The sequence below is a fragment of the Xenopus tropicalis genome, chromosome 1, assembly GCF_000004195.4.
Source record: "Xenopus tropicalis strain Nigerian chromosome 1, UCB_Xtro_10.0, whole genome shotgun sequence".
NCBI classification, from domain to species: Eukaryota; Metazoa; Chordata; class Amphibia; order Anura; family Pipidae; genus Xenopus; species Xenopus tropicalis.
The window spans coordinates 201,396,953-201,469,041 of record NC_030677.2 but is presented as its reverse complement, the minus strand read 5'-3'; the positions used below and the strand labels follow the sequence as shown (position 1 = coordinate 201,469,041).

The following is a 72,089-nucleotide window of genomic DNA, read 5'->3' as shown; positions in this document are numbered from 1 at the left end:
GCCTCTGGGAAGGGACTGGGGCTGTGGGATAGCAGGTATAGTAGGGAGAGATGGTGCCTATAGTAGCAGTGGGATAATAGCCTCTGGGAAGGGACTGGGGCTGTGGGATAGCAGGTATAGTAGGGAGAGATGGTGCCTATAGTAGCAGTGGGGGGATAATAGCCTCTGGGAAGGGACTGTGGCTGTGGGATAGCAGGTATAGTAGGGAGAGATGGTGCCTATAGTAGAAGTGGGATAATAGCCTCTGGGAAGGGACTGGGGCTGTGGGATAGCAGGTATAGTAGGGAGAGATGGTGCCTATAGTAGCAGTGGGGGGATAATAGCCTCTGGGAAGGGACTGGGGCTGTGGGATAGCAGGTATAGTAGGGAGAGATGGTGCCTATAGTAGCAGTGGGGGGATAATAGCCTCTGGGAAGGGACTGGGGCTGTGGGATAGCAGGTATAGTAGGGAGAGATGGTGCCTATAGTAGCAGTGGGATAATAGCCTCTGGGAAGGGACTGGGGCTGTGGGATAGCAGGTATAGTAGGGAGAGATGGTGCCTATAGTAGCAGTGGGATAATAGCCTCTGGGAAGGGACTGGGGCTGTGGGATAGCAGGTATAGTAGGGAGAGATGGTGCCTATAGTAGCAGTGGGGGGATAATAGCCTCTGGGAAGGGACTGTGGCTGTGGGATAGCAGGTATAGTAGGGAGAGATGGTGCCTGTAGTAGCAGTGGGGGGATAATAGCCTCTGGGAAGGGACTGGGGCTGTGGGATAGCAGGTATAGTAGGGAGAGATGGTGCCTGTAGTATAGTTGTAGCTGTAGGGTACTCCATGAATGGCCTGTGGATAGAAAGTAACGCAGGCTGATTTTGTACTAAGTTGCGGTATTGTGTAAAATTCTCATTATCATTAAAGGACAAGGAAAGGCAAAGTCACTCGGGGGTGCCAAAATGTTAGGCACCCCCAAGTGACTTAAAGCGCCTACCTTTTACCCCGGGCTGGTGCTCCTGTACGGAGAGAACAGCCCCAGCTCGGGGTACCTGTAGCGTTTCTTCCTTCCGGCTTCAGTGCGCGCGCATGCGCAGTAGAGTGAATAGTGGAACTTTAACAGAGAAGTTGGCTTTTTACTCTACTGTGCATGCGCCGGCCGTGGGGTCCCGGCAAAACGAAGCCGGAAGAAGGAAGCGCTGCAGGTACCCCGGGCTGGGGCTGTTTTCTACTAACAGGGGCACTAGCACGGGGTATCAGGTAAGCGATTAAAGTCACTTGGGGGTGCCTAACATTTTGGCTCCCCCAAGTGACTTAGCCTTTCCTTGTCCTTTAATAACCAAACAGGGTAGTTATGGATGTGCCACCGCGGCACTGGGTAACCAAACACTATGTACGACATCACTTTAGTAATTAGCATTTCGCACACATCTTAAGAGAACACATTTCAGTGCAGTACTGCTGGTGCCAACAATATGCCGCCCTACCGTGCCCAGAATTAGATTGATTTAACAACTGAGAGGAAAAATGGCATGAAATAAAACCAGAGAAAAAGCTTGTACTTCCCAACTCTGAATAATCCTGTAATTGCTGGTCTGGGCCCCCCGGGAGGCCTCCATACAGTCACACATACCAGCAGTTAGTCTCTTTCTCTCACTCTCTTTCTTGTTCTTTCTTTCTCTCACTCTCTCTCTCCTTTCTTTCTTTCTTTCTTTCTTTCTTTCTTTCTTTCTTTCTTTCTTTCTTTCTTTCTTTCTTTCTTTCTTTCTTTCTTTCTTTCTTTCTTTCTTTCTCTCTCTCTTTCCTTTCTTTCTCTCTCTCTCCTTTCTTTCTCTCTCTCTCCTTTCTTTCTCTCTCTCACACACATTTGCTTTCACAGCCAGTACAAGGCTGGTACCACAGACATTAGACAGCGCCACACTAAGCCCAAAGCTCAGTCCAGATTTGTTCTTAGTCCTTGGACTTCCCCCTGAGATATTGCGGTGCCGGCTCTGCCGCTCGTAGCTTTGGCCTGTATAATGCAGATATATCATGATGGCTTCAACCAAGACTTTGCTGGTATTTTGTGGGTTATTTGCTCTTGAGTGTTTACCTTTTTATAGCTTTGGGTTATGGCTTTTTCTTTTCCAGAAGCCTTAGATTTGTTGTACTGCCTGATCTTTTGATCTTGCTTTATTGATGAATGCTGGAAGGAATCTCTTTATATCAGCAATGATCTCCTGAAGGTGGCCATACACGGACCTGCCCCGTGCGTTATGCATCCGATTGGCCACTGGACATGAACGAGGGGACATACCTGTGCAAGGCCACCTCTTCGTTGTTCTGTTTTGGCCAAATGCCTAAACGGTTGGAACATTTAATTCCTTTTGGCTAACCGGCAGAAATCTTCCATCAGGGATGATAATCCACAATCTGCCGATGTGCAGGGTTATTAGTTGGAACAGTACTAAGAGTGGCCATACCTGTACTGCCCAACAAATCTGGTCATTTATGGCCATCTAAATCCAGGTTTTCTCAGAGTACATTTAAGAATCGGCTTTATAACCTACAATTTGTCTTCGAATTCGATATGCACTTTATTTTTATTGGTATTTACTTGTAGAAGGAACACATTGTATTATTCATAAATGATAAAAATGGGGACCCATATTTTAGGGATCCCTGGTGTAAGGGCTAACCAGCATACTCTGGTACAAATGAAGCCTACAAAAAGCATCATTCCCTGGCCCAGTTGTTTTATAGCTCTGTAAATTATTGGCAAGTGCTTACATTTCCAAGTCCGTTTATATTTTTTAGCATGTGGCTGATATTTTTGGGAAAGGGACAGAATTAGAGATAGTTGTTCAGAAAACAGCAAGTTAATGGAACAATAAATGTGCAATTGAAATACCCAGTGGCACTCCTACAGTATATCTGACCATAGTGACGGAGCCCAGGGCCCTGTTGAGGTGCTCATGAGGAAGATGGTTAGTGTGTGAGGGTCTGGCCTAGTTGAGGGGTACCAGAATATGGCCCAGGGCAGGATTGTCGGAATATAAGAATGTGGCTGAGGTGGGCATTGCTAATGTGAGTATGAGTTTGTTTTTGTTTTTTTTAATTTAATGGCTGCTTTAAAGGGAAACTATACCCCCAGAATGAATACTTAACCAACAGATAGTTTATATTATGTTAAGTGGCCTATTAAAGAATCTCCCCAAACTGGAATATATATATCAGTAAATATTGCCCTTTTACATCCTTTCCCTTCAGCCTCCATTTAGTGGTGCTCCCTCAGAGATCAGCTGACAGGAAGTGATGCAGCTCTACCTGTAACAGGAAGTAGTGTGGGAGTAAAAGGCAGAACTCTGCCCATTCATTGGCTGATGGGCCATGCATGTATGTGTGCCTTGGCTTGTTTGTGTGCACTGTGAATCCTATGATCCCAGGGGGCGGCCTTTAGTATTTAAAATGGCAGTTTTCTATTTAGGATTACCCAATGGCACATACTACTAATAAAGTATATTGTTATGAAAATTGTTTATTTAGATGAAGCAGGGTTTTACATATGAGCTGTTTATGCAATATATTTATATAGAGACCTACATTGCTTGGGGGTATAGTTTCCCTTTAAGGCCTAGGCCCGGTTTATTACAAGCATGTACCTATTTGCATTAGCAGGGTATTGCCACGTTCCTTTACTATCAGAATTTCTAGTGGGCTCAAGAGAACCTGTTCAAAGTGCTAAGTTATGATGTTAATTAAAAGAGCCAGAGTATAAGAATATGCCCTGTTGACAAGGGGCAGTGGGTATTTGGGAGAAGTTACAAGATAAACCCTAATAAAATTATAATTTTGGGGCTTTTTAAAAAGAAAAAGGTTCAGCATTGCCAGTAGCTTTCATGCAGTGTGAGCCAGGTTACAAAGTACCAAGTCTCCATTCATCGCTTTATCAGCTGTATAATAATCCCCCAATAGCTGTAAGGCTAAATATTGTGTTTGTGGTACAGTGAGACACTAATTCATATCACGCCGTTAGCCGTGCGTCTGTCGGACACGGGGGGGGGCACTGCAGGGAGTCAATGAGTGACTATATCATTCAGTGTGTTGGCACCTTGCCTGTTCCAGTCTCTTGGCATGGCTCGCCACTCTGTGGCTTCATTCTCAGTCCCTGCACACTGCCCCCGGTATATATATATTATATTATATTGCAGGCGCTTAGACAGCAGTTTGTGGCTTTATGGAATTCTACCTTGTTATTCTGGTCCCGGAGGAACGAGCTGGTACCGTACGATCCGTCACAGCCTTCTTAGCAGGTCGCCAGGCCTGACTTCTAGCTCCTCGCCATTCTGCTGCATTACAGCGATGCCTGGAATCGGTGGAATTGTGCTTTTTCCCCATTGCTTTAAATGGCACAATTAAAAGTGCAGGGTGGAAAAGGGGGCAAATAAACCTGCAGTAGAGTGTGAAAGTGAACCCAGCTTTTATGCATTCAAGGTATGTCTCTTTCAGTTGGGGGATCTTTATTTGCCCTCACTGTACTGTGGTGAAGGTGCCAGATCCCCCAGAAATTCAATTCACCCCTGCCAGGCCCAATAATGACAACTGGCCAGGTGTTTTGGGGCCAGCAACATGGCATATTGGCAAGATCAGTATCAGTTGCAGAGTCCATGAGCGTTTGTTTTTGTTCCCCCGCTGAGAATGCTGGGATTTGTTGTTCCCCCGCTGAGAATGCTGGGATTTGTTGTTCCCCCGCTGAGAATGCTGGGATTTGTTGTTCCCCCGCTGAGAATGCTGGGATTTGTTGTTCCCCCGCTGAGAATGCTGGGATTTGTTGTTCCCCCGCTGAGAATGCTGGGATTTGTTGTTCCCCCGCTGAGAATGCTGGGATTTGTTCAGTGGCAGGTCAGTGGCATTGGAAATTGGAGTCCAGAGCAGAAGCAAGTGGCTCAGATTTAACACTGACACTGCAGAGCTTTGGGGTATATTAGACAGAGCCAGCAGGCATGTTGCATACGGATTCTCTGTCTAATGACCTATTTATCTGCAGAACAAATTGCCGTCTGATGTTTAATAGCTCTGAGGTTTAAGCATCCGACATTAGATCAGGATCAGGAGCTTTCTGGATAAAGGGTTTCTGGATAAGGGATCCCATACCTGAATGTGTACGGCACGGATCCGAGAATAATTTGGACAGCAATTAAGTTTTCATAAACCCCCATGGGAAAAGCAAATAGGTATTGGCCCCCCAGTCCCACGGTTTGGGAACCATTATACTAGGCTTCTCAGCATCTCTATTTAGAGCTTTCCGAATGTCTAGTGTATCGCCCTAATATTTCATCTCGATGTGTCTCTCTCTATATCATGTGACCCGTTTGCCATTGTTTGTGTCTGTGCAGCTCTACTACCAGGTTCTGAATTTTGCCATGATAGTATCTTCAGCTCTAATGATATGGAAAGGCCTCATAGTGGTGACCGGAAGCGAGAGTCCAATAGTCGTCGTGCTGAGGTACGTGCCGAGTAATATTTTGTTTTGTTTACCAGGGACTGGGCTGTACTTCCACTGAAGCAGCCACTTTGGGTATGAAAATGAGTATGAGGTTTATAGAAGGCAGGAGGTGGCCAAGGTTGAAGTCGGTGGCCCTGGCACCCTCTCCACTTCTATCAGCATATATGGATTGATTGCCCCAGCCCTTTCATCCATAGCAGCCAATCAAATGTTGGCTTTCTCTGTTGGCATTTATGGGCAGCTATTGGTTGATCACTTTGGCACTCATCTAAAGGTGGCCATACACGGGCAGAATTTAGCTGCTAATTTGGCTCCTTCAGTCCAAGTCAGCAGCTTATTTGCCCTTGTATCTGGGCAAAAAGTCAGCAGCTTATTTGCCGATATCTGGGCAAAAATTAGCTAGATATTGATTGGACAGGTTTGAAAATCTTGTCAGGGTGACGACCTGTATCTAAAGTCGATGTCGCTAAACCAGCAGATCTTTCAATATACGCCCAGCTTAATAGTATGTGTGGGTCTAAAACACATCAAGGTTTTCACAGGAATCTGATCAAAACATTTTGATTGAATAAGATGACAAATCCATTTGGCCAATGTTTGTGGCCCATGGAGGTGCCCCAACCCTTGTATGGTTGCTATGGGTTACTAGACCTGAAAAAACTTTGTGCCACTTATCACTTTAGCCCCATGGAATTACAATAAGGAATGGTCTTCTTTACCTCTGTGACACTTATCCAGTCGTGCCTTGTGTCTCATTTTCACGCAGTGGCAGCATGGAGCCGGCTTTCCATCGGGGGGATCTGCTGTTCCTGACGAACTTCCAAGAAGACCCCATTCGAGCAGGCGAAATTGTAGTGTTTAAAGTGGAGGGCAGAGACATCCCGATTGTTCACAGGGTCATCAAAGTGCATGAAAAGTAAGTTGTTTGTTGATGTCTCCTTACATTTTTATGGACAACATGAAGCAAACTAACTGGCAGTTATGTCCCATATGCCCCCCCCCCCCTCAAGTCACTGATTGGTTGCTGACTGCTAACAGCTTAGAGAGCTGTAAAGGAGGAAGTGGTGTTCTGACTATTATGTTAGACATCTGCCCGCTCCAGCCTTTATAGATTACATTTGTGCCTGACTAACTATATTAAAAACTTTTTTGTTTTACTCAGTTTCATTTTTAACTGCTCCTTTGACAGATTTTGGTTCAGAAGCTGATGTTCCCCTTTAATTTAATTCCTTATACCAACAGTTGTCAGTATTTATTCCCTCGGGGGGAGGAGCAAGGATGTGGGTAGGTGCTGGGTTAGGCACATCATGAGTTCTCCTTTAATTGGGAGGGTGAGGATATTAAGAGCTTTCGGTAAGAGCCACTTATGGTTATGTTTCTGCTTAGCGATTTTGTGGAAAGTCATGTTCCCATCTCTTTAAAGCACGGTCTCTGTCCAAGCATTTTTCAGCCTGTCAGAAGGAGGCAGTTATGTGCTAGAAGAACACTCCTGTGGCTTCTACAGTGCAGCAACCACTCCACTGGTCTAAACTTCTGCCTGCACTGTGCTCGTGAGTCGGAATATTATGTGCCAAGAGCCAGAACATTTCCATTAAGCTCAGTTACGGTCTTGTACTTATAAATAAAAAAGCCATTGAGTTGTCATTGATTCTTTTTTATTGGTGGCACTTGTAAAGGGCCGTGCCACCTCAGATAATCTCCGGTGACTCAGCGCTTCCCATTAATGCCAGTGGGAGGCGCCCCTACAGCAGGCAATTTGGCTGCCGCTACAATCGGACGCCTTCAGAACTCCCACTGTGGCAGAAGCCTTGGGGGGGTGAGGCTCTGTGTGCTTAAACTCCATTGTATGGAATTTATTGCTGCTTCCCCGTACTACTTGCACATCTAGGGCAAAATGATGTTGTGTTTGCTCCGAAATAATGTAACTAATTATTAACGTGTGTGGGAAGAACATTAAGAAGTAATTGTTGAATCTAAGATATTTCTGCTTGAAGGATCTGTAATGGCTGGTGCTTTTATTACAATGGCAGTGGGGCAGTCGGTTATTGTTGGTGTGGTTATTGTTGTTGGATAGAGCCAATAAAAACATTATCATCTTTTTATTGCCTCTATCAAACAACAATAAAATAAAGGTATAATCATATCTAATTTCTGCAAAAAATGTGTCTGTAAGCTAGGGGGGAAGCGAGGAGGGGGCGAAAAAGAGTTTATTTATGTACATTGGAATGTCAGGTTTGTGCAATGTTGCTTCCGTAATCTTTTTCAGCAGGATTCGAATTCATGTCTTGTCAAACCAAATCCTTAATATCACATGACTTTGTCACATAAACACGGAAGTTGAATTTACCACACATGTACCTTCGGTAGCTTAATTTTCATATGCAAATACAGGTGCAGATTCTGTTCAGGATTCGGCTGAATCTTTCACAATGGAGTCGGGATGTGGCCAAATCCCAAAATAGTGGATTTGATGCATCGCTACTGATTGATTTTTAGCCAGACATTCGGACCACTCAAAAGTTCCCATACATTGTCCTCTCCAGTTAGAATTGGCATTTTATTGGCCTGTGTATGCTCACCTTAAACCTGTCTTGGTACAGGATCTCACCTGGGGGGGTGAAAGTAAAGATACCCAGTGTTAGTAAGATTAAACTTTAGGTAATGATTGTTATCAAGGTGAGGGAAGCACTGACCTGGGACAGTACAGATGGGGACTTATTGAAGACTGGGGACAGTTGGAGTTGGACAGAGAAGGTCTCAGAATATCTGAGAGCCCTGAGAAAGTCTAACAGGAGAAAGAAGAGAGAGGAGGTATTTGGCTCTTAAATTTAGCTGGTGAGTTGCTAAATTGGGTTGGCACTTTCATAAGAACTGAGTCGGTGGAGAGGTCCAGTACAAGACAGTATTAAGGTGGGCATACACAGGCCAATAAAAGTTTGTCCTCTTCAGTCTGAAAGCGAAGTTTATTGGCCAATGTATGGCCCGTCTGACCAGTCCCTGGCTGCAAATGAACCAGATATTTATTATAAATGTTAGAAGATCCAATTGAATGAAGGCTTTTATGAGTCTCCCTAGGCTCCATTCTGATTCAGTCTTGGCCCTGTGGCAAAACCATTGATTATTCCAGTTTGACCCAGAGCGTGAGTGACCAAACTGGGTAAAAATCTGCTCATTTGGCGACCTCACCAAGGGTGAAAGCTGAAATGTTGGACAGAACTGGGTAAAATAAATAAAAACTGAAAAAATAATGAAGATGATCCAACGCCTGTTAGAGCAACTTGCATGCTGGGATGTGTAGTTCCCACAACAGGGGTGGCACAACATACAAATCCTAAAAACAAGGCATACCCCTGGTTATGTTGGACATGGCTGGATTAAATGATAAAGGGGTTAATACTCCCTTCTATTATTGTTTCAGTACTTCTTTATTCTTCTTTTAACCAACACAGAAATTTGTGATGTTCTTCTTTTTCAGGGAGAATGGAGATATCAAATTCCTCACTAAAGGAGATAACAATGAAGTCGATGACCGAGGATTATATAAGGAGGGGCAAAATTGGCTGGAAAAGAAGGATGTTGTGGGGAGAGCGCGGGGGTAAGTCTCCATCACTGCAAAGCGTTTCAGCTAAGGGGTTAAGGAGAAATTCTCACGTATATACTGGAAGCAGAGGCAGTGATTAGCCTAGGGCTGCTCTGTAGATCCCCCTCTAGTGCCCGGATCATAGTTGTACAGTGCCCGGATCATAGTTGTACAGTGCCCGGATCATAGTTGTACAGTGCCCGGATCATAGTTGTACAGTGCCCGGATCATAGTTGTACAGTTCCCAATGCCATCAGTCTGGAGTCTGAGTAGAGGTCAATCACGTCCAAGCCCAGAGTGGCAGTCTGAGGGTTCTGGCAAATGCCAGAGGGGCAGCTGTAAGATGCCATGGATAGGAAGGGAAGGTGGGTTCTCAGATGGCACGCAACATTGTACTGGTATGTCACTGCCTGCTCCACCTTTCTCAAAGTGATAGTGACCGTGATTAGATGTTTTCTTTGAGAGCAATAATAAGTATTAATCACAAAATCACTGACAAATTATGTAGAAGGATACTACCTCCTGTAGGGGGCGAGTAGTACTGCTTTGTTCTTACTGACGTTTTTCCTTTCAGTGTTTCTGGAATACTCTGTGCTTTAAACTCATTCCCCCTTACTTATTACTGATGTATTCCTCCCTGTTTGCCTTTCCCAAGGCAAGAAGGCAGGCAAAGACCACACATAAATAATCAAGAAAAGGTTAATGAGTGGCACAGATAAGTGAAGGTACTGTGTTTTGTAGTGCGGTGGAGATTGTTATTGTATAGTCATATAGCTGAACATGAAATGGAGCGGTAGCACTGTGATAAGAATACTGACTGCACAAGAGCATTTTTCTCTAGATTTTTTGGTACAGAGACTCGTAGAAGTATAATGTATCAGATACTGTGAGCACAGACCACTTGTTCTGAAAGTACACATTTAAATACTGTAATGTAGAGGTTTGTACCGAGTCGGTTCTTACACAGGCTGGTGTGTCAGTTCTGCTTTTGGCACACCGCTCTGGTTTCCTGAAAGCAGGAGGTCGTGCAATAAAATATCAGAATATACTGTAATGTTCATGTGTTTGTAGCTTTGGCTGTGGATGAAGCAGTTCTCTGACACGCCGCAGTGATCCGTAACTGTATTTCATGAAGTGAAATGAATAAGTGGCCATTCAGCGGCAGTCATTGTGCATCTAAAGTAATGTTCCGCCTTAAGTAGATTGTTCTGGCACCTGAGACCCATTGTTAATTACAAAGAAATCGCTGCGCGGTACATTCCACGGTACATCGTTAGCCAAGGCACGTGGATGGGGTGTAGCTTTAATGATGCCATCTATGGAACGGATTGCGTTTAACTGAACCCAGCACTCCGGCATTATGTGAGCAGTGTGAACCCATATTCAGCTTTCCTTTATACAAAAACCTCTTTGTAACAGATGGGATTTAGTTTTCTTCTCAGGGCTCTGTAATTGATTCCATAGAACTGGAATGAAATGGTACATGATTCTACGTGAGAAAACATATTCTGTATATATTTAGGACATTACAGCCTGACGGGGATAGCTTGTTATGCTCAAAGAACATTCTGTCTATTTGCTATTTATGTGGGTGGTAACTGTCACTATTCTCAGAGGCCCCCGAGTCGCCACGTCTGGACTGGCATCTAGCATGAAATTGGTGGTCTATTGTGCTTTTCTGGTTCAAAGTACAGGGGTCGCCACAGGCAGTCGGGAGTCCTGGAATTAACACTTGCGCTGGGGAGGAGGCGGTGCTCTTGGGGTTCCCTAAGGCTAATGTCATATTGGGTAACACCAATTTTTCCCCTTCCTGCAATCATTGACATCAATGGCATCCATCTGTCACGTATTATATATGTTGGAACACTGATTTGCAGGTCATTTACAGATACCCCAGGCACACATTCACAAACTCTGAAAGCACTTGCACCCTGGGTGTGACTGCTCTGCAGAGCCAATAGGCATTCCGGTTTCCACCTGCCCATAGGGTGCTCCCTAAGTTGTGGAGTGGAAAGGAGGATGCCTTCATGCCCCTCCCACCCTCTCATGAATACATTGCTGCTGAATCAGTCGGCACTGCATTCATGCATACACCACTGTATCCATTCTGATTGCTGTGCTCCGTTTTGGTGCAAAAATTTGCGCCCGTTTTTTGCATTTGTGCCTCTCCCTGCATGTAATAAATGACCCTTTTATGTCTAGAATGTTTCTTTTACATTTACAAATGAGCCCGTGGCATTGGGTTAGTGATCACTGGGCTGCATGTGGCGTGGCCCTTTACATTTCCCTTTGGTCTGCGGTGTACAGAATTGCTTACAGCACATTACATCCAGTTCTCTCAGATAAAGCGCTTGTATCTCTGTGGGTATTGGACTTCTTAGCACAGACAGATCGATAATATGTATGAGAAGCTTCCGGAGAGAATTGCTGGCCCAAAAGGAATGTGTAATTTGCTGCGCGGCTCAGATGAGATTCCAGTGGAATAAAAACCCAGTGTTTTCTCTCTTGACTTGCTAGGTGGGCAGCATCAAAAAGTATGTTTTATAAAAGGGCAAAAGAGGAGAATTTATAGCGTGTAACTCAGCTGACTGCAGGGCAACCCTCGGCGAAAGCTCTTTAATCACTCCTATTAAGCACTTTACTGCTCAGTGATTTCCCAAGTAAAGACCCATGTTCCAAGCACTCAGCAGTCTGACCCAAAGGGAGCCGGAGCCGGGCCGAGCCGCTGCTTCCCTGGGTGTGTTTGGCACCCCGAGCATGAAACATTGATTAGCACCCAGCAAGGTTGGAAGGCGCCGTGTATTCTCCACATCAGTAGTCATAACATCAAGGTACATGGAAAACTCTGGGCAGAAATGGAGCATGTATGTTCGGTTCAGTACTTAGTGCAGAGGGAGGTAAAGACAGTTGCTCCGGGATACACGGATGCTGCTTTTTGTGCTGCTTAAAATACGGAAAAAAAAATCTCCTTAATTGCTTTCTGGTCATTCAAGCAAAAAAAGGTTGCAAAGATCCCCTTCGTATCTGTCTTAATGCATTGTATTTCTAGATACTTTGTCCCCTTCAGAACTACAACTCCCAGCATTCTGCTGGCAGCCAACTCGTTGTTGTGCTAGTTATGATACAGGTGAGCGAGGCCCCTGTTTGTACTTATACAAGCTGTATTATAAGGGATAATGTACCCCCTACTGTAAATGATAAGGATATTAGCAGTCACTGAGGGGTTCTGTGCCCATATAAAGGCACAAGGCTGCAGGCTGAGTTATACAGGGAACTCTGAGTATCACTCATGTATTATAAGGGATAATGTACCCCCTACTGTAAATGATAAGGATATTAGCAGTCACTGAGGGGTTCTGTGCCCATATAAAGGCACAAGGCTGCAGGCTGAGTTATACAGGGAACACTGAGTATCACTCATGTATTATAAGGGATAATGTACCCCCTACTGTAAATGATAAGGATATTAGCAGTCACTGAGGGGTTCTGTGCCCATATAAAGGCACAAGGCTGCAGGCTGAGTTATACAGGGAACTCTGAGTATCACTCATGTATTATAAGGGATAATGTACCCCCTACTGTAAATGATAAGGATATTAGCAGTCACTGAGGGGTTCTGTGCCCATATAAAGGCACAAGGCTGCAGGCTGAGTTATACAGGGAACTCTGAGTATCACTCATGTATTATAAGGGATAATGTACCCCCTACTGTAAATGATAAGGATATTAGCAGTCACTGAGGGGTTCTGTGACCATATAAAAGCACAAGGCTGCAGGCTGAGTTATACCGGGAACTCTGAGTATCACTCATGTATTATAAGGGATAATGTACCCCCTACTGTAAATGATAAGGATATTAGCAGTCACTGAGGGGTTCTGTGCCCATATAAAGGCACAAGGCTGCAGGCTGAGTTATACAGGGAACTCTGAGTATCACTCATGTATTATAAGGGATAATGTACCCCCTACTGTAAATGATAAGGATATTAGCAGTCACTGAGGGGTTCTGTGACCATATAAAGGCACAAGGCTGCAGGCTGAGTTATACAGGGAACTCTGAGTATCACTTATGTATTATAAGGGCTAATGTACCCCCTACTGTAAATGATAAGGATATTAGAAGTCACTGAGGAATTGTATATGAACACCACTTTGGAAATACATTTTTTTTAACAGTATTTCTAATAGGGATTCACCAAATCCACTATTTTAGGATCCGGTTGAACCGCGAATCCTTTGTGAAAGATTTGAATACTGAACCGAATATATGGAGATTAGGATAATGAAGGGTTAAGGACTACGCATGTGATTTTTAAGTATTTGCATGGATTCTGCTGAAAAAGACAGAATCTTGGCTGAATCCCAAACCAAATCCTGAATTCGTTACATCCCTAATTTCTAACCATAGAAAATGATTGTAAAATATATCCATTCATTCTTAAATTTCTCTTTCTAATCTTTATATTTGAATGTGCTCAGTACAGTAATTTACAGTAGAAGGTACAATATAATGTCTATGATCTATATGCTCATTTCTAGCAGTACAGGAAAGCTGAATGAATGTTTTCTGACATTTTGGGAGATGACAAATAAATTCTAATATTGCTGTCACTTTCCCCTGGTTCTGTCAGTTTACTAAACAGAACGGCAGTGATAGGGAGAGAGTCGTTCCATGTAAGGAGCCAGGGCTGTGCTGTAGGTTTAATGAGACATAAAATTGTAAACTCTTGTTTGTGCCTGTGCTTGTCTGCTGTTCCAGCCCAGGGCCCACGTTACATTCTATTTGTAGAAGGAATCTCTGGAGGAGCTCGCTGAATTTAAAATGAGTATCAAGCCATGTATTATGTATGGGAGACAATAGGTGCTGCTCAGATTGGGGGGGTATCCACCTTATGAAGGGAACATTATATACTCTTAATGTAAAGGACCCTCATTAATTCATATGGCTATAGTAACCTAAAATATTATCTCCCCTAGCTGTAGTGTTCTGAGAGTCCAACACCGTAGCATTCAGCCTGCTACCTCCATCTATTGCCTTGGGCTCCATGGGGCCCATGTATGTATGTATGTATATCTTTATTTATAAAGTGCTACTTATGTACGCAGCGCTGTACAGTACAATACATTAATACAAACGGGGGGTTATTAAGATAATAATAGATAAATACAAAGTATAACAGTAAATACAAATAAATAAAAGATAAGCGTCAAAGACACAAGAGGATGGAGGTCCCTGCCCCGTAGAGCTTACAATCTATATGGGAGGGGTAACTTACAGACACAAATAGGCAAATATAAGTGCTGTAGGTCACAGTGGGTGACATTACAATATAAGTGCTAGTTCCCAGATCAGGTGCTGGACGAGTGCTCCAAACGGCAGTCTTTAAGTTTAGTTTAAAAAAAAAAGACTGGGGGAGGATTCTCTCCGGAGGAAATCAGGGAGGGCATTCCCAATGTGAGGGGCAGCAAGGCAGAAAGGGTTAAGGTGGGAAACAGCAGTAGTAGTGGGAGGGGCAACCAAACGATTGCTCTGCGAGGAACGAAGGAGTCGGCCAGGAACGTACAGAGACACAAGGGAAGAGATGGAGTGAGGAGCAGAGGAATGGAGGGCTTTGAAGGTTAAGCGAAGGAGTTTGTAAAATATTCTGTGTTTAATAGGAAGCCATGATAAGGACTTTAGCAGGGGAAGGGCCTGAACTCTCCTGGATGAGAGGAGGAGAATTCTGGCAGCAGTATTTAATATAGACTGTAGGGGGGAGAGATGGGAGTTAGGGAGGCCGGTTAGTAGCGGGTTACAGTCCTACTGAAGCCATGGTTTATAGGACTGTTGTGAATCAAGGTAGGGAAGTTCACTCCAGCGTTAGACAGGCACACAACGGTTCTTACTGGATCGAAACGCATAAATATGCGTGTACATGAGTGCATAATGACAAAGGATATACGTATAATATAGATAATATTTCTGTGAGGGGCAGAAGTACATTAAGGAACCACTGTATCGTACATCATGTCCCTCTGGGGTTGGACTTGCCCAGTGGGCTCTGATCCTGTACTTCCTACTCCCTGCCACGCAGAGGCAACTATGAAAACATAAAAAAACTAATTAAAGATGGCCATGCAGTCCATCATGGAGGTTGGTCGGATTAATGGTGGGCAGTAAATTGCAGAAGAGTAGGAATGTGGTGCCAAGCCAATGTATTTGCTGGTGAATTTGTAATAACAAGGAAATCTGCCCCATTCCCACCGCTAATCCTCCCCTTTCTCACATTCCTAGCTACAGTACATACCAGACACGCCACTGATGTTGGCTCGACACCACCCCCTTGATATCATAACTCTGCTGTGATGTCACAGGTCCTCCAATTTACATCACAACCCTCCCCCTTGCAGTCCTGCCCCCAGCCCCATCCGGTATTGTTTCACTAAAAAGGTGGCAACCCTGTTCCATAGTCATGCAAGGCAATTCCAAAATCCCAGATGCTATTCAGTGTCCAATTGTATTGTACAAATGTATTATTGGGTACACTAGGACACATAAAGGGTCATTTACGAATGCAAGTTGCATGTAATGGTCTTTGTATCTATTTGCAAGCCCGGTGCTCCTATTGAGGGGGCTACTATGGAGCTACTGCCAGATCCAGGATGGCAATAGTTCCAGGGATCCCCAGCACCAGTTGGCACAGTTGCACTCTATTTATCACAAAGGGCAGAACTGATGCATTTGGAACCATGTGGAAGCGTGTTTGGTTGCCAGTGCCTTTAGGAATTGCATTAATATTCACTTTAGAGCATTTGTATATGATCCCTATGTTTACCCTATTCCAGCAGAGATGTTCAATACCAATATACAGTACTGCTACAATTATGTGCTGAAATAATAGCATTTATCTTGTTTTATTCCAGGTTTTTGCCATATGTTGGTATGGTCACTATTGTCATGAATGATTACCCAAAATTTAAGGTAGGTAAAGAAATCACCTTGAATATTTTTTCTTATTTGCTACTAAGATTGCAGTACTATAAACCCTGGCCATTGCTACATGATCACTGGAGAATTAACTACTAAATCGGCTTCACTGGTATTTCCTTGTACCGGTCTTTGAACAGTAGCCATGGTAGGAATGTAAGGGTATAGATGTGCAAGCTGTGGCCCCACAGATGTAGCTGCATGTGAGTCTGTAGCATGAGAGGTAGATTCTTCCTTAGAACCATATTTGATGGGATTCTCTAGCTATGAGCTTTGGGATAGCTGTGGGTCATCTAGATATCTAGATATGCTTCTTTAGCTCTAGAAGGTTTTAGAACAAAGCTACAGTGGAAATGGAATGTAATACCTTTGTGAAATATATCTGAAGCACCCACTTTTAAACAAAGGTTTTCATATCTAAATAATGGCAAGTACCCAAAAGCAGACAGTGCCGGTCTGCTGAGATTTTATGGTCACCAGCTGAAGATGTATTGGTAGGTTACCCCTGATTATACTGTAACTTTTTAGGAACCTTGGTCTAGAATAGCAAATCCACAAGAGAGATCTATATCACGTAGATGTGGCAGAGATGTGGGGCATGTGGCTACTTAGAGATGCTTCATGTTAACCCTGTTTGACTGTTGAATGGGATTGGGAAAGCTTTGTGTGCAAGGGATCTAGAGCATCTATCCTTAGAGAGGTCTGGAACATTAACCTCTGATAGCAGTTTCAAGCTTTTTGCTGTGGGAGAATTTAAAGTTGGAGCTTTATTTTATTTATGGAAGGGGATGGGGACATTACATGGAAAGGGGTTGGCACAGACCTAATGTGAGAGAAATGTGAAACATTCTAGAACATCTAGTATTATGGGAAATAAGTAACAAAATTGGTGGTAGAATTATTGTGGAACTTTTGGCGTAGGCAGAGATTTTCTTCTGACCTTGGGAGGGGTTTTAAAGTGAAAGGATTTTGTACCAGCTACTTCTAAGGGGACCTGGAGTTGGTCTGAACTAGGCTGGACAAGGAGACCATTGACCATTTTGGCCAATGGGCAAGTTGGCATGTTGAAGCCAAAACCAAATCTTTCTTGAGTCTCTATAGCAAATATTTAGGATACAGGGATTTCCATACTTTCATAGTTAATATAAGGGCTGAATTCAGTGGGGTAACAATAGAGTAAGCAGACCCCGCCTTCTCAAAGGCTTGGAGCAACAGGGGGGCCATTAGGATGAGGCTGTGGGTGACCCATGAGTTCCCACAACACATGATGCACACACAGTCGCAGATGACCCATGATTGCTTGTAGCACACGGTCGGACTGGGCCGCTGGGACAACGGTAAAAATCTCTGTGGGCCCCGGCGGCCCAGACCCGACCCCTGCGGCGCTCCCCCTGCCTGACCACTCCTGCCCCGACGCGTTAAATTTACGCGCTCGGGGAAGGACGTCTGGTGAGGGCCCTTGCGAGGGGCGTTATGGGGGGCCCTCGGGGGGGAGGCTATGGGCACAGGTCCCGATGGGCCCTCCAAACCCCAGTCCAACCCTGTTGTGGCAAGTGATTTCCTTTTTTGTGCGGGGCCTGGGTCCCCCACAATGTTTTGGGGGTTGGGGGGAGTGGAAATTTTTTTTGGTGGGGAACCTAAACTGGCTAATTTGATTGTTGAATTTCTTATGTCTGTCCAAGTATAAACTAATAACCTTTATTTTCCTTTTTGTTTTTTCACAGTATGCGGTGTTGGCCATTATGGGCGCCTTTGTACTGTTAAAGCGTGAATCCTAACACTGGAAAAAGGCATAAGAATAATAAAGGCATAATATATGACTAATATATTGTATTTTCTTCTCTGTAATAACGTAACAAATACCTGGGAACTGTCCGGACATACAAAACTCACGTTCTTCTAGATGTCACCTTTAGGTTATTTATTCAGATAACGGTTCCGTTGTACATGCTACATTTTATAATACAATGTAATATGTTTTTTCTTACAATATGACCTAATAAAACCAACAAATAACAGCTGCCTCTTACTGTTGCAATGCACGTTTTGTAAGATTAAAATAATAGCCCACAAACTCCAGCCCTTCCTAATTCCTCTACATGTTGCTACAGAGGAAGAACCCAGGAGACCACCTAGACAGCTAGAAAATGACAGCAGTTGGTCTAGCCCAGCCCATCATTTACAGCTGCCCAGTGGTACCAGTGATATATGTATGTATGTTTGTATGTATGTATAACTATTTATAAAGCGCTACAAGCCTACGATGGTCTGTACAGTTTTACAATATAGGAAAGTATGCACAAGTCTTACTTACACAAGTCTTACTTAGTCTGTAAGCTCTACGGGGCAGGGACCTCCTTCCTACTGTGTCTCATACCCCATGGCACTTACTCCCTGTGTATTTATACTTATTTATTGTATTTATTATAACACTTGTCCTCCCTGTGTGTGATTCTGTATATTGCAAGATTGTACAGTGCCGCGTACCCTTGTGGCACTTAATAAATAAAGTTATACATACATACATACATACATACAAGTAAGACATTATAAAATAATATATGTTTATTATTTACTCACACACAAGAGTAGAAGTGCCATTACACTGCAACTTCAGAGTGTCTGATTACCCAAACCCCAAAAACAGTAGCAAATTACGCCCACTGAACCCAAAGATGATGGCTAAAAAACAATGATCCATTTGCGTGATCTGATTTGAGTGGATCCGGGCAGAAGTGAGAGTTGGGATGACCCTCACCAAGATGTGGCACTAACGGATAAGAACTTCAGTTTGCAGAGTGGGTTAAAAGTAGCCCCCCGGGTACCATATATGCACAGATTTTTGGGCAGTAAGTTTCGCCCAAACAACCCAACCAAATTTGGGCTTCTATGGCCTCATTTTGTTTGCTTAGGAAGATGCCTAAGGTCTAGAGTGCAGAGTCATGGATGAGATTATCCTCTTCATTGACATGGAAATAAAGAGAAACCTGCTGAGAAGAAGATGGAAGGAGGACAATAAATGAGGCAGAGAAAAATAAGAGACAGGAGAATAACAATGAGGGCAGGTAGGGTGGTGAGAGACAGATGCTGGTGGCAGAGAAGGGGGACAGTGGTCTATGGGCTGCAAGGATTTAGGCATAGGAAAGTAGGAACAGGGTAGGTAAGTGATCCCCAACCAGTGGCTCAGGGGCAATATGTTGCTCCCCCAAACCCTTGGATGTTGCTCTCAGTGCCCCCAGACCAGGTAGTTATTTTTGAATTCTTGATAAAAACAAGATTTCCTACCAAATAAAGCCCCCTTTAAGCTGATAGTGTGCATAGAGGCCCCTAATAGCCAATCACAGCCCTTATTTGGCTCCTCCATGAACTTTTATGGTGCTTGTGTTGCTCCCCAAGTCTTTTTATATTTGACTGTGGCCCACGAGTAAGAAAGGTTGGGGACCCCTTGGGTAGGGGTAGGAACAGGAGGGTAGAATTATGTACAGGGCAGGGAGGGTGAGATGGGGAAAATCCAGAATACAATGAGAGATTCCAAACCTTGATTGCTTGAGAATGAGAATTAGGAAATATTGCTGCCAATGAATCAGAAGATTATAATGAATGAAAGTATTTATCTGAACTGGAGTTACTGGAATAGGAAAGGTTTTGGATATCTGTATACATCCTTTACTAACTAAACAAAACAAAGGTAGACATGGCGATAATGTCTACACCTGATCTTCTCATGGAAGGCAGCAAAGCTTTGCATTTGAATGGAAATTGTTCTCCAAGCACCAATCAGAACTGGTAATGACGTAGAAGCAGTGGCAAAACAACAATAAAAAGGTTCCAAGTGGAAATCCCAGTGATTTGTGTCTATTCCCAGGCACTTTATAATCGTGGGTTAAAGTTGTGTAGGAGAATGCGTCAGCCCCTTCTCTCCGGGGCCATTTGCTGCTATTATTACATATATTGACTGCATAATGAGTATTGACTGGCCTGGGGACTTTACAAATCCAATTTGTTCTTTTTATGAAAAGATTCCCAAACAACATTCAGAGGATAAAGTGTAATAAATGATCAGTTATTTTTGCATCCCCTGTCTATGGATTAAATCAATTACATAATTCCAGGGAGAAAAGGATCAGTGGTGTTGCCTTTCCTAATCTAACGAGCTTTTGCCGATTGGCTGCAGATTTGGGCATGGGCTGGTGGATGTTATTAAAGCTAAACTGTGCACAAAGTTTTAAGTAATCACCAACCATCTTTATTTTAGACATTAGGGGTCATTACATACACTGGGGAAGGCAGGGTACAAAATGGACGCAATGCATCATATGTTTTGCTCATTCATTTTGGAGCATCCTGGATTCTGCTTTAAACCCCAGTGGGTGAGCTTTAGCCTATAGGATAAACCCATGTAAATGGGATTTTTTTTGGAATTCATTCCCAGCATTCCTTTTGTTTACTTGTATCTGTATGAGGCAGTCTCCTCAACCTTAATGATTTGTTTGTGAAACCACACGGTCACTCTACCTAATCTGATCCGAAAACCTTGCACTGCGCTGATGAGCCTCAAGAAAGGCAAAACTGGTCTGTAGTTGGGAATCTGATCAGCTGTTATCCCGGCTTCTGCTTTAAACCCCATTGGGTGAGCTTTAGCCTATAGGATAAACCCATATAAATAGGATTTTTTTAGGAGTTTGGAATTTCATCCCAGAATTCCTTTTGTTTATTTTGGAGCACAGAGACCTGTGGCTGACCGGGAATGGGTGGTGGAGGCACCAAGACATCTGCCCTCGCACCCATACCTGTTAGGGAACAGTGGCATACGCAGGCTGCAATGGGCACTAAAAAATCATTTAAACATTAAATAAACCCAATAGGATTGTTCTGCCCCCAATAAGGGGTAATTATATCTTAGTTGGGATCAAGTACAGGTACTGTTTTATTATTACAGAGAAAAGGGAATCATTTAACCATGAAATAAACCCAATAGGGCTGTTCTGCCCCCAATAAGGGGTAATTATATCTTAGTTGGGATCAAGTACAGGTACTGTTTTATTATTACAGAGAAAAGGGAATCATTTAACCATGAAATAAACCCAATGGGGCTGTTCTGCCCCCAATAAGGGGTAATTATATCTTAGTTGGGATCAAGTACAGATACTGTTTTATTATTACAGAGAAAAGGGAATCATTTAACCATTAAATAAACCCAATAGGGCTGTTCTGCCCCCAATAAGGGGTAATTATATCTTAGTTGGGATCAAGTACAGGTACTGTTTTATTATTACAGAGAAAAGGGAATAATTTAACCATGAAATAAACCCAATAGGGCTGTTCTGCCCCAATAAGGGGTAATTATATCTTAGTTGGGATCAAGTACAGGTACTGTTTTATTATTACAGAGAAAAGGGAATCATTTAACCATGAAATAAACCCAATAGGGCTGTTCTGCCCCCAATAAGGGGTAATTATATCTTAGTTGGGATCAAGTACAGGTACTGTTTTATTATTACAGAGAAAAGGGAATCATTTAAACATTAAATAAACCCAATAGGGCTGTTCTGCCCCCAATAAGGGGTAATTATATCTTAGTTGGGATCAAGTACAGGTACTGTTTTATTATTACCGAGAAATCATAACAATCAGAAGAGATCAGAAGGCACGAGGATTATCTTTTGAATGTTTCACTATGTGAGCGGCACTGGAAAAGAAACAGTGGCCAAGTTTTAACTCTAATTGAAAGGAGCCTATTACAGTATGTGTCAGATTTTAAAGTCTTACCGTTACCACGGTAACCAATTGACCCCCTCCAAGGTGATTATTCCTCTCTGCCACCTGCTGTTTTCCTTAATCATATTACCTTCTACTAATTTTCCCATTTATGCAGAGCTCTTACTTTGCCAATCGTATGCACTGTATCTGCTTCTTCCATTAAAGTTGAATTATTTTATAGCAGACGACAAACGCGTTGGGGTCAGATTGTGATAGACTGATATAAGAGTGGCTCCCGGTGTCCTTTATTCACTTATGAGCAGTGGGAGAGGTGCCAGCAATAAGATAGTTTGTCTCATTCACAAAAACCCAATATTTATATTGCTGGCTCCGTAGCTACTGGGGCCATTAGGCACAAGGCTGCTGCTCGGAGTTGACATTTGCTGTCATTGTGGAACTTTGTGCGCTGAAAGCCTGTTTCCTCCTCACTGTTTAACTTGCCGGAACCCCCGATCTCTTATCCCTGATACTCGTTTGTCTTTCTGCTCCGTATTGTCAAGAACTGGGCTTGTACACTAGGTACTTGAACCAGGTGTCAAAACAATACAAAGGTTATCAGTTGAGCCCTACTAGGCCCGTCTGTAAATCATTTATGGTTCTAAATACGGAAAGAATGCCATGAATCTATCTAGAACCAACAGATGTTCTATATCTTTGTACAGTAGAAAGTCTATGGTTAATAAGCAACTTTCTTTACTGAAAGGATCCACAGGGTGCACGTAGGTAATCAACACAGACCTTTTTTCATTTGTAGAAGGACCAGTGTTTATGTGGCACGGAGAGGTTATTTCCCCTGGGCCAGGGATCCCCAACCATTTGTACTCATGAGCCACACTCGGATGTAAAAAGTGTTGGGGAACCACACAAGCATTTTGGGATGCTAAATAACAAATGTGATTGGATATTTGGTAGTCCCATGTGGCCTGCAGGAGGCTCTGCTTGGAGTAAAACTGTGTCTCTGGGCTTCCAAAACTTGTCTCCAAGCCAGAAATGTAATAATGGCACCTGCTTTGAGGGCACTGGGAGCAACATCCAAGGGGTTGGGGAGCAACATGTTGCCCCCGAGCCACAGGTTGGGGATCACTGCCCTAGGCCCTCAATATAACAGGGTCACCTTTGAGAGGGGAAATGAAGATAAAAATAAAGTTCTGGCTTGGAGGCCAGTCTTCTTCATTACCAACCCTCCCACCTTCTCTCTAACCCCAATCAGTTGCCCAAGGATTAATGTTTGGCGGCCAATTCTTTTCAAATGAGGAATGTGCTGTAGGTTCTGGTTTAGCTGTGGCCGTTTTAAACCGTAAAGTTGTCTTTTGCTTGAATTGTGTCTTAATCTTACTCGAAAGTAGATGTTTCTTCCCTACCCTGGTTCTATAACTTTTACTTCTGTAAAGAATGTAATCTACAGCATTTACTGTGTCTGACTTTGCTATTTGTTTCATAATGTCCTAAAGTTGTTCTCATATTCTAGGGCAGTGATCCCCAACCAGTGGCTCAGGGGCAACATGTTCCTCTCCAGCCCCTTGGGTGTTGCTCTCAGTGACATCAAAGCAGGGGCTTATTTTTGAATTTACGACTTAGAGAAAAGTTTTGGAGGCTTCGAAACCATGTGTACTGCCCAACAGAGCCTCCTGTACGCTGCCAGTCTACACTGAGCTACCAAATAGCCAATCACAGCCCTTACTGGTCAATCCTTAGGACCTTTGTTCTTGCTTGCATTGCTCCCCAACTTTTTTTTACATTTAAAAGTTGCTCACATGTAAAAAAAGGTTGGGGTTGGGTTAGTCTTATAAAGTTAGGTGACTTGAATCATACAGACCGGCAGGAAGGACCATGTTCATGGCCAAAACCATGTGGATGTTGATAACACCTGCCCCAAGTGGCAGCATAAATTGGGTATAAACACATTTGCACACAAACAAAGGGGTTTGGATACTTGTCTATAGAATGCAAGGGGCCTATACATTAAAGTACGATTGTTAGGATTACAGGGTGAGTTGTAGGCTGGCTGGTGAGGAATGAGTTAACATGCACTGGCCACGCAGCCTATCAGAGTCCGGCGTAGGTTTCTTAAACCCCCAGTGTGCACTCCCCTTTGCCTCTCACACAGCGAGTACCTTTGCTAACTTTCAGCATTACCTGGGAGCTGAGCTGTGAGTAGTCACAATAGTTTCAAACCATTTGCCAAGCAGCTTTTGTGCTGCCAACGAGCTACAGACTTGTTACTGTGTTTGTAAGCCAGCGGCTGCACCCAGGGGCTGTGTGTGTTGTTTCAATGGATTCCCATTCAGCCGAGCAGCTATCCTGCCGACATGGAGTCAGACTTGCTGCTTTGTTTCGGTTCTCAAGCGACGGGATCCAGTAATAGTGTAACTTTTGCCTTATAACAACGATTCCGAATGCTAAAAATTCGAAAAGTTTTAGAACTGTGTGTATTTTCTGCCATTTTTTTCATTCATTTTGTGCATATTGTCGCACCGAGTAGGAAACTTTCAGATTCATTCAAGCTTCGGTATGGTGACTTTCCTTGGGCCGGGTTGGAGCTGCAGAGTGCCATTGAGCCCTATGGGAGACTTTCCTTGGGCCGGGTTGGAGCTGCAGAGTGCCATTGAGCCCTATGGGAGACATTCCTTGGGCCGGGTTGGAGCTGCAGAGTGCCATTGAGCCCTATGGGAGACTTTCCTTGGGCCGGGTTGGAGCTGCAGAGTGCCATTGAGCCCTATGGGAGACTTTCCTTGGGCCGGGTTGGAGCCGCAGAGTGCCATTGAGCCCTATGGGAGACTTTCCTTGGGCCGGGTTGGAGCCGCAGAGTGCCATTGAGCCCTATGGGAGACTTTCCTTGGGCCGGGTTGGAGCTGCAGAGTGCCATTGAGCCCTATGGGAGACTTTCCTTGGGCCGGGTTGGAGCTGCAGAGTGCCATTGAGCCCTATGGGAGACTTTCCTTGGGCCGGGTTGGAGCTGCAGAGTGCCATTGAGCCCTATGGGAGACTTTCCTTGGGCCAGGTTGGAGCTGCAGAGTGCCATTGAGCCCTATGGGAGACTTTCCTTGGGCCGGGTTGGAGCTGCAGAGTGCCATTGAGCCCTATGGGAGACTTTCCTTGGGCCAGGTTGGAGCCGCAGAGTGCCATTGAGCCCTATGGGAGGCTTTCCTTGGGCCGGGTTGGAGCCGCAGAGTGCCATTGAGCCCTATGGGAGACTTTCCTTGGGCCAGGTTGGAGCTGCAGAGTGCCATTGAGCCCTATGGGAGACTTTCCTTGGGCCGGGTTGGAGCTGCAGAGTGCCATTGAGCCCTATGGGAGACTTTCCTTGGGCCGGGTTGGAGCTGCAGAGTGCCATTGAGCCCTATGGGAGACTTTCCTTGGGCCGGGTTGGAGCCGCAGAGTGCCATTGAGCCCTATGGTTCAAAGTCAGAAAGGTTTTCCCGCCGTTTACGATCATTCGGTTACGAAAATTTCGGAACTTTGGGATCGTACCACGATATTTTTGTACGACCATGATGCGAAAAAAAGGGGTGATTTATGACCGCAGTCAGTTGTGCATAAAAGTGAAGAGTGAAGGGGGCCCAATAAGTGAATAAAGTCCTACATGACAAGCAGTTTCTGTGAAATAGATTGGTTTGTCCAAAAGTTTGAGGGATGGGGACATGAAAATGATTGATGAGTGAGCTAGAGAGACAGATAGACAAGAGGATAGGTACGGTAGATGGGCATTTATTTTGCCTATAGATAGGGATAGACAGAGAGATGTCACTTTTACATAAACTAGATTGTAAGCTCTACGGGGCAGGGACCTCCATCCTCTTGTGTCTTTGACTCTTAACTTATTGCAACTGTATCTTGTATTTATTTGTATTTATTGTTATACTGTGTATTTATCTATTATTATCTTAATAACCCCCTGTTTGTATGAATGTATTCTACTGTACAGCGCTGCGTACATAAGTAGCACTTTATAAATAAAGATATACATACATAACTATAATGTAATGCTATCGCAGTGTTGACCTTTTTAATAAGAATGATTAGATGTTTCATATTCTGGTATATATTATAGTATATATATATATATATTTTTCATTTTGTTGCATAATAGAAAAAATTGTTATCTGCCAAAAACACTGGAATTATTGCAGGACTGTTAAAAAAAAAAAAAAAGAATTTTGAAGCCAAACTGAGCAGACAAAGGCAGTGCTTTTATATAATGGCTGCAGTAATGGAAGGATATAGTTACATGTTTCCTTTATTCCCTTTAGAAGCAGGGTTGACAAATTAGGGGAACATCTCACGGTGGCAAGAGTACTAAGCTGTGTTTTTATTGAGATAAATATTCCTGTTTAACTGCAAATACGATGTGGTTTTAGCTAAGATGCTTTTAACCTACCACTCTGTGGAGCTAAAGTGGCTGATAAATGTGAAATGAAATCAAGTATATAAAGAGCCATTACAGGCGAGGGCCTGGGGTAAGCCGAGTGCAGAGCCAAGTCTATCACAGAGGTAATTGTGAAGTCTATGTGAATCCCACGTACAGGGTCCAACCTGAGACTGCCCAAGGTGGAACCAGGCTGCTTACTGACAATACAACACACATTATGGAACACACATCAGTAGGAAGCACTGATTGGCTATTTTACCTCAATGCCCATTTGCCAGCACAATAAGGGCAAGTTCAAGACTTTTTATTTACTGAAATAAGATGTTTTGCTTTAGAAGAAAAAAATCTACAGATAGCAGGACAGAAGGGGGGTCACTGAGTGAGAGGCCCATTAGATCCAAGGTGCCATGTGCTGGGAGTAGAGACTGAGTGTTCCCAAAGAGAGGGCTGTACAACTGTAGTGGGACAGTTAAGGTGGCCATACGCAGGCCGATTCTAGCTGCCAATATTGGTCCCTTAGACCGATTCAGCAGCTTATCGGTCCATGTATGGGCACTAACGACGGGCCTGCCCGACATCTGGTCTGGAATCAGGCAGGTTCAAAAATGTAGTCGGAACGGGGACTGCATCGGCTTTTTGATACGGTCCCCAAACTGATTGTGCTTATTAGCGTTGTTCTAATTTGATTGTTTGGCCCCAGAGCCAAACGACTGAATTAGCCTGAATTCGCCCGATATCACCTACCCGTAGGTGGGGATATCGGAAGGAGATCAGCTCATTTGGCAACCCTGCCTAGTGAGCGGATCTTAATGTGTATGGCCACCTTTATTTAATAGATTGTAATACATCGATAATGTCATATTATAAAGGCTATGGAGCCCTTCAGACTGGGGGCCATAAACATCCCTTGAGAGGTCCCAACTGGCTTTCTGGCTTCCAGCTGGACAGAGAATAAAGTAATTGTGTTAAAGTGCACCTATCAATTGAAAACCAAAATTGTGGGCTAGCACTGTAGGGGGCTATATTTTTAATATTTTTTTAAGACTGTAGAGTAGTAATCCCCAACCAGTGGCTCAGGGGCAACGTGTTGCTCACCAACCCCTTTGATGTTCCCTGTGGCCTCAAAGTTGGTGCCATTTTTACATTTCTGGCTAGGAGACAAGTTTTGGAAGCCCAGAGACACAGTTTTACTCCAAGCAGAACCTCCTGCAGGCCACATGTGGCTACCAAATAGCCAATCACAGCCCTTATTTGGCCCCCAAAGAACTTTTTCCATGCTTGTGTGGCTCCCCAACACATTTTACATCTGAGTGTGGCTTGTGACTAAAAAGGGTTGGGGTTCTTGCTGTAGAGGCACAATATTATAGTAAATGCTGATGGTATTCTATAGTAACCATATTGCTACTGAATTTAAACTGATATATGTTATATGACTATTACACACGTCAATTTTGTCAAGAAATCTTTTGGACTAAATGGTGCAGATCAGTGATACTGAAATCACAATTACAGTTGGGAAAGGTTAAACTATCAGTGATAGCCCCCACCCCTTATAATAGGCCCATCTTACCTATAAGCTACAGTATCATTTCAGCTCAAAATGATATTTGCGCACTGGAATCTCAAGTGCTCCCCCCATATAATATATCCATGTTATGTATAAGCTATTCACGTATTAATTCAATACGCCATATTTTGCATTATTGCAAATCATTTTTCACATTCATTTTTTAATACAAGGCCCAGGCTTGTTCCATGTGCAGATCTCATAGTCTCAAATCTTTGAACCTCCTTCTTTTTGTCTGAATCACAATTGGCTCCTTCCTTTTGACCAATCAGAATGCATATGCTGGATACTGAACAAAGGACAATCTTGTACCTTAGTTAATTCCATATTCTTGGCCAACAGGGCAAAAGGGTAAGAGGATCAGTGACTTTCAAACCTGCATCTAGAACAGAATTGTTTCCGTTGGCACCTAAATGTTAGCGGGTTCTAAAGCACAGTAACTTTTGGGGATGGGCACTGTAACATGTTCATGAGGTTGGGGGGGGGGGGTTCTCAAATGGAACTTGGGTTCTGTTGGTGTCTCTGATCTAACATGGGTTCTGATACTGTGGAAGCTTTGTGTATTTACCTGGGCAGGGATCTATGGGAAGGGAAACAGATCCCTTGGGGGCTTTGGCATGATCTGAAGGCAGGGGGTGAAGGCATTTATGCCCCTGTCTTTATTACACATTTTCCCTTAGTTATCCTTCTTATTTTCTCGTGTTTAGGGGCTCAGTGTAACATTGTGCTGTGCCGCACAGAGATGGACTCCAATAACAGTTATTTTCTCCAAGTTGATTTAATTGCCTCAGATCATATTGATTTGTCCAAGTGTCAGATCTTTGTTAAACCAGTTTTAGCTTCTTAGTTTCTCAATCAAGCCCTAATACAGATCAATACAGGCTCTGTGCAATATACAGGCTCCAGGGGGTTGCCTTTAGCTATTAGGCACTCATTTGTTGCACCTTGTCAATTAGCCAATAATAACAAGTTCTTTATTTGGTGCAAAAATAGATTTCGGTACCACCTATCTATAGATGGAGGCAAGAAATATAACCTGATCTCAACAATGGTGTAAAGTACATTTTCTTGGAACTGTAAGAGAATGCCTGAATGTGATGTCTGCATACCTGGAACCCCTTCTTTATTTGTCTATGATCAGCTTTACTGTGCCAGGGAGGGACACTATTTGACACAATTCCATTCTTTATACTGGAAATAGATAATATCTTCTGTATCTTTGGGGCTTTGTCCTTCTGAAGTGACTTGGCTCTTGTGATAGGGGCATTGATGCTATTATTTATTTTTATTATATTATAACATTTGCTGGATTGTTATTACAAAAAGAGGGTAAAAAACTCCCCACACTAACTGACCCACATATATATATTGTAAAATGTACCCTTAATGCAAAGTATAGGGTATAGGGCAGGGGGCTCAAACTCAATTTACCTGGGGGCCGCAGGAGGCAAAGTCAGGATGAGGCTGGGCCGCATAAGGGATTTCACAAAAAATTGGCTTTCAAGGGATAATGCAAGGCACGGCGGGCGGGAGCTGCTGATTGCGGAAATGACGTTATGCCATCATAACAGTTATTATGGGAAGACGTTCTGTTTGCACAATTAGCTCCTTAGCAGCTAATTGTGCACACAGAACGTCTTCCCATAATAACTGTTATGATGGCATAACGTCATTTCCGCAATCAGCAGCTCCCGCCCGCCGTGCCTTGCATTATCCCTTGAATCGCAATAAAAATCGCGATCCATTCATTGCTTTTGAGAAGGTGTTGGTGCGGGCCACAAAATATTGTACCGAGGGCCGCAAATGGCCCGCGGGCCGCAAGTTTGAGACCCCTGGTATAGGGGAAGATGGAATGGGATTGAAAGCCCGATCCTCACCCCAAGTTTGTCAGGGTTTGTGCTGTTCTTGTTTGCATTTGTCTTTTTTCATGAGTTTACTCATACCCAGCATAGGGACAGACAGAGCATTTAAACCCAAATTGTCTTTTCACCACTTCACCAATCAGGCTTCTTGACTGTAAGGACTTTTGGCCATTAAAGAATAGCAGTTTTGCATCAGTGACGTTGAGGCTAACCCTTCATTGCAGCATTCCCGGCTTGGGACTCCTCCAGTTACATGGGAGTAGGAGAAACAATAGGTTAGCTGAAAGCAGTTCTAATGTGTAGCTCAGACTCAGGCACAATGCACTGAGATGGCGCCTACACACCAATATTACAGCTACAAATACATTTGTTGGTTCAAGAATAAAAGTTTTAATGGTAGAGGGAATTAATTGTAATTAGAAGTAAAAACAATACCATAAAAAGCATGACAGAATCCCTTTAAGAAGGCTTTACACTGCCTGTGTTGCATTGTGACGGGTTTGTTCAGCTCCATGTAGCCCTCCCTGACCGTGATGGTTTCTCTTACTAATAACCAGGTAATAGACACCATCCTTGCGGCTGTCTGGTTGCACAATTAAAGGTTCACCAGGATATGAAAGTGCATTAAAGGCTTTTACAAGTGTTCACTTAGTCTGCTTTGTTGAAAATTCAGTAACAGCTCTAAAAAAAGTGCTATATCTTTGGGGTTTTCATTATCCCTTTACTTTGGCTCTGGGATATTCGGTTCCTGTGTTCTACAACCATAGCTGGGTACGAGCTGGTACAGACATATGTTATGTGAGATCTTTCCCTTTCAGTGAGTTTATACAAGCCCCCCCCCCCCGAGTACGCTTGATAAATCGCCCCTGTCATAGGTTGATTACATTATTTTTAATGTTAAAATGCCGCTTGCATCAAACTAATGTATTTAGGTTACTGCAATTGCTTGATGCTGCCGCCTACACTGGTATATAACAGGCATAGATGCCTTCAGACACAATAGCAGACTGTATGTATGTATGTATGTATATCTTTATTTATAAAGTGCTACTTATGTACGCAGCGCTGTACAGTAGAATACTTTCATACAAACAGGGGGTTATTAAGATAATAATAGATAAATACAAAGTATAACAATAAATACAAGTAAATACAAGATACAGTTGCAATAAGTTAAGAGTCAAAGACACAAGAGGAGGAAGGTCCCTGCCCCGTAGAGCTTACAATCTATATGGGAAGTGGATTTATTACGATAGAAAATGAGTTGGCAATCAATAGCCACAATAATGGTGTCTCCTGATCACTTGAGAGAGGGGAAACCCCCGCACCCCCATTCCTTGGTACCTGAGAGTATCTGGGGATCCAGTAGAACTGTACTGGCACAACTGGGATGGGGAGAATCTGACACAGTTTGTAGAATTCAGCGACTACACCTCATGCATGATCTGCTTACTGTTCCACTGGAAGAGATAAATGGAACATGACTGGGAGATTTAAATAGAAATGGCTTGGAACGAGGATGCCCTACAGATGGGAACTCACTGAAAGTCGCCATTAGGATCACAAAAGCGCAACTGTGGAGCGTTGTTACATTGCGACTCCCTCTTGCAGCTCACAGAGGCGTTGGAGGAAAGGGTTTGTAAGCTCCAACACTTGTTTCTTCTCAGGCGCCGGTGGTTCTTAACCATATAGGCACTTCTGTGAGCAGTAATGGGCACAATAAGGTTCTTCCCTGGGTACAGCATTAGGTGAGGCAAGGTCCCATTACCCTTTGGAGGAAATAGGAAGGAACACACAGCGGAGCCGGGGTTGGACTGGGGTGTGAGGGGTTCACTGGGGCTGCCACCACAGGGGCCCCCCACACCCTCTCCAGGGGCCCCCGCTGCCACACATAGTGGTAAGCGAATCTGTCCCGTTTCACTTCACCTAAAAATTTGTGAAATTACAGCAAAATTCGCGAAACGACGGAAAATTCGCGAAACGTGCTTGTTGCATGATTTTTTGGTCGGCCACGTCTTTTTTTATCAGCCGCGCCCTTTTTGACGCAACTGCGCCTATTTTGCTGCGATCGCAACTTTTCTTGATGTACAGTGAATTTTTCAGTGCAGAATTTTCTCCGAAGTTTTGCGAAACAATTCGCCAATGGCGAAATGCGGAAATTTGCTGTGAATCTATGCCTAGCTACACACCTTACCCCACCCCCCAAGAGTGCATATCTCATACTTAACTAGGAGCAATTGGGGGAGGGAAGACAGTGGGGAGCGCCAGTCGGGATTGGGTGTGGGTCGGCGGGGCCCACGAGTACCGGGGCCCACTGGGTTTATACTGGTGTCCCGCCAGCCCAGTCCAACCCTGAGCAGAGCAGAGTGAAGGCCAACCAGAAAATGTTACCGCTTCACTCCACTGCGCAAGTGGAAGTTGTACTTTTTCTTGCAGATTAATGGAGGTGGGGAAGGGAGCATATCCGCTTCTCTCTGCCCAGTCTGTACAGAAGGCAACCAACACTCTGTGTGCCATGGCCCTAACGGTTCAATAGCACAAAGGTTGCAGCCCTCCTATGACAAATATGGCATGATCACAACAACAGGGAGTCCTTTGTAAAGATGGCAACACCAGCAGGGCTGTATTTATATATATAGGCACCCAAGGGTTTGTGGGGGGCAGCCCTTGAGAGCCTATATAATTGCAACCTATACACATTTGGCGGTGAAGCTGGGGGGGGGGGTGAGGGTTCACAGGGAAATATAAGGGGGAAAGTGCATGTTACGTCACTTCCACATCATGGCGCTATGCCTACGGCAGCACTGGAGCTCAATACAGCCCTGAATACCAACTCCAACTCTCAGGGCATAGGTACAGACCTGGGACTTCCCAAACAGTAAGGGAACTGAAACCTTGGGATCCTTTATATGTAGATAATGGGAAAAAAAGTCCTTCCTATAAAGCAACATTAATGTATTAGTTCAGTAGACCGGAGAGCAAACCAATGAAATCTCTTTGGCTGAGCGAAACCCTGAACATTTCCCAAACTGAAAATGATCTTCTGTTCTTAAGAAGGGAGCGTCTTGGAGTTACTCTCCTTTAAATGTATAAATGGAGTTACCATATTGCTTCCTCATCTCAGCCATTCTCTATTGCACAGTGCTTGATAACTCTTTGAGATGTTGTTGTCCCCATGATATTCCATTGTGTCCATTCTGACTCTTCTGATGTTGCACTACTACACCTATTGCTGCTGAGGAACTCTGGAACTACTGCCACCCCGAACCTGGACATATTATTATTATTATTATTATTATTATTAACATTTATTTATAAAGCGCCAACATATCCCGCAGCGCTGTACAATAAGTGGGTTTCATACATTGGACATACAGAGTAACATATAAAGCAATCAATAACCGATACAAGAGGTGAAGAGAGCCCTGCCCAAAAGAGCTTACAATCTATATGAATCTATTATTATTATTAACATTTATTTATAAAGTGCCAACATATCCCGCAGCGCTGTACAATAAGTGGGTTACATACATTGGACATACAGAGTAACATATAAAGCAATCAATAACCGATACAAGAGGTGAACAGAGCCCTGCCCTAAAGAGCTTACACTCTACAAACATAGCTCCAGGGTCCCCATAGTGGTCAATAGAGGCAAAAGACTTTGGATATAAACTTTAGAAAGCGCACTCTGAAGGTGATGCCACCCCCCACTCTGGAAATAAGAGACACAACTTGCAACTGATCTGAGTCAAAAACCAAGTGCTATTGCTGTGAATGCATCTCGAAGTGTGTCATTTACACTGAGATTAAGGTAAAAACACTGCAATTTGTATTAAAAAAATGAAAAAAATTGCATCTGAAATTGCACATTGCACACTGCAATTTTATTTGTAACTGACTGCACTCTAACTCAGAAAGACCAGCACTCTAATGATAGATCTGAATGTGACTTATTATTACTAGATGCACCTTGTTATTCAGTATACAGAGATACTGCTATTTACCACCTACCCTGGGGCAGACAATAAGGAGAGGGCTCCCCTGAACCTGCAGATGCTCTGCACCTGATATACAATAGAACAGTGCCGGACAAAGGCCGGAATTTGGGGTAGGCAGGAGAGGCACGTGCCTAGGGGGCAATGATGATAGGGCGCCAAGCAGGTACCTCTCCTGTACCTCTAGTCTGCCCTCCCTTGCCCCCCACACTTATCATTGTGAATGCAGGGGATAGGTAGCCAGTTGGGTTGCCTAGGGTGCCTGGTCAGCTTGGCCCACCCCTGCCAGCTGGGTGCCCCAGGTAGCCTGGTCAATGCATGCGTAGAGATGGTGCGGCAGGGGACAAGGTTAAATGACAATTGGGCAGTAAGGGGACAAGGTTAAATGACAAGTGGGCAGTAAGGGGACAAGGTTAAATGACAAGTGGGCAGTAAGGGGACAAGGTTAAATGACAAGTGGGCAGTAAGGGGACAAGGTTAAATGACAAGTGGGCAGTAAGGGGACAAGGTTAAATGACAAGTGGGCAGTAAGGGGACAAGGTTAAATGACAAGTGGGCAGTAAGGGGACAAGGACCCACACTAGGGGGCTGATTTACTAAGACACGAATTCGAATCCGAATTGGAAAAATTCCGATTGGAAAACGAACATTTTGCGACTTTTTCGTATTTTTGCGATTTTTTCGGCGTCTTAACGATTTGCGCGAAAAAACGCGCGTTTTTCGTAGCCATTCCGAAAGTTGCGCAAAGTCGTGATTTTTTCGTAGCGTTAAAACTTGCGCGAAAAGTCACGCCTTTTTCGTAGCGTTAAAACTTAAAAGGCGCGACGTTTCGCGCAAGTTTTAACTCTACGAAAAAATCGAGACTTTTCGCGCAAGTTTTAATGCTACGAAAAAATTGCGACTTTGCGCAACTTTCGGAATGGCTACGAAAAACTTGCGTTTTTTCGCAAAAATCGTATTGGTAACGAAAAAGTTGTGATAATTTCCGAAAAAATCGCAAAATACCGATCATTACGAAAAAAACGCAATCGGGCGCATTCGGCCCGTTCGTGGGTTAGTAAATGTGCCCCTAGGGGTAGGCAGACAGAAAAGTTGCCTAGCTCCCCCCATAGCTGTGTCCTAGGCACGTACCTCTCCTGCCTACCCCTAGTTCCGGCAAGTCCAACCTTTAGCCCCCCAATATTTGTGGCAGGGTAACTTGTGAGTAAATATATGTAACTATATATAAATATGAATATTAGATTTTAGATTAGATAGATTCCTTTTCTATTTAACAACAATCTCCTCTTCATATTAGATTGTAAGCTCTTCAGGTGCATTTCTAGTCTGATGAGTCAGTTGTTCCCTTTGACACCAGTGTATAATGTTCCTGTGCCCCCCCTGCCCCGGTGCTGTTCCTGGGCACTGCCGACCCAAGGAACCGGTTCCGTACCGCAGCCGGCAGATGGGTTTGCTTGTGGCAAACACAGAAGGATAAAGCTGATGAGCATCTGCTGAAAGCTGTCAGATCCAACACATGTGATTACACCTCTAGCACAGTTTTTAGCTTGGATAGGGAGCGGGGTAAAAAGGTGTTTATTATTGGAAACAAATAGTAATAAGATTTGAGTGACACGGGGTGTGCGTGTTATTGGCATGTGTGAGTCAGCCCGGCGCGGGGGGTGGCAGTTCCCTGGCTGGGGGTCAGGAAGGCTCTGCCGGGGGAGGCTCCAGACTAATAAATTCTGACACCAGACATTCCCTTCTTCACTTTCTCTATAAATGCTGCTGGGAGACAGGGAGCTCCAGGAAAGCCGAGGGTAGAAAGGAAGAGTTAAGTTCTCAGCACCACAGACAGCTCCTCTGTAAGTCCCAGTAGCAGCACAGGCAGTTCTGACTGCAGACACATCATCATGAAAAGAGCCCTGGTCTTCTGGAAGTACCGCACCCTCTTCTCCCTCTTCCTCTGCACTATGGTTCTCTTCAAGGTCCACTTAACCCATGCAGCCCCTACCTCCCAGCAACACACAGAACCGCTGTCCCGCTCCACCATCAATACCAGAGGGAGCCATTGGGCTGTAGGTGAGTATCTGCTTCTCTTAATATCTGAGTATCTGCTCTGTTATTCTATTACTGTTAGGGTAGGTATAAAAGAAATGTCATTGTTACCAAAGGCACAGTAAAACTTATTATGTAGAGCAAATATAAGAATTATCAAAACAAGGGCTGTTTAAGTGTAAAGACACACAGAGCTACTAGTAGCAGCTACTTGTCACGGCTACTAAAATAGACAATGCTGATCATTTACTGATAATTGTCTCTACATGTGTTTTAGCAGAGGCAATTCTCTGTATTGTCTATGGCAGGGGATTTTCTGGAGTAAAGTAGCTGTGAAAAAGTAGCTGCTACTAAGTAGCTCAGTGTCTTCACCCCTTATGAAGATTTAGTCTGGGATTCCATTTTGGGACCCAATAGTTTTTATAGATTTAATGCCCTATCTCCTTATAATTCTGATTGCCTATGGCAGAAGGAAACTCCACTGTAATAAAGTACAGGGATCCAATTCTGGGTACTGACCCGTAGGTTCAGAATCACTGATATAAATCATGTGTAGAAGGGAGAGATCTGTAGAGTTGAATCTTGTTCCTATGAAACTGAGCCGGACTGTACCAACCTGGAGCTCAGCTCTCACTTCCATTTCCCAAACAGAATCATTTTCTCGTTTATTTGTATTATTTCTCTTTGCTGCCTGTGCCTCCCCCTAAATACGTACAGCTGTAGGCAAAGGGGTAGATTTAAAAAATGTCCCTAAAATTTGTGGATTATACTAATTACTTGAAACCATGAAAAATGTGAAATTGATTAAATGTAAAAACCACAAATAACCCTAATACAAGACTTCACCATCTCAAAGCCGGTACAGTCAGCGGCAGCCGTAATTTTTCCCTTGGAAAATCCTTCTTTGCTCTGTGGTTTTAGAGGTTTTTGGGTTTTTGTGACACTTTCGTCCATAAGAAAATTCTTATGAAAATGAGGATTCTGAGGTTTTTGTATTTGTCTTGGGATTCCTTTTATGTTTTTTGTTTGTGCTTTTTATATTAGGCTTTTTAATCAATGACTTGGCATTCGTGCATTTGTAGTTTTAATAAAAATTCGTTTTTTTAGTATCAAAAACCACTAAAAACCATGATATGTTATATATATATGATATATGTTGATAAATTTGGAAAATGTTTAAGCCTCAAAGCATATGTTCATTTACTGAATTCCTCTACACAAAGCCAGCCTGAGGGATGGGTGGATAAAGTGCCTACAGATAGATGGAGAGATAGATAGATAGATAGATAGATAGATAGATAGATAGATATAGTTGATAGATAGATAGATATAGATGATAGATAGATAGATAGATAGATAGATAGATAGATAGATAGATAGATAGATAGATATAGATGATAGATAGATAGATAGATGATAGATAGATAGATAGATAGATAGATAGATAGATAGATAGATAGATAGATAGAGAGATATAGATGATAGATAGATAGATAGATAGATAGATAGACAGATGATAGATAGATAGATAGATAGATAGATAGATAGATAGATAGATAGATAGACAGATGATAGATAGATAGATAGATAGATATAGATGATAGATGATAGATAGATAGATAGATAGATAGATAGATAGATATAGATGATAGACAGAGATTGATGATACATAGATAGATAGATAGATAGATAAATAGATAGACAGATGATAGATAGATAGATAGATAGATAGATAGACAGATGATAGATAGATAGATAGATAGATATAGATGATAGATAGATAGATAGATAGAGAGACAGAAAGACAGTAGAAATACATGACAGACAGAGATAGATGACAGACAGAGATAGATGACAGACAGACAGAGATAGATGACAGACAGAGATAGATGACAGACAGACAGAGATAGATGACAGACAGAGATAGATGACAGACAGAGATAGATGACAGAGAGACAGAGATAGATGACAGACAGAGATAGATGACAGACAGAGATAGATGACAGACAGAGATAGATGACAGAGAGACAGAGATAGATGACAGAGAGACAGAGATAGATGACAGACAGAGATAGATGACAGACAGAGATAGATGACAGACAGAGATAGATGACAGAGAGACAGAGATAGATGACAGAGAGACAGAGATAGATGACAGACAGAGAAAGATGACAGACAGACAGAGATAGATGACAGACAGAGATAGATGACAGACAGAGATAGATGACAGAAAGAGATAGATGACAGACACACAAACAGATATAGCTGATCCAATAAAAGGAGAAGAGAAAATTTAAAGGGGACAAGTTATCGGTACCAGGAGAGGCAGATAGACATCAGTTGCAGAACCAGACAAATAACCCTGTAATGAGTAAAAGGGAGCAAGTACCCAGTTAGAGTGCCAGCTGTGTGGTTGTGCAATGAGATTCCCACACTAGAGCGCACCGTTACCTTGCTTCTCGCTTTCTGTAACTTTCAAGGGCACCTCATGGGTAAGAAGAGTATAGAGGAATACCCCTATGTGTATGAGGGAGTGGAGCGAGCCCCCGCCAGTGCCTACACAGAGGGGGAGCGGCCAGTGCAACTCTACCCACAGGCCCTTCTCAACTTGCTGCAGATGTTAGAGATCAGTGACAGCAGGAACTCCCAGGCGCTGAGAGAAGCCGCACTGTACAAGAAACTCTGGGATACGGAGGATACCAGCAAAGTCAAGGAGGTGGGTACATACCGGCCGCACTGGGGTACAAACTCTTGGGGGGAAGCCAATGGGGAACACTCATAGCAACTGACTATTATCTCATGAGTATTGAGTACTTGTGAGTATTTATGTACCAATGAGTATTGAGGATTATGAGAGCTCAATTCTGTGTATATGACATTTCAGTTACAGGTAATCCTATTGGGTTTATTTAATGGTTAAATGATTCCCTTTTCTCTGTAATAATAAAACAGTACCTGTACTTGATCCCAACTAAGATATAATTACCCCTTATTGGGGGCAGAACAGCCATATTGGGTTTATTTAATGGTTAAATGATTCCCTTTTCTCTGTAATAATAAAACAGTACCTGTACTTGATCCCAACTAAGATATAATTGCCCCTTATTGGGGCAGAACAGCCCTATTGGGTTTATTTAATGGTTAAATGATTCCTTTTTCTCTGTAATAATAAAACAGTACCTGTACTTGATCCCAACTAAGATATAATTACCCCTTATTGGGGGCAGAACAGCCCTATTGGGTTTAATTACTGTTTAAATAATTTTATTAGCAGACTTAAGGTAGGAGATCTGAATTACGGAAAGACCCCTTATCCGGAAAACCCCAGGTCCTGAGCATTCTGGATAACAGGTCCCATACCTGTATAAGCACCTTGGTAGCGTTTAGACAGTTACCTACAAAAGGAATGGCAGACATAGGGGCACATTTATCAAAGTGTGAGATTAGAGCTCACCACTGAAAAATTCACCCACTTTTTACATTTATTACTATGGGATCTTTAGAAGTGTATTTATCTAACTTTTGCCCATAAATACACTTCATCCCATAGGAATAACTAAAGCGTTAAATAAACCCAATAGGGCTGTTCTGCCCCCAATAAGGGGTAATTATATCTTAGTTGGGATCAAGTACAGGTACTGTTTTATTATTACAGAGAAAAGGGAATCATTTAACCATGAAATAAACCCAATAGGGCTGTTCTGCCCCAATAAGGGGTAATTATATCTTAGTTGGGATCAAGTACAGGTACTGTTTTATTATTACAGAGAAAAGGGAATCATTTAACCATGAAATAAACCCAATAGGGCTGTTCTGCCCCAATAAGGGGTAATTATATCTTAGTTGGGATCAAGTACAGGTACTGTTTTATTATTACAGAGAAAAGGGAATCATTTAACCATTAAATAAACCCAATAGGATTACCTGTAACTGAATATATATCTATGGGAGATGGCCTTTCCATAATTCTGAACTTTCTGGATAACAGGTTTCCGGATAAGGGATCCCATACCTGTACTACATTGCACAAGAATATGCACTTTCATTTGGCAAAACAGGGCTGGGAATATGGGGCTTGTGTGACAATGTTGCACATATTCATGTTTAGTCATTTCCCAGACCCGTCCCCATTGCTGAAGCTGCAGAGTGGAGCACTGGGATTGGCTGGGGAGCGGGAGTTGGATATTTAAGGTTCTGGTTCCAGCCGAGGGTACTCAATGCACTGCTGGGGAGGGAGGGGCAAGTAATAGTGCCAGTACAGGAAAGTGGAGGCAAAGGGCACTTAGTGCAAGGAGAAACGAGGACAGACGAGTGTGTGAGTGCGACAGTGTAAGTGCTGGGTACAGGCGCAATTACACGGCAAAATCCATCTCCCTCAATGAATTATAGATCTGCCTCTGTATATGTAACAGTGTAATGTGCCGGGGGGTGTGGGGGGGGCAAGAACAGGGAAAGGCAATTGGAAGGGAAAGAGGACAAGACGGGACACTTAGAAGAAAAGAAAGGATTGGTGAATAAATGATAGAATAACTTGAATTAAATACAAAATATGTACAGAGATGGGAAATAAAAAAAAAATAAAAAAAATTCTGTTCCTTTGACGTTGAGGTACCAGGACCGGCCCCCCATGTCCCCATGCTTACTCCGTACAGAGAGCTGTGAGCCAAGTGAGGGAAATTCCTTTGCTATTTTTGTGGCTTTAAATGTCAATTCTTTATTTTGACCCCCCCCCACACACACACTTAGCTCGCCAGGTTCCTGCCCTGTGGTGTAGCTAAATACACCTCATTGTTTCTAATGGAACAGGACAGAGGCAACTTCTAACAACAGTATAATTTGTCTCATTCAACAATAAAAATAATTTTTAGTTATGGGCAAGTGGCAACTAACTGTAGGATGCCGAAAGCCAATATATGGTCATGGTTCTCTTACTACACATAATAATCCAAGTTCTAGATACAAAATAGAAAACTGTACTCATGCATAAAACATACCTCCCAACTGTCCCGATTTTTGTGGGACAGTCCCTCTTTTAACAGCTCAACCCACAGTCCTGTATTCTTACTGAAAAGTCCCTCATTTCCCTTTAATCTCTTGCACTGAAAAAGATACAAAGTTTCTCAAACTTAATTAGATAAGTAGCTTTTGGCAGAGAGTCCAGAATACTCACCCCCTGCACTGAGATACAATTGTAACTAATAAGTGAAACACAGAATGTGCTAAATTTTGTAAAATGGGAGTGGCATTTAGGGGGTGTGGTTGCAAAAATGAGGGTGGTCAAAACATTTTCGCCACACAGTGCATGCAGAGCAATTTGTGTGTGCTGGTCACTGATTGGATATGTACTTATGTTTTTACATTGGAAGGTCCGGTCCAAAACTGTCTCCTAGTTGCCCTGTTTCTTGCCCTGTTCCCTTAGTTGCTGGGCAGAAGGGAATGTATCTAAGTAAGTTCATTTACGTATGTGTGCTATTGGCTAGCAGGTAGGGTGACCACTTCCTGCCTCACTTTGGTACAGTGCTGGGAAAGGGGGGCACTACTTCTTTGCTTCACCTGAGGAACAGGGTGGGTGTATTTGCTCTTTACTTTTTTTTTTTTTTTTAAACAATTCTATTTATTAAAATGTGCATGAAGTATAATTACAGTGGTACAGCAGCAAGTGGGGAATGTACAAACTGAAATAACGCTGCATCATCTGTGGCCCCTGGCTGGCCACTCCCATTCTTCTTCCAATAACAAATATTCCATCAGATGAGTTATAAAATATTCAGGGAATTTTAGCAGCTATCTTGTTGCTAGGGTCTGCTAGGCTCTGTTAGGAGTCTGGGCAGGGTAAATGCACCTGGTCAGCTTGGCCGACCTTTGGAACAGTCAGGATAGATACCTCAGTCCTCAGGTTGATAACCCCTAGCTTGAGAGTCCTACAGCCGACTGTGGATCAGAGTTGAGATACTGCCTGTCTCCTATGTCTTAACCGTGGCCCTATGCTGAGGCAACATTGCCTGTATGGAAGGTACTTCCTACTACTCTCCTTGGTGGAGCCGAAACTGCTCTTGCTTCCTTCCCTCTCTATCTCACTCTCCTAGAGAGTGCTCTTACAAGAGTAACTATCTAACTGGTGCTCATTCACGGGGCCCTGTCCCCGACCTTACCAGCGTAGGTATTAATCTCTGGTAAAGCTTTACTGGGGCCTATTCTGATCCAAGGCTCAGTGGACCTTCACCTGAGACACAGAGACAGCCAAAGAGGAAGCCACACCCTCCTGCTAAACACTATATGAGTTTGCAAGAGGTGTGGTCAACCCAAATAACCAATAGGTATAAGTGCATAACTGTAAACTGATACATGGGTCTTTGCCCAGTAACAGTGGAAATAAGGAAGTGGTAGGGTTTAAAGCCATAGGGGCAGATTAACCCTATGGGTCCCTACAGAAGGTATAGTGACTCTTTAAGGAAAAGGCAGCCTGAATGATGTAGGTTTTTCATGGACACAGGAGGGGTATAACAACCCTGTAAGGAATGGAAATTATGTTTGTTATTTTGATCTGCCTCTAGGTGGTGCTATAAGGGAATGGCCCTAAGGAAAGCCATAAAAGGGGAAGTATAGTGAGCCTCCCCCTCTTTTGGCCAATGAAGAAGGCACCTGATGCCAGGGAGCCTGGGATTGGCCACCTCAGTTAATCATCTGGCAGGATAGGATAGCCAGCGACAGTAAGATATTGTGCAGCTCACTGCAGTCGGCAAGAGTCAGCGGTGGGGCAGGGAGTCGAGCAGTTGAGGCTCCAACGAGGAGGAAGTGAGGGACCAGTGTCCCAGCAGCAGTACTCGCTCAGTTAGGGACCCGGAGGCACAGGGACTAGGGTACATAGGGTCTAGTCAATCTGTATGTCTGGCTGCTTCTTATACTAAAAGTCTGTGCAGAGTTGCACCACGTTACAACTGGGCCCTTTTATTAAGATCCCCTGTGTGTATAATGTAGGTCCCGACTGGGAGTCAGAATAGGCCCTGGCATTCCCAGTACATCCAAGTACATAGGGGCCCATAGGGGCCCCCTCCAGCCCAATAAATAGCGACTGTCTGTGGCATCTTACAGCAGCCCCTCTGGGTCCACAGATTGCCAGTCCGGGCCTGGTATAATGTAATTACACCTGAGACTTACCCACCACTCACATTAAAGCTATTGTGTTTAATGCCCCACTGCCAGTGAACAGGCATATTATGGGGCAGCTAAATAGGACCGATTCACTAAAGTGCGTTAAAATGAGCGCTATTTATAGCATGCGTTAAAAATTAATTTAGACGCGATGCTGCTTGCGTTATTTAAGTTGTGAAGACTATTTTCGTGCGGTATTTGACGGAACACGCGCTAATCAACGCATCGCGCATATTAGCCATACACCATTACTTTCGTAAAACTACTGTACTGAAAATGCCCATTTCCCTGCAAACTGGCGGCTGCATCACTCTGGGGCCAACACAGACTGGAATAAATCCCACTGCAAAGTCCATATTGTGTTGCCAAAAGCTCATGAACTGTACTTTTCTATAATTACCGCCTGCCCCAAGTAGGGGTTAATTTTCGCACAGACTAATGCGATATTTAGCGCGTCTAAGTGTTTGTGAATCATGCGTTAGTATTATTTCTGCGCGCTAACTAACACAATGCGGTAAAATTAACACATGCGGTTGCGTGTAAATTAATGCATGCGAGAAGACTTCAATTTTAACGCAAAAAAACGTGCGATAAAAATTATTGACCTTTAGTGAATCAACCCTGATATATCCTATTTGCAACTGAGAGAGAAATCTCACACCACAGTGAAAGACTCAATTTGTCATTTATCTCTCTGCCACAAGGGGGAGACAAACACTTCAATTCGCTATGGAACTGGAATTGGCTGTGTAATTGGCTCTATCCCATCATAGAACATGAGGGGAATGAGCATTTTTTGCAGTTTCTCTCATTTTACACACAAAATCAAGTTTTATTTCCACCCCTTCTTTTAACGTGGCATTTTTCTTCAAAGCAGTTTTGCAGTTGACATTAAGTTCTCCTAATTTTCAAGATATAAGCCATTTTTGTACAAAAATTATTTTAAAACAAAATGCCTCCTGCTGTTCAATTTGGCCAGCTACGGGTGGCATAAAATGGCGTTAGTGAGCAGAGGGGCGTCCAGTGAGCACAACTTCCATTGACTCTTCCCTGCTCACTAACTTCATTTTCTGGGTAGCGCAACCTCGCAAAACATTTTTTACTGACTGTGACAGAACCAAACAGCAGGTGGCACTGTGGTTTCAGATTTATTATATACAAATATTCTACATAAAGCTAAAATATCTTGAAAAAAATTAATGTAAAGTGCAAAAGTGTAAAGAGCACTCTGAGCAATTTTACATTAATTTGTTTTGAGGGTTTACATTTCCTTTTATTTACCAATGCAGGAAGAATCCCCTGATGCTCCCCTGCCTGCTCAGTTTGGTTGCTCTAGAACTCAGCAGAAATTACCAGAAGCATCAGGAACTTGGATTTTTGCCATTCTGTTTGGCAGCTGCTCAGACAGCAGAGGGCGCTCCTGTTACATGTTTCAGATCATGGGATTTACAGCCCAGTACTATCAATCATTCAGGCCATGTGTCTCTAGATCAGGGGTGGGCAAACTTTTAGGCTCAGGGGCCACATTGACAGACGGGCCGGGCCAGAGCTTTCATACAGCCTTGACACCAAGTCTCACATGATGAGACTTGCGGAGTCAGGACAAAGCGAGACACACCAATCCTCAGCGGCCAGATTGAAAAGCCCAATGGGCCGGACGTGGCGTAGAGCGTAGTTTGCCTACCCCTACTCTAAGGTCTATGGCACGTTGGGCATTTTGTCTACTGCTGCTGCATCAGAGGGCGAACAGCACTGTCTGTCTGTCAGTATTTATGAATAAAAAGCACCCTGAGGGGCAGTCACCCTTGTTGCCCATCTGTTAGTGATGTGCGGGTTAACAAGTCACCCTACACCTGGCCCTAACCTGACTGCTCCCAACCTGCACCCAACCTGACCTGGCAAAGCACCTCTATTTATAGCCCTGCCCCATCTCTGACATCACAAAGGGGGCAGGGCAGAGCAGGTGTATGACTGGAGGTGGAAGCTGAGGGACCAAGGTGTGTCAGCGAGTAAGGAAGTAGCAGGTAATTTGGTGAGTATAGGCGCTCAGACTTACTGGCAAGCACATTGCTGGGAAATCTGTAATACTGGCCCCGGCCTTCGCTGGTAGTTTACCGGCCATGGAAGTACTAACCAGGTGGCAACCCTAGTTTTGGGCCGACCCGCACATCACTACTGTCTGTGACCAATCTATTTGCTTGTAGATGGGGCTCATTACTCTTCAACCCAGGGAGGAAAAGAACAAGGTTGTCTGTGTTATTGGCTGACGGATCTCTTGGGTTCTAACTTGGCGTGTTCTGATTCATTTCCAGATGTTGGACTTTTTCTACCAGCTGATGACCTTAAAAGAAAACTCCTCCAGCTGAGCCGCCAGGAAGGGACGACATAAATTCTATCCGGCAGAGGTTTCCGCTCCACGAACGCCCGATTGCGCCGATCACCGAGATTCTATTTATGTTGCCAGTTCCACTTTGGTGTCAATGAAATAGGTTCCCTCATTCCAACCGCCCAACATCCATTGTTCCACAAGCAAGAGGTGACTTGCTGGATCTGCTTACTGTAAATACATATCGAGGAAGGGTCTTCCAAGTACATGATTCTATTTTAGCACTTCTAATGATTTCATCTCTTTAGTTCGTAGGCACAGAAGATTTTAACATTCACAATAAAAATTACCAAAAAAAAGCTCAATGACAAACTTATTATTTATTATGTATGTATGTATAACTTTATTTATAAAGCGCCACAAGGGTACGCAGCGCTGTACAGTCTTACAGAATACAGAATTACACACAGGGAGGACGAGTGATATAATAAATACAATAAATATATATAAATACACAGGGAATAAGTGCCATGGGGTATGAGACACAGTAGGAAGGAGGTCCCTGACCCGTAGAGCTTACAGTCTAAGTGGTTGGGTAACATACAGGCACAAACTGGAAGGTAAGAGTGCACCAGGTATGGGCATTTGCCCTTAAGCGCAGGACTGGGCAAAATAATGTTTTAGTGCCCCAGAAGGTAACAGCTGAGCTTTTTCTTAAAGAGAGTGGGTGAGTGTTCCCTACGGAGGGATTCAGGGATAGAGTTCCAGAGGTAAGGAGCAGCGAGATAGAAAGGGTTAAGACGAGAGAGCGCAGTGGGTGTGGATGGTGTAACAAGACGGAGGCTCTGAGAGGAGTGGAGGAGACGACCAGGAACATGTAGGGAGACCAGTGAAGAAATGTAGTGAGGAGCAGAGGAGGGAAGGGCTTTGAATGTTATCAGAAGGATTCTGTAAGCACCTTTGCTTTACAGGTAACCATGCTGGAGAGATTATTTGGGGCTGAGCAGGTTCCCTCTTGTTTGCGAAGAGAATCGACTTTGCTTTTAAAGAAGTCAGCAAAGTCCTGGGGTGTATGTTCAGATTGATTCATTAGGTGAGGGATGAAGTTGTGAGTTATATATGGAAAATAATCACAGTGGGTTTGATTTATTATTATTTACAAGTGTGTTATAGTATGCTTGCTTGGCCTGGGATAGGGCAGTATTGAGGCACACCATAAGGAATTTATAGCGGAGGAAATTCGCTTTCACACGAGATTTCCTCCAAATGCGCTCAGCAGATCGTGCACAGGAGCGCAGAAATCGCGTCTGAGGGTTAAGCCAGGGACGGGGATTGCGGGCACGACTGCGTTGGGGCTACAAGGGGGCATGGGTGTTTATTGCGGATGATAAAATAGAGTTGTAGGTATTTAACACTCAGGATCAGAGGAAGCACAGAAGGAGGAGAGGCTAGAGCTAAGAGAGTTAGAGAGAGCAGTTATATCAACCATTCGAGTGTTGCGAATCAGGGTTTTAGGCTGAGAGTTAGTAGAAGGAGAAGGAGATGTGTGCGAGATAGAAAAAGAGATAAGATGATGATCTGAAATAGGAAAAGGCTCACTGTTAAATGCAGATAGATCTAGATTATAAAGAATACTTAAAATACTTAACTCTGGAGCGCCCTCCTCTGTCCAGACTTCCCAGATGAGGTCTTATGGGGTAAAATAAAATTAAAAAAAAAAATATATATATATAGTGTAATACAGTAATATGATATTAATATCATATTACTGTATTACGCTATATTTTTTTTTATTTTTATTTTACCCCATACGACCTCATCTGGGAAGTCTGGACAGAGGAGGGCGCTCCAGAGTTAAGTATTTTTTGTTTAAACTGAAGCACAAGGTATCTGGAGTGGGTTATACATTTCACTCACACTAAAAAATCGTTTTGTTTCTAGATTATAAAGTGAGTGTATGATTGTTGCTGCAGATTAAATTGTATATATATAATAACTACTGAGGTAGGAAATAGGGTTGGACTGGAGTGTGTGAGGTTCACCGGAGCTCCTCCCCCTCTGGGGCCCACCAAGGTGCTAAGGTGACAGCCCCCATGGGCCCTGGATGCTCCAGTCTGACACTGCTCCTCGGAGCAAGGTAACGTTGCACAGATACATCTTCGTCTCTATAAGCAAAGGGGAAATTGCACATATAAGGGACCGACTGGTGAGAAGCATAAACAGTTCTTTAATTAGTCAGCAAATAATTCATACAAGTAATTAGACGGCTCTGTGAGCCATGAGTCAGAAGTGACAGCCTAGTAACAAGCAATTCCCTGAGACAGCAGGAGTAATGAAATGAAGCTCATACATTTAGTTGAATGGGGTAAAGCAGTTCATTAGAGGAGCATAAAACAATTCATTAATACACATGTAAGCGTATGGTAAATGTGATCAACCTGATTTACCCCAAAACCAATCACTTCACACCAAATTTCCCCAGAAGAGACTCAAATATGGTGGAGGCCAGGGTGTTGTGCAACTAACACAATAAGGGTGCCTGTGGTTCTTAAACAGAAAAACAAGCAGATTTATTTAACTAAATCAACATAGGTGTATGAAATAAACAATAAAGCAGCTCTACACATAGCACAGGCTTCAGGCATATACTCACAGATACTCTCTATACACAGTATTAGCCAGATGGGCTTCTACACAAATACACCCAGAGCACATGGCTACACATCAACTACATTGGCCATACTTTGACCCAGGAAAGGGACTTACTTTCCTTCCATTGCATAGGTTCCAGGATCATTTCAATTTTAGCTCCAATTTTGCAATAGGACCTCTATCAATGAGGCAAAGTTTGTACCTTATTTTGCTTTCTGGGGCAATATGAGTTTATGGCTCTCTCCATTTTTCAAGTGTCCTTCAAGCCTGTCAGACCTTCTCACAGTGTCTGGGGTTAGTGTTGCTATTGCCTGTATGAGGGGTATAAGGGTTGTGTGCCCGCATCGACCATGGGTTCTCTTGTGTGTCTGAGGGAGAGATACTGGTCTGGCCATTACCACTGGAGCTTAAAAGAGAGCCAAGGGGCCAGAGGGGTTGGGGAAAGACACCCAAGGGGCCCAAAATGGGTCGGTGCAAGAGACCCAAGGGGCCAGAGAGGGGTCGGTGCAAGAGACCCAAGGGGTCCGAGAGGGGTCAGTGCAAGAGACCCAAGGGGTCCGAGAGGAGTCGGTGCAAGAGACCCAAGGGGTCCGAGAGGGGTCGGTGCAAGAGACCCAAGGGGTCCGAGAGGGGTCGGTGCAAGAGACCCAAGGGGCCAGAGAGGGGTCAGTGCAAGAGATCCAAGGGGTCCAAGAGGGGTCAGTGCAAGACACCGAAGGGACCTGAAATGGGTCGGTGCAAGAGACCCAAGAGGCCAGAGAGGGGTTGGTGCAAGAGAGTGAAGGGGCCAGATAAAGGTTGGTGCAAAAGACACAAGGGGCCAGAGAGGGGTCGGTGCAAGAGACCCAAGGGGCCAGAGAGGGGTCGGTGCAAGAGACCCAAGGGGCCAGAGAGGGGTCGGTGCAAGAGACCCAAGGGGCCAGATAGGGGTCGGTGCAAAAGACCCAAGGGGCCAGAGAGGGGTCGGTGCAAGAGACACAAGGGGCCAGGTAGGGGTCGGTGCAAAAGACCCAAGGGGCCAGAGAGGGGTCGGTGCAAGAGACCCAAGGGGCCAAATAGGGGTTGGTGCAAAAGACCCAAGGGGCCAGAGAGGGGTCGGTGCAAAAGACCCAAGGGGCCAGAGAGGGGTCGGTGCAAGAGACCCAAGGGGCCAGGTAGGTGCAGGAAAAGTGTGTGTATACTGTCTAGAGAGAGAGAGAGAGAGACTGCAGATGAGTGTAGCAGATGGAAAGGAATTGTGCACCTTGTTTGTGTTTCAGAAGAGAAAACCCATATAGACCCCAACAAGTGAGAGTCCTACCTTCATCCATTTGGGAAAACTGACCGTATTTTGTTACACTTTTGTTCTAATGTTGAACTGCTGATATTAAAAAATAATATATTTAATAATGAAAAGAGCAGTGAGAAAACTGCTTTAAACAGCATTTTGGTCTCCCGTCTGCCTTCCCTCTGCCCCCACCAGCATGACTGAGTCCCCACAGTATATATATATATACAGTAGTTCAGAGACAGTGTTTAGGGGATCCTTATGTGCAGCGTCAGGCAGATCATAAAAATGTTTTGTTGCGAGCATCACAGTTTATTATTCCAGGATCATCTGAATGTTATTCCCTGCAATATCGCCCGTAGGTTTAGCCTGAGAGTAGGACCTCTATCTATAGGGCAGTGGTTGTAACTTGTGGGAACACATGCAGAATAGCCCCCCCATAGGGTAGTGGCCATAGGCCATAAAACTATATATATATTTTTTTTTCTATGCCCAGTGGCATAACTAGAAGTGTGTGAAGGCTGCAGTGGGCGCCATTGTGGGGTGCAGGGGCCCCTGAGGCAGAAGCCCTGGTGGGTCCTGCACCCCCCAGTCCCTGGCATTATATGTACCATGTGTCACCTATTGAGCTCATCTAAAGGTGGCCATACATGGGCCGATAAAAACTGCCAACAGACCCTGTCGACGCCTTTTGGCCTTATATGTAGCCTTCCAAGGGGCCTCCCATACCGATATCTGGCTGAAATTGGCCAGCTGTCAATCGGACATGTTTTAAAATTCCCTTGGGGAAAGGAACTCATTGGCTTGTTGATGTGGCCCTTGTCCCAACAGCCTGCTGGTAATGTCCCGATATCCAGGCCTGGACTGGAAACCTGTTGAGTCTGGCAAATGCCAGAGGGGCTGCTGTAAGCTGCCAGCCAGTATTTATTGGGCTGCTGGGGGGGCTGTTTGGGCCTCCATGTACTTGAAATACCAGGGCCTATTTTGACTCCCAGTCCAAACCTGGTGATATTGCCTAACTCAAGGTGGCCATGTACATGTATGGGCAGCTGTAGCCTCACTTCCCACAGTTTTGCCCTTATTCTCTTTTATCATTTTAGTTTTGTTTTGAAACTCTGGATTGATGGGACGTGGGCACCAACTAATCTCCTAACCAAGGTACTTGACGTCCCCTAGTATTACAGTGCAAACACTAAGCCGTGTTTATAAAAAGGTGCAACAGAACTCGGTGTATCCTATGTTTGCCCCTTCCAGCCCTGGATATAAATATAGGTTCCCAATAGAACATCCTGTAACCTCCCTGGCTGCCATTGGACATATCAGCGCACTAGTAATTAGGCTCGAGAAAGACAAGTCTATCCAGTCCGACCCTGTAGGAATACAATTTGCAGGGTTTTACTAAGTTGAACCAGGCCTCTTAACTGTAAATCAGATCATAATCACCGTAATAGGAAGTAAGTGGTTAAGGATCTAGATGATTTAATCCAGTTTTAAAAAAAAAAGTTTCTAGCGTGAGCAATTAGATGCTGGTTAAGGAATTAATCACTAATGGGTCATTAGCTCTGACTGCTATTGTACAGTTAACAAGCTGAGGCAGGATTATTAGGCTCAACACCCAATTAACGAGGGCAGCATATTTACTGGGATCCCAACAAGCCGGCTCTTAAAGTTCTAAAAAGGCAACATGAGAAAAGAGGCTGGTAAAGTATTAATCTGCTGGGTTTAGCTAAAATACGTCGTCATAGCAACCCGGCCTAGTAGGTCTTACTTACCCTTGTATATGTGTGTTTATTACATTCATGTGTACAGGTTATGTGTCTGGGCAACTGCAAGTTGTTTTAAAGTTAACCCTAATCTTGCCAGTCCTGCCCTCATATACTGTATATATATACTGAGAACCAATATGGTCTCAAAGTAACAGAAATAATGACTTAAAAAAAAACTATACCCCCAAACAATGTAGGTCTCTATATAAATATATTGCATAAACAGCTCCTATGTAAAACCCTGCTCCATCTAAATAAACCATTTTCATATAAATATACTTTATTTAGTAGTATGTGCCATTGGGTAATCCTAAATAGGAAACTGCCATTTTATGTACTAAGGGCCGCCCCCTGGGATCATAGGATTCACAGTGCACACAAACAAGCCAAGGCACACATACATGCTAGGCCCCATCAGCCAATGAATGGGCAGAGTTCTGCCTTTTACTCCCACACTACTTCCTGTCACAGTTAGAGCTGCATCACTTCCTGTCAGCTGATCTCTGAGGGAGCACACAGCCCATCACTAAATGGCAGCTCAAGGGAAAGGATGTAAAAGGGCAATATTTACTGATATATATATTCCAGTTTGGGGAGATTTTTTAATAGGCCACTTAATATGATATAATCTATCTGTTGGTTACATATTCTTTCTGGGGGTGTAGTTTTCCTTTAATACATTGGCCCACCTTGAACTCCCAATGCCCCTTGGGATAGATTCTACAAGTGGCTGGAACCCTATTGGTGGCCCCATTCATTCAGAAAAAACCCAATACAGCTTTGATTTCAGCCGCCTCTATGGAACGGTCCGTTAGGTGTTGAAACGGGTTGTGATATGGAATATAGTTGATATAGTTTTAATTCCCAACCTCTCAGGGGCCACTCTGGTGATGGCTGCATGGCTTTATCCACGTTCTGGGCATTGAGCAGCAGTTGCCAAACTTTTTCAGTTCAAGCCCCACTTAAAGGTCCAAACTTTGTCCAGGGCCACACAGGGCTCATGAAATTAGCCCAGTAATAGGAAAGTATCAGCTCCCCCCCACAGCCCGACTTCTCCAGGACCCACCAATGGCATAGAGAAAAGCATGGCCCATCCCTGATCACATGAATTTATCTGAACTTTGCAATAGACAGGATTCTGTGTTCCAGTATCAGTTGTACTATTGGGTTTGGGGTTATAACTTGGCACTTGCATTCATTATTTTAACTGAAAAAGTGATGTAAAAATATATACGGTAATAAATAAAGGGGGGATGTTACTGATATTAGACAGATATTAGGTGGGCAGGTGATTGGGAAGGCCCCATACACAGGCCAATAACCTGCTGCTTAGTCTGGGAGGGCCAGGAGCAGCTTGTGTTGTGTGGCCTTTAGGGAAGGGGATGTCAGTATCTTACACATGAGCGTGTCGGCTGCATCTGGAAAAATGTGTTAGTTTGGGGAAATCTCAAATAAAAACTCTCAAATAGATAAAAAAAAATGGGAAAAAAAATTATAAAAGCTGTTTGTTTAGTGGAATGTTTTTAATTGTGTTGGTTCTTGTGGCTCTTGCGGACGTACATACATGTTACATAGTTACATTGGGTTGAAAAAAGAGTCCATCAAGTTCAACCCTTCCAAGTAAACCCAGCACATATATATACACACATATATAAACTATATATATACCAATTTCCATACTTATTAAAGATATTAGTATCACAATAGCCTTGGATACTCTGCCTGTTCAAGAACTCATCCAGGCCCCTCTTATAGGCATTAACAGAATCTGCCATTACCCCATCTCTAGGAAGGGCATTCCCCAACCTCACTGCCCTCACCGTGAGGAACCCCCTACCCAACATCCCCCGGCAGGGCATTCCCCAACCCCCTCACTGCCCTCACCGTGAGGAACCCCCTACCCAACATCCCCTGGCAGGGCATTCCCCAACCTCACTGCCCTCACCGTGAGGAACCCCCTACCCAACATCCCCCGGCAGGGCATTCCCCAACCCCCTCACTGCCCTCACCGTGAGGAACCCCCTACCCAACATCCCCCGGCAGGGCATTCCCCAACCTCACTGCCCTCACCATGAGGAACTCCCTACCCAACATCCCCCGGCAGGGCATTCCCCAACCTCACTGCCCTCACCGTGAGGAACCCCCTACCCAACATCCCCCGGCAGGGCATTCCCCAACCCCCTCACTGCCCTCACCATGAGGAACCCCCTACCCAACATCCCCTGGCAGGGCATTCCCCAACCTCACTGCCCTCACCATGAGGAACTCCCTACCCAACATCCCCTGGCAGGGCATTCCCCAACCTCACTGCCCTCACCATGAGGAACCCCCTACCCAACATCCCCTGGCAGGGCATTCCCCAACCTCACTGCCCTCACCATGAGGAACCCCCTACCCAACATCCCCCGGCAGGGCATTCCCCAACCTCACTGCCCTCACCATGAGGAACCCCCTACCCAACATCCCCTGGCAGGGCATTCCCCAACCTCACTGCCCTCACCATGAGGAACCCCCTACCCAACATCCCCTGGCAGGGCATTCCCCAACCCCACTGCCCTCACCGTGAGGAACCCCCTACCCAACATCCCCTGGCAGGGCATTCCCCAACCTCACTGCCCTCACCATGAGGAACCCCCTACCCAACATCCCCTGGCAGGGCATTCCCCAACCTCACTGCCCTCACCATGAGGAACCCCCTACCCAACATCCCCTGGCAGGGCATTCCCCAACCTCACTGCCCTCACCGTGAGGAACCCCCTACCCACCATCCCCCAGCAGGGCATTCCCCAACCCCCTCACTGCCCTCACCGTGAGGAACCCCCTACCCAACATCCCCCGGCAGGGCATTCCCCAACCCCCTCACTGCCCTCACCGTGAGGAACCCCCTACCCAACATCCCCCGGCAGGGCATTCCCCAACCCCCTCACTGCCCTCACCGTGAGGAACCCCCTACCCAACATCCCCCAGCAGGGCATTCCCCAACCCCCTCACTGCCCTCACCGTGAGGAACCCCCGACGCTGCTTCAAATGAAAACCTTATTGCTCTAATCTAGGGATCCCCAACCTTTTTCTCTTGTGAGATATAAAAAGTGTTGGGGAGCCACACAGAAACAAAAAAGTTCTTTGGGGGCCAAATAAGGGCTGTGATTGGCTATTTGGTAGCCCCATGTGGCCTGCAGGAGGTTCTTCTTGGAGTAAAACTGTGTCTCTGGGCTTCCAAACTTGTCTCCAAGCCAGACATTTAAAAATGGCACCTACTTTGAGGTCACTGGGAGCAACATCAAAGGGGTTGGGGAGCAACGTGTTGCCCCCGAGACACTGGTTGGGAATTTTTCCTCTAATATAAAGGGAGGTCTCTGGTGCGCTGATTGTTTTTATGGGAAAAAAGAACCCCCCTATCTGTGTATAATCCCCTCTAATGTACTTGTACAGAGTAATCATGTCCCCTCGCAAGCGCCTCTTTTCCAGAGAAAACAACCCCAACCCTGACAGTCTCACCTCATAGTTTAACCCTTCCATCCCCTTAACCAGTTTAGTTGCAGTCTCTGCTCTCTCTCCAGCTCATTAATATCCTTCTTAAGGACTGGAGCCCAAAACTGCCCCCCATACTCAAGGTGAGGCCTTACCAGGGACCTATAAAGGGGCAAAATTATGTTCTCATCCCTTGAGTCAATGCCCTTTTTTATACAAGACAGCACTTTATTTGCTTTAGTAGCCACAGAATGACACTGCCTGGCATTACACAACTTGTTATCTGCAAAACCCCCAGATCCTTCTCCATTAAGGATCCCCCCAACAAACTACCATTTAGTGTATAACTCACATTTATATTATTTCTACCAAAGAGCATAACTTTGCACGAGGGGCCTGCCTGATCGATATCTGGCCTGAAATTGGGCAGATATCAATCGGGCAGGTTAAAAGATTTAGTCGGATCAGGGACCTGCATTGGCTTGTTGAGGTGGTCCCCGAACCGATTGCCCCACGGCCGCCATTATAATTCGATTGTTTGGCCCCAGGGCCAAATGATCAAATTAGCCTACATTTTCCTGATATCGCCCTGTAGGTGGGGATATCGGGAGAAGATCCACTTGCTTGGCAACCCCGCCAAGCGAGGGGATCTTTATGTGTATGGGCACCTTAAGGGATGATGTGTCAGATGAGGGGTCCCCTAAGTTTGCTACTCTGTGCCGGGCCCCTCTGAAGATATTATTTGCAGGGGGCCTGGCACAGAGGCAATACTGCCCAGTTTTCCAATTTTGTCAAATCTTTCTGCAAAGTGGCAGCATCCTGAATGGAACTTGTTGTCTATTTACTTAGTAGATTTTAAAGAAAATCCTTGGTAGACCATCAAAATCTGGAAGGTCGCAGACTAACCATCTCTAGATTATTATTAGAAAATATTGTCCTTCTTTTCTATCTACCTTCCCAGTATTCTGTCCACTCCAAAAAAAAGGCTTTGGAATCTAGAAGGGAGACATTGAATGCTTTGCACATATTATTATGAGCCGGACCAACTCGACTGGAGAGTTTGTGAGCCGCAAATGTCTCCAAATTGGTCTGGCAAGTAGAAAAGTTCTTGAAACGAAGCTGAACAAAGTTGACGTGCCGGCTTCAGACAGGGCTTTTTAAGCTAAGCACAGATTGTGAAAATATAATTAGAGACAGCCCTTTGTTTCCACACAATGAGTGGGAAAGGCTGAAAGGAGAGGTCTCCCAGGCTTCAGTGAACCAGCTCCGAGCACAATGGCCGCACTTCTCCGCTCCCTAATGAGAAACGTTAATTGCCACAATTTCCAGATTGCGTTAAGTGCTCAGCTCGCCAAAAAATAAGGGGGTGTTTCATTTTAATGGTTCTTAAACTTCTCGTCCCCATTAAATGTGGTAACAGAGATAATGAAATAGAAAATGCCCTGTGTTTGTTGTGTTTTTTTTTTTATTTACGTAAAACAATGAAGTGTTTATGAATGTTTATTGTTTTATTTTGATTCGAAAAGTTTTTTTTGCAAGTTTATTCAAACGCAGCCAGCGCTTGCTGTGTCTAAATTAGAACCGTTTGTTTGGGTACTTACTGTATGTCAAGGAAACTCAGCCGTGGGAACCAAAAATGACGCATTGTTCCTTAATCTCATGACATATATTTAGCCATTGTGCCGAAACGTCATGTCAGAAGGGTTGTTTGTGGGAATGGAGGTCCAGGAAGAAGCTTTTGCACATCCCTTAGGCCAGTGATCCCCAACCAGTGGCTCGGGGGCAACATGTTGCTCACCAACCCCTTGGATGTTACTCCCAGTGGCCCCAAAGTAGGCGCCATTATTACATTTCTGGCTTGGAGGCAAGTTTTGGAAGCCCAGAGACACAGTTTTACTCCAAGCAGAGCCTCCTGCAGGCCACATGGGGCTACCAAATAGCCAATCACAGCCCTTATTTGGCATCCCCAAAGAACTTTTTGTGTGGCTCCCCAACACTTTTTACATCTGAGTGTGGCTTGTGAGTCAAAAAGTTTGGGGATCCCTTAGTTCAATGCTGTGTGACTTTTTCCATGCAGCCAGCTGATTATTCGCTATAGGCCAGTTTTAAACTGGAGATATCAGACAGCCAATGAGACCCTTGTGAGGTTAAAGGGAAATATAAACTTTTAGAGGGCCAAATCCATTCTTCAGACCTCAAGCTAGAGTAACTTTGCCTTAGGGCAAAATGCATGGAGCTACTTGGTAGCAGCTACTTGTCACAGCTACTTAACGCCCAAAAACACCCTGCCATAGACAATACTGAGAATTGCCTCTGCTAAAACACACGTAGAGACAATTATCAGTAAATGATCAGCATTGTCTGTTTCTGTAGCTGTGACAAGTAGCTGCTACTAGTAGCTCTGTGTGTCTTCACCCTTAGAAGGCTTAAGCCAACTTCATACCTACCATATTTATTTGTGGCCCTCATCAACATCTAGATTTTGTTTATTCACACTCACTTTTGATAATCCCCAAACCATTTTCTGCCATCAAATTCATTCATGCTAAAATAATAAGCAAGAGCACTCAAGGCCATGCTGACTACTCTAAGTCTGGCCATGTATGTGCGGATTTGCCTGACCGGCCATGTATGTGCGGATTTGCCTGACCGGCCATGTATGTGCGGATTTGCCTGATCGGCCATGTATGTGCGGATTTGCCTGACCGGCCATGTATGTGCGGATTTGCCTGACCGGCCATGTATGTGCGGATTTGCCTGACCGGCCATGTTTGTGCGGATTTGCCTGACCGGCCATGTATGTGCGGATTTGCCTGACCGGCCATGTATGTGCGGATTTGCCTGACCGGCCATGTATGTGCGGATTTGCCTGATCGGCCATGTATGTGCGGATTTGCCAGACCGGCCATGTATGTGCGGATTTGCCGGACCGGCCATGTATGTGCGGATTTGCCAGACCGGCCATGTATGTGCGGATTTGCCAGACCGGCCATGTATGTGCGGATTTGCCAGACCGGCCATGTATGTACGGATTTGCCGGACCGGCCATGTATGTGCGGATTTGCCTGACCGGCCATGTATGTGCGGATTTGCCGGACCGGCCATGTATGTGCGGATTTGCCAGACCGGCCATGTATGTGCGGATTTGCCTGACCGGCCATGTATGTGCGGATTTGCCTGACCGGCCATGTATGTGCGGATTTGCCTGACCGGCCATGTATGTGCGGATTTGCCTGACCGGCCATGAATGCGCGGATTTGCCTGACCGGTCATGTATGTGCTGATATGCCTGACGGCCATGTATGTGCGGATTTGCCTGACTGGCCATGTATGTGCGGATTTGTGGCCTGACCGGCCATGTATGTGCAGATTTGCCTGACCGGCCATGTATGTACGGATTTGCCTGACCGGCCATGTATGTGCGGATTTGCCTGACCGGCCATGTATGTGCGGATTTGCCTGATCGGCCATGTATGTGCGGATTTGCCTGACCGGCCATGTATGTACGGATTTGCCTGACCGGCCATGTATGTGCGGATTTGCCTGATCGGCCATGTATGTGCGGATTTGCCTGACCGGCCATGTATGTACGGATTTGCCTGACCGGCCATGTATGTGCTGATATGCCTGACGGCCATGTATGTGCGGATTTGTGGCCTGACCGGCCATGTATGTGCTGATATGCCTGACGGCCATGTATGTGCGGATTTGTGGCCTGACCGGCCATGTATGTGCAGATTTGCCTGACCGGCCATGTATGTACGGATTTGCCTGACCGGCCATGTATGTGCGGATTTGCCTGATCGGCCATGTATGTGCGGATTTGCCGGACCGGCCATGTATGTGCGGATTTGCCTGACCGGCCATGTATGTGCGGATTTGCCTGACCGGCCATGTATGTGCGGATTTGCCTGACCGGCCATGTATGTGCGGATTTGCCTGACCGGCCATGTATGTACGGATTTGCCTGACCGGCCATGTATGTGCGGATTTGTGGCCTGACCGGCCATGTATGTGCAGATTTGCCTGACCGGCCATGTATGTACGGATTTGCCTGACCGGCCATGTATGTGCGGATTTGCCTGACCGGCCATGTATGTACGGATTTGCCTGACCGGCCATGTATGTACGGATTTGCCTGACCGGCCATGTATGTGCGGATTTGCCGGACCGGCCATGTATGTGCGGATTTGCCTGACCGGCCATGTATGTGCGGATTTGCCTGACCGGCCATGTATGTGCGGATTTGCCTGACCGGCCATGTATGTGCGGATTTGCCTGACCGGCCATGTATGTACGGATTTGCCTGACCGGCCATGTATGTGCGGATTTGCCTGACCGGCCATGTATGTGCGGATTTGCCTGACCGGCCATGTATGTGCGGATTTGCCTGACCGGCCATGTATGTACGGATTTGCCTGACCGGCCATGTATGTGCGGATTTGCCTGACCGGTCATGTATGTGCGGATTTGCCTGACCGGCCATGTGTGTGCGGATTTGTGGCCTGACTCCCTGGCCACGTGTGTCATAGCAGTAGTCGGTGCTGACAGAACATCCCGTGACTGTGTTCCATTGCAGGTCTGTAGTAACTTGAGGCCTTGGCCCAGTCAGTATCAGTTGCTCTTCATAAGGGACAAGAAAATAAAAGCCTTTAGCAGTCTTGTGCTCATATCACAGCAGAGCCAAGGGCAGTGGCACACAGGGAGATTAGTTGCCCTGCGACAAATCTTCGTTACCACTTCGTTCTCCCCACAATGCCATCCCACCGGCAAGAATGTAAATTGCCGGTGGGATGGCATACGCATAGCTTCAGTTTCCTGAAGTTGCCCGAAGTTGCCTCCCACTTCCTATTCTCTTGCCAATGCCCTAAATGGCCTGGCAAGAGGATGGGAAGAGGGAAGGAGAGTAGGACTAAAGATGTCCCCTCTCTGTATTAGCTCCGCCCCTTTTGTGCTTCCTGCACTCTTGGTAATGATAAAATAATGAAGTTCTCTTAGGGAATGCTTATCTCTCTTTCTCTATCTCTCAGTTTAGGGTAGCAGCTAGTGGGACACTGAGAAAAACAACAAGTTTATATTGGTGGCAATCCAGTCACATCCAGACCAAGGAGGACTTTTACACCATTATGGCCGATAAAAAGTCACAAGCAGAACAAAATGGAGTGAACAGCACTGTGGCCTCTGCATAACAACCTCTGAGAATGTGAGGCTTTGAGTAGCAGGTCTGCCAGTTGGCTTTCTCAAACATGGCATTTTGCCTTCTCCATGCCCACCACTTCCCTTTCACTTGAATGGAAAATATACTGTCTATGTCAGACTCTAGGGGGGTTAGATTTGGCTTCAGTCAGGGATTCTGTCAGAGATTCAGTGCTTGAGAAGACATATCGCCATATTGCAGTGCTGTTATTGCAGCAGGGCTCCCTGATAATTGGGCATTTGATAAGCACTGTGTGCCATGGAGCTTAGAACTGGTTACTGCCTATACTATGGCAAGGAGGCTCAGTGCTTTGAAATGACTTACTACTTCTAATTCTTGTAGTGAAAGGGTTACTGTGAGGAGAGAGCTTAACTAGCCCTGTCCTGCCTTGTTTGCCCAGTAAGTGAGAGAGGTTACCTTGGCTTAAGGCCCCCATACACGGGCCGATAGAAGCTGCCGATATGGGTCCCTTGGACCGACTCGGCAGCTTATCTGCCCGTTTAGGGGCAGAAATGAGCGGGCTGGCCGACCAATATCTGGCCTAAAATTGGGCAGATATCGGTCGGCCAGGTTAAAAGATTCAGTCGGATCGGGGGCCGCATCGGATCGTTGATGCGGTCCCCGAACCGACTGCCCCATTGCCGCCTACATAATCCGGGGATATCGGGGAAAGATCCGTTCACTTGGTGATCCCAGGGCCAAACGATCGGATTATTATTTTTTTTAACTTCAAGCTCCCCGATATCGCCCACCCGTAGGTGGAGATATCAGGGGAAGATCCGCTCGCTTGCCGATCTCGCCAAGCGAGCGGATCTTACCGTGTATGGGGACCTTTAGTTTGGCCAGAGCTGTTCATTTATGAGATGATTGTTGGCAGTGCCGGGACACTTATTGTTCTCTATCATTTCATCAAGCTCTCCCCAAGCACCAGCAAAGGAGATTAGTACTAATATACTAATATTTATATACTAATATACTAATATTTATATACTAATATACTAATATTTATATACTAATATACTAATATTTATATACTAATATACTAATATTTATATACTAATATACTAGGCTCCAGATAGGGGAATAGTGCCCTGCTGAGCAATCTATTCAACCATTTGGCCATATCTTTAATAGTACTGCTAGTTATGACTTACTGAATAGAAAATAAAGGCACAGTGTTGGTCTGGCATTGGAAATACATGAAACTTTTATATATTTTGGAACTATTAATATTAACATTAATTCCTGGGTTACAAAAATGGCATTTTCATAACTTAAAGATTGTTATCTGAATCTGTATATCTTGGCAATGCTAAGGAAGCGTTCTACCATTTATCATGATACTTAGGCCACCGGAGGGCGCTGTGTCACAGTTTTTAAATGCAGACCCTCCTCATGGCAAGTTTAGACGCCCCCACCCAAGTCACTTATAATGCAAGTTTCAGATAAATAATAAAATTCTTCCTTAAAGGGGAAGTCCACCTTCACATTGGTTTTTAGTATGACATGAATCAACCTCTACTAAGCAATTACTTAACCATTACTTATTTTTTATTGAGTTTTGAATTATAAATCTTCCAATTCTGCCTGTTTCCAGCCTGCGACTGATGAAGCTATCTGGTTGCCAGGGTCACTGACCCCTTTATGCAAAAAACACACGTGAGAGTTTAGTTTTGTTGCTATTCTCATTTTTACTGCTTATTTTATTTTTAAAGCCTCTTCTATTCATCTTTTATTGTGACTACCAAACTACTGTCTGGTTGCTAGGGAAAGGAAGCTATAGCAACCAGATAGCAGTTGAAATTCCAAGCCTGAGTATTATAGAAAAAAGTAAATCATGAAAAAACTATAAAATGAAATAAAATAGAAATTGCCTTGCAATAACATAACAAAAACATACAATCTTAAAAGGTTTACGTAAAAAATCTTTTATTTTCTTCTGTACAACTTTATTTACAAAAAATATTGTCTAGACGGGATTTCGGTGCTGTATTGGGTCGGTGTTGTTATGGTTACATGAATGTGCATTGGTTCATAGTCCCAAGGAAAGGCAAATCCGTGCAGTTTAATGGAAGAAAAGAAGATTTGGGTACTTGGGGACTAAAGTCAGGATATCCCCAAATTGAAGGTATTCAATGTCACAAAAAGTAGAAACATTTGAGATTTGTTCTTTCCTTAGATGATTAAATCCAGTTGCCCAATTCCCCTGAAACTTGCCTTATGATACTCACTACCCCCCAATTGCTGCACCTTCTTATTGTTTGAGGGCAAATCAGTTCCAATACTAAACTGTAGCACCACCCAAACACCGGCTTTGAGTGAGATGAAGAATGAATTGGTGCATCCAATGCTATTTGACAGGGTTACACCCTATATGCTATTACCCTATGATACCTTAGGAGATTTATTTGGTAAAATATATCACAAGTTATAGTGAAATACAGTATCCTCTCTTGGAGAAAAATAGTAATACTCAGGGGTAGATACGCAGGGCCGGACTGGCAATCTGTGGATTCTGGCAAATGCCCAAAAAGAGTCAATATTTATTGGGCTGTTTGGGCCTTATGTGTACTTGGACTACCAGGGCCTATCTTGAATCTCGGTCCAGACCTGTAGATATAAATGAAATTGCCAATGCTAAATGCAGGGATCTGCAGCTTGTTGTTAAACTGCAACTCATCATGGCGCCATGTCTTTAGTAGTGGCATTGTTTTGGGAAAGCTAGGCCCCATTATATAATGTATAAGTTGTGTCCTATGGCCACCATCTTGCCCTACTATACCTACTGCTGGTTGCTGCTCGGTGCTATCCTCCCACCATGCACAGGTCCCTGGTATTGTTATTCTCCATTCCGACCCCTACAGAACAGCTCTGCCCGGCACATACCATGATACCAAGACCCCTGGCTTCAAGTTGGTAAATAAATAGTGAAAAGCAACTGGAGAATTCTCATTGAGTCTTTAGGCAGACTCCTTTATGTCTGCTAATGAATACTAACTATAATTTACATTTGTATACAGGACATAACGTTAGTCCAACAAAACTGGCAAACTCCACAGTCTTAAAGCCACACAATTCTAGGAAATTGGTCCATAATGTGCTTGCCATCAGGGAAAAAAAGTCTCTCCCATATGGAGTTTGTTGGAATGTTCTCCCAGAGCATGGTGGCTGCCCTATGCTATATTCATATGGTTTGCCAAGGCTTGCCAATAGACTGGATGTGTTCCTTTGCTTTCATCCTCAGAGAGGCTATGCTGTTATTTCTGGGGTCTGCTTCTTCCAGTGGATACTTGTCTACGAAGCTTGCCCCACACTGGTAAGGAGGAGGTGGTCCCATGGCTCCTAAAGGTTGGAGAGCATGACCCACAGATGCCGGGTTGATAAATGGTGGAGGGGTGTAACTGCCTGGAAGGCTTGGTGGGCTGGTGACAAACCCCGGTAAGCTCTGCAGGGCTGTGCTGTTGGATATAGATGGGGTGAGCCAGGAGTCCAGTGGAAGACTGCTGCTGATGGCACTCATGGCAGAAGGTTGAGGTGACCTGTTAAATGAAAGTATCGGGGAATCTTGAAGTTTCATAGAAGTCACCTCTAGTTTCTCTTGCCTCCTCCATTTGGCTCTCCTGTTCTGAAACCATACCTAAAGTCAAAGATAAAAACATAATTGTAAAAACTACATGGGCCAGCAGAGTATCCACTAAGCACAGAGCCGGACTCATGTATCCACAGTAGGATAAGTCTGTAGAACACTACATTGCCAAGTCTCAGTGTTACATATTCCTACAAAATATAACTACGCATAGTGTATGTAAGGGCATTCATTCTGTTTGGGAAACCTCCATTACTAAATACAGGCAAGTTAATTATTAATTATGTAGCATCTATCTATCATCTATATCTATCTATCTATCTATTTATCTATCTATCATCTATATCTATCTATCTATCTATCTATCATCTATCTATCTATCTATCTATCTATTTATCTATCTATCTACCATCTATCTATCTATCATCTATCTATCTATCTATCTATCTATTTATCTATCTATCTATCTATCATCTATATATATCTATCTATCTATCTATCTATCATCTATCTATCTATCTATCTATCTATCTATCTATCATCTATATCTATCTATCTATCTATCTATCATCTATATCTATCTATCTATCTATCTATCATCTATATCTATCTATCTATCTATCATCTATCTATCTATCTATTTATCATCTATCTATCTATCTATCTATCTATCATCTATATCTATCTATTTATCTATCTATCATCTATCTATCTATCTATCTATCTATAATCTATCTATATCTATCTATCTATCTATCTATCTATAATCTATCTATCTATCATCTATCTATCTATCTATCTATCTATCTATCTATCTATCATCTATCTATCATCTATCTATCTATCTATCTATCTATCATCTATCTATCTATCTATCTATCATCTATCTATCTATCTATCATCTATCTATAATCTATCTATCTATCATCTATATCTATCTATCTATCTATCTATCATCTATATCTATCTATCTATCTATCTATCATCTATATCTATCTATCTATCTATCATCTATCTATCTATCTATTTATCATCTATCTATATATCTATCTATCTATCTATCTATCTATCATCTATATCTATCTATTTATCTATCTATCATCTATCTATCTATCTATCTATCTATAATCTATCTATATCTATCTATCTATCTATCTATAATCTATCTATCTATCATCTATCTATCTATCTATCTATCTATCTATCATCTATCTATAATCTATCTATCTATCTATCTATCTATTTATCTATTTATCTATCTATTTATATAATGAGCACATGGACAATAAAGAGCAATATTTTAATTTCTAAAGAAGTTGATTTAAAGTAATAATAATAATGATTAATGTAAAAATACTATATATATATAATATTATAGTAAATGTAAGAATGGGTAATGAAAATATGTTGAGTCATATATTAGATATTTTGTACGTAAAGCATCACAAAGGGGTATAATTAAGATTAAGTTAATCAATGCAAGCTTTCAGAACAATTTTAAGCAGATTATCTGAATTTCTTTGAAACTGTTTAACTTTGCTGAATAATTTCTTTAAATAACAGTAATAATAACACACGTTAGTTTTTTAGCTACATTCTATATAGCAACTAAAAAAAAACATTAAAAAAGCTGGAGGCATCAATTTGCCTTATTTACCCAGTTCTGTGGTTATTATTACTGAATGATAGAGAAAAAAGAACCAGGAGCAGTGACAATAAATATTTAGATTATCTAGTCTGGATAACTTTAAAACAAGGGGACAAACACTGTACAATAAACACCTATTTCTCCTATTCCCTTGCTATTCAGAAAGCTTAGAATAGTAACCACAGAGCAGGGTACAATAAGGCAAATTGATGACTGCAGCTTTTTAATAGAGGCAGGAATTAATCAGTCTTTTGTAATAATTTAGTTTGAGAACTTTCCTATAAGCTTTTCTCTTTTTATTTATTTTACTTGTACATGAGAAAACATGTGTGTCCCACTGCCAGAATGAAGCAGAAGAAGCCGGCAGAGAGCAGGGCCGGGATTACTGTGTATCAGACACGGGGCGCCTGTTCCCTGGGGCTATTCCCAAAGTATAATCTCCTACTTTCCTTCCACAACTCAGTACTGAACCTGTTGTTCAACACAAACTCCAGTGTAACATCTCTAGATTATGTAGATTTCTTAAGATACACAAAACCCATAAACTGAATGGAACCCTTGTTTGGTGTCACACAAATGTCCTTAGTTAAACTGCAAAGAGCAAAGTTGTGCGACTTTCCAAAGTTATCACTTTATTATCCCAACACTCTCTTGGAAATAAAATAAATTGTGCAGCTTTACTGTCAATCTATCATCTGTCCATATGTATCTGCTCTATCATCTGTGTATTGATCTACGTATTTTTAAAATCTAAAAAAAAAAAATGACAATAAAAAAACAGACTAAAATTGTAGTTGGGAATCTACTGATACTATTATACTTTTCCAAAACAAATTTTGTGCTTAAATAAAAAATTTACCATTTTTAAAAAACTTTTTTAATGTAGCATGAAAAACCCATTGGCTGTTAATTATAAAAAGAAGACAGCCGACATTAATAGGGATTCCCTATTTACATTTTATATATAGAATATTTTACAAAAACAATATCCACAAAAGATGAACTCGTTGGTAGACTTTGTTGCTTCATGGAACACTGTCTACTCTTTCATTAATATGCCCCTAGTTAATCTTAAATAATTTTTAAATCCACCATAAAAGTCTCATTCGTTTGCCCAAGAGGAAAGCTATAATAATTACTGTAATTGGATTAGTAGAATGAAAAGCCGTTTGATTTGTGGCCGCGGCTATTTAATAAGTTATGACCCTCAGAATTTCCGAATAATGACTCACCTGCACCCTGACCTCGGGCAAGTTTACTTTCATAGCCAGCTCTTCTCGGCTGTAGACGTCGGGGTAGTGGGACTTCTCGAACGCCCTCTCCAGCTCGTGTAGTTGGTAAGTTGTGAATGTTGTCCGGTTCCGTCTGTGTTTCTTCTTGGGCTGTTGTTCATCATCGGAGAGTTTATTGTCACTGTTGTTGGAGGTGGACAAGCCTGGGCTCAGGCACTCACTTGAGGTCTTTCCTGAGTATGGATCTGTAGGAATGGGAAAGTTAAATGTTATAAGGTCTCTGTTTACAAGTTTGACTTAATCAAAGAACAACCTATTCCCTTGTAACTAGGCACAAAAAGAGGTGCCTGGTAGGTAGTTTTGTAGGCAACTATATCTTATAATTGAGCTTTGCTAATGACTCTTACTGTCTTCTTTAGAAACTATAAGCTTATGTGATAAAAATACACAAAAACCTTACCTCCATAGCCATCACTCTGCCCATCTTCTAAATGCTCTTGTTGGGGATGAATTTCTTCCGTCATTTTGTGTAGACAGTGTCGAGAGCTCCTCTTGTCCACTTCTTTGGCATTTCTGGGACTGACCTCAGTCTGAAATGAGCCCAGGACACTATCCTCTTTGGAAAACCCCAAGATGGCCTCTATGCTGTGCAGCCTGGACGGGTTCCCTCCTGGGCTCCTGAGCAGATGTCCAGACAGAGAGAAGCTTCCGTCAGCCATCAGGGAAGGACTGTGCAGGTGCATCGAGGACCCTTGAGGTTTTCAATCACGGTGATTATTTCCAAGAAAAGTTCTTTATCTGATCGAGCTTAGTAGTCCACGTGCTCCGACTTCTGCAGATATTTTATTTCAAAGAATACTTCCAAAGTGATGCTTTCTGGCTCTTCAAAAGTACAAAGTTTTTTTTTCCCTCCTAGCAAAAAGAGATTAATATATCTGTACAAGGCTAAACTGCAGGGGCAGGATGGTATATTCCACAACAACAGAGCCCGAGCAGGCTGCAAATCTTCCTAAGAAAGGCTGATTCCTCTAAGCTGCCTCTGAGTAGCAGATCCTTCTGGTTGCTTTCTGGCTGACAGCCTGTCCTTGAACAACAGAGGATCAGTTCCTTGTGACCTATCTGAAAGGAATGACACAGCCTCTGCTTCCTGAGGACTTTTAAAGCAATTCCTGGCCTGGGTCCTTTGTGTGTTTCAGCTACCCCTGCTGTGCTACCCAGTGATGCCACATTATCATTGCACCATCAGGTTTTGTCTAGTTGGAGACAGTACCTGCATGAGATGATGTCCCTTGCCCCTCCCCAAAGTAACAGTTCCTACTCCTCCGAATGAATGAATTGGAGGGCTGTTTGCTTTATTCATTTACCCCTCCAGATTAGAACCCCCCAAACAACTGTTTATTTTATGTATTTCCCCTCAGCAGACACACATAAACAGAACCTTTCCATGGACGGCACTAACAGACAATGCCCTGATAATTATACTTGGGAATGTGACTAAAAAACGTTATGGTTCCAATTATTCTGGCACGTTATTTCAGCATGATCACAGGGCACAGAAACAGAAATATCGTGTTACTCGAAAACCATTTTCTCCTTTTGTACCTTGGCACTTGACCCATTAAATTGAATTTCATGCACTTCAGGTGATCAAAAAATGTCTGTTAACCTTATGCACTTCTCCGTTATAGGCAGATTTGTGGTTTTCCTTCTCTGAAATTTATTTGATTGGGTTTGTTTATTTTGGTTCATTTTTTTGCATGGATATTTGGAAGCGTCCTTTGCTAGGGTGCCATTGCTGAAAGTTTATTTAATAAGGGAAAAGTTTTGTCTGATCAGGGCACTATTTATTTAGATTTATAATTAGAATTATTTGGATAATTTTGTAATTGATGTTGCACATATTATCATTGCCAGTTGCATGCTTTTTACCATGTTATTGCCGTACAGATAACTCCAATGTTAATTCACAATATATCCCTAATATCAATAAAAAATATTGTTGAAATAATAGTCACAGTATAAAGAAAAAAATGAATTCACCCATTTAATTTCTACCGCCACTTTAATATAGCTTTCTATTTTATTTTTGCACAGAAATGTATTTTTTTTTGTTTTCTATATTTTTCTGCAATATGGTAAAATACACAAAAAAAATACAGGCAAAATTAATCAAATTAAATAATAAAAAAAAAATAACATTGAATAAATAATGATACAGTTTGAGGAATTGATATTATTTAAAAAAAAAATACAGGGTAAAGAAATAAATGATGAAAGTAAATGAATGAAATTGGGGGAGAGATGTGCTTTGCCAGCTCCCACTAAGGCATATGGTGCGGTAGGAGAGACAGCAGAAGGTTTAGCACAAATCTTGTTTCTAGAGAAGTTTAATTACAAATAAGCAGATGGATCGGCACCTGATTCAAATCTTATTGTGTGTCGGATTTTTCCTTTTTTTTGCAAATTTGGTTTCTGTATTCAGTAAATAGTAGAAATGGTAGAAATAACTTTGCTGTAAATCTGTTCTGATTTGTGACCATATCCATTGGGGCAGTAAAACCAGGCACATCGCAGAAGACATTTTGGTGTCCTTTGTGCTGGGTTTAAGGAGCACATCAATTCTATTGTCTCGGCTCTTGATGGCCCTCAGTGCTCTCAGCCAGGGGCCCATTGTTAGCAGGTAATCTACATGTTCGTGTCTCAATAAAGTGAATGTGTTTGGCTGGTTGCATGCTGGAGTTTTAATGACAATGCTCCCTAATGATGTGACATTATCTCCTGACAATACCAACATCCTGGGTCGTTTTATTGTGGTGATTAAACCAACAAATTGATCTACTTACAAGTAAAACTAATGGTTACAATGAGAATGGCACAAAGAACTCTAGTTCTTAGCCAAAGTCTCCTCCTGGGCAGTTTGGCTGCAACTTTCTTATAGACTTTACACTGTACCCGATGCTGGAGAATTCCTTTAGCGAAGAGAGAATAATCCCAGGACAAATAACCGTGGTACAGACTGCAACAGGCAAATATTCACAGCAGCCACGGGATAGGAGATTATACTTTTCATATTGGTTCCCAACAATATTTTAATCCAAAAGGATAAGCTTGCTCGCTGTTTATTTATCCTATATAACTGTGATTAAGAGGTGGGTAAATATGTTTCCCTACGGACAACTGTTTGGTGTTTGTAAGCGGAACATTTGATTTATTTACCTTTTTGCAAGCGCTGATTTATGCATTTACACACAAAGGCCCATTTATTAACATTCTGATTTTTGTGGTTTTAGAGTATTTTGAAACCATTAATAAACTTATTTTGCACTAAAATCACGAATATCTAGTCATTTGGGAAAAGACTGAAACTGAAAAAGCAGGAACAAATTATAATGGACAACAAAAAGAACACAAAAATCACACATTTGCCGTGGTTTTTACATTTTTCCACAAATCTTTTGGGCTTACAAAAACCTCTAATACCACAAATTAAGTAAATAACCATGAAAAAAATAATAAAATATGAACATTAGTAAATGCCCCCCCCCACAGAGTTAAATCATGGGCAAAGTTCCCTGACTGCCTGTGTGTTATAGGCTGCCCCTCAGGGGCTATGACTGCTCTGTCTTTAGGTCTTTAGTGATGGTTAGGTTCAAGCAAAACATATTCATACCAATAGCACTAAGCTTAAACTGTAATTGAGCAACATTGGCTGGCCACAGACTCGGCATCCCTAATGTAAAAAAAACACTTTTAACAGTTTTCTCTACTGTACCTGTTTTCCCTCAGTCTATCTACCTAACTGCAATGATAGTACAGGTATATGACCCGTTATCCAGAATGCTCGGGACCAAGGCCATTCCGGATAAGAGGGTCTTTCCATAATTTGGATGTTCATACCTTTAGGGGCTGATTTACTAACCCACGAATCCGACCCGAATTGGAAAAGTTCCGACTTGAAAACGAATATTTTGCGACTTTTTCGTATGTTTTGCGATTTTTTCGGATTCTGTACGAATTTTTCGGATCCAATACGATTTTTACGTAAAAACGCGAGTTTTTCGTATCCATTACGAAAGTTGCGTAAAAAGTTGCGCATTTTGCGTAGCGTTAAAACTTACGCGAAAAGTTGCGCATTTTTCGTAGCGTTAATACTTAACGCTACGAAAAATGCGCAACTTTTCGCGTAAGTTTTAACGCTACGCAAAATGCGCAACTTTTTACGCAACTTTCGTAATGGATAGGAAAACTCGCGTTTTTACGCAAAAATCGTATTGGATCCGAAAAATTCGTAAAGAATCCGAAAAAATCGCAAAACATACGAAAAAATCGCAAAGTACCGATCATTACGAAAAAAACGCAATCGGACTCCATTCGACCCGTTCGTGGGTAAGTAAATCAGCCCCTAAGTCTACTAAAAAATCAATAAAACATTAATTAAACCCAATAGAATTGTTTTGCATCCAATAAGGATTAATTATATCTTAGTTGGGATCAAGTACAGGTACTGTTTTATTATTACAGAGAAAAGAGAATCATTTAACCATTAAATAAACCCAATAGGACTGTTCTGCCCCCAATAAGGGGTAATTATATCTTAGTTGGGGTCAAGTACAGGTACTGTTTTATTATTACAGAGAAAAGGGAATCATTTAACCATGAAATAAACCCAATAGGGCTGTTCTGCCCCAATAAGGGGTAATTATATCTTAGTTGGGATCAAGTACAGGTACTGTTTTATTATTACAGAGAAAAGGGAATCATTTAACCATGAAATAAACCCAATAGGGCTGTTCTGCCCCAATAAGGGGTAATTATATCTTAGTTGGGATCAAGTACAGGTACTGTTTTATTATTACAGAGAAAAGGGAATCCTTTAACCATTAAATAAACCCAATAGGGCTGTTCTGCCCCAATAAGGGGTAATTATATCTTAGTTGGGATCAAGTACAGGTACTGTTTTATTATTACAGAGAAAAGGGAATCATTTAACCATGAAATAAACCCAATAGGGCTGTTCTGCCCCCAATAAGGGGTAATTATATCTTAGTTGGGATCAAGTACAGGTACTGTTTTATTATTACAGAGAAAAGGGAATCATTTAACCATTAAATAAACCCAATAGGGCTGTTCTGCCCCAATAAGGGGTAATTATATCTTAGTTGGGATCAAGTACAGGTACTGTTTTATTATTACAGAGAAAAGGGAATCATTTAACCATTAAATAAACCCAATAGGGCTGTTCTGCCCCCAATAAGGGGTAATTATATCTTAGTTGGGATCAAGTACAGGTACTGTTTTATTATTACAGAGAAAAAGAAAATCAATTTTAAAAATCTGAATTACTTGATTAAAATGGAGTCAGAAGCAAGTAAGAGCCAGCTTTCTGGATAACGAGTTTCCGGATAACGGATCCAATACCTGTACATCTTTGAGGCCCAGAACAGCACTTTTTGGCCATGCCTATGGCATTATTTGGTCTTCATATTCTTCCATTTCTCTGTCGGTGCCTTAAAAAAACCCTAGTGTGACATTACCCAAAGTCCTTGGCTACTGAAAAGTTCCAACCAAATCCTCCCTCTTTGACCCTCTGGTTCTCCACCTTATATTACCAACTCGGAAAAAATATAATAATGTTGGAATCCCTCTGGATTCCCAAGTCTAATTTTTATACAACCATTACTCACATAATCACTCTGATTCAGATGTAATTACTTACACGCTTATTCACACTCACTCACATCTAACATGCACACTCACACAAGCTGCCATCAGAGCAATACTTTTAATTCTTGGCACCTGATCAGAACTAAATATTGGGTACTTTGCATCTTTTTTTTTCAGATCAGATTTTTTAATTTTCATCTCAACCACATAAGATCGCCAAATAAGTGGATCTTTCCCCACTATGCCCACCTATGGTGGATGATATCGGGCTTATTCAATCATTTTGCCCTAGATAGGAGGCGTCAATGAGCATCAATGAGCCGATGTGGCCCCAATTCGGCTAAAATAATCAAACCTACCCAACACCTGGCTGATTTTTGGGCAGATATTGGTTGGGTAGGGCTGAGGGGGGCCCCATACACAGGCAGATAAGCTACTGAATTGGTGTAAAGGACTCAAATTGGCAGCTTAAATCTCCCCGTGTACAACTAACTAATAGCTGAATTTGTTGGAATATGGAAGAAGAAGAGCT

The 72,089-nt window shown here is 43.3% G+C and overlaps 3 protein-coding genes across 3 annotated transcripts in view; 2 read left to right on the top strand and 1 right to left on the bottom strand.

Moving 5' to 3' along the window:
- Nucleotides 1-18,021, top strand: part of sec11c (SEC11 homolog C, signal peptidase complex subunit) — a 19,786-nt gene extending 1,765 nt beyond the window's left edge. Inside the window, 5 exon segments of the mRNA NM_001005129.2 lie at nt 5,347-5,456; nt 6,223-6,372; nt 8,932-9,051; nt 15,940-15,997; nt 17,728-18,021. Coding sequence (NP_001005129.1) covers nt 5,347-5,456; nt 6,223-6,372; nt 8,932-9,051; nt 15,940-15,997; nt 17,728-17,781 — 492 coding nt within the window. The 3' untranslated portion in view covers nt 17,782-18,021.
- A 17,305-nt stretch (nt 18,022-35,326) lies between these two features.
- On the top strand, nt 35,327-45,439 carry grp (gastrin releasing peptide). The gene is made up of 3 exons (XM_018090834.2): nt 35,327-35,620; nt 38,077-38,312; nt 45,061-45,439. Exons 1-3 carry the CDS (start codon nt 35,452-35,454, stop codon nt 45,112-45,114), a joined length of 459 nt encoding a protein of 152 aa, XP_017946323.1. The 5' UTR covers nt 35,327-35,451; the 3' UTR covers nt 45,115-45,439.
- A 15,895-nt stretch (nt 45,440-61,334) lies between these two features.
- Nucleotides 61,335-67,134, bottom strand: rax (retina and anterior neural fold homeobox). The gene is made up of 3 exons (XM_002936669.5): nt 66,354-67,134; nt 65,894-66,138; nt 61,335-63,064 (listed from the first exon to the last, which is right to left on the bottom strand). The coding sequence occupies exons 1-3, from the start codon at nt 66,634-66,636 to the stop codon at nt 62,612-62,614; spliced, it is 981 nt and encodes a 326-aa protein (XP_002936715.1). The 5' UTR covers nt 66,637-67,134; the 3' UTR covers nt 61,335-62,611.
- Nucleotides 67,135-72,089: the final 4,955 nt, after the last annotated feature.

What these genes read in the sequence shown, in the direction of transcription:
- rax (XM_002936669.5), bottom strand. Translation starts at nt 66,636, where the DNA reads ATGCACCTGCACAGTCCTTCCCTGATGGCTGACGGAAGCTTCTCTCTG. An exon ending in GCAGAGTGATGGCTATGGAG is followed by an intron (nt 66,139 to 66,353) that starts GTAAGGTTTTTG and finishes CCATTCCTACAG; the next exon opens with ATCCATACTCAGGAAAGACC. An exon ending in TGCCCGAGGTCAGGGTGCAG is followed by an intron (nt 63,065 to 65,893) that starts GTGAGTCATTAT and finishes CTTTGACTTTAG; the next exon opens with GTATGGTTTCAGAACAGGAG.
- grp (XM_018090834.2), top strand. Translation starts at nt 35,452, where the DNA reads ATGAAAAGAGCCCTGGTCTTCTGGAAGTACCGCACCCTCTTCTCCCTC. An exon ending in AGGGAGCCATTGGGCTGTAG is followed by an intron (nt 35,621 to 38,076) that starts GTGAGTATCTGC and finishes GTAACTTTCAAG; the next exon opens with GGCACCTCATGGGTAAGAAG. An exon ending in ATACCAGCAAAGTCAAGGAG is followed by an intron (nt 38,313 to 45,060) that starts GTGGGTACATAC and finishes ATTCATTTCCAG; the next exon opens with ATGTTGGACTTTTTCTACCA.